The sequence below is a fragment of the Lactuca serriola genome, chromosome 8 (assembly GCF_051521515.1).
Source record: "Lactuca serriola cultivar US96UC23 chromosome 8, Lser_US96UC23_V15, whole genome shotgun sequence".
NCBI classification, from domain to species: Eukaryota; Viridiplantae; Streptophyta; class Magnoliopsida; order Asterales; family Asteraceae; genus Lactuca; species Lactuca serriola.
Window position 1 is genome coordinate 288,497,558 of NC_136415.1, and position 72,089 is coordinate 288,569,646.

Sequence of the window (72,089 nt, forward strand, 5' to 3'; positions counted from 1 at the left end):
GACCCTACAAATTGAAGCCTTATTCCAAACTAGATCATCACAGGGTTAATGCCCTCAAAGATGAAGGAGAGGAAGGGGAACCCCCTAAGATCACTGACTATTATTTTTCAATGGATATTTCAGGTTTAATCAATGTTATGCTGGATCTCGGAGACAAAGCAAGGTGGTCAAAGAAGGATAAGAAATCTACCATTTGGAAAGACAAGTCCAAATGGTGTGCTTACGACGAAGATTTTAGTAATATGACGGAGGATTGCATAGCCCTGATAAAGGAGATCAACTACCACATTAGCAAAGGGCATCTTAAAATGATCCTAGGAAGAAAGAAAGAAAAGTCCAAGGAAAACAACCATGATGGTCACAAGATCCTGGAGAAACCAGGATATCCACCTCCAAACGCCAAGATAATTAATGTTATCTCAAACGAATCTAACATTTGTGGTACTTGTTATTCTCAGGATAAAAGACATTCCAAGGTCTGTAAAACAGAAAAAGAGGATAGACCACAAAAGAATACCTTGGTTCGCAATGAAAAGGAAATCACGTTTGACGAGACAGACAGGGAAGGGATCCAGGATCCTCACCATGACGGACTCATGATAACAACGTAAATTACCAACCAATTCTTTAGAAGGATCCTTGTTGACCGAGGATCCTCGGTCAACATCGTACTCTTGGACACACTGAAAAGGATGAACATCCCAAAATCGGAGATAATCAAAAGATCCTCGGTCCTCATAGGATTTAGCAGAGAAACGAAACACACCATTGGGGAGATAAAGCTATATACATAGAGGGAGTAAACTCTATACAAATTTTCTATGTTATTGACACTTTATCTTCTTATAATGTGATATTAGATAGACCGTTGATCCATGAGACGAAAGCGGTTCCATCAACATATTATCAATGTGTAAAGATGCCTACTCCGTGGGGAACAGTGAAGATTATGGGAGATCAACAAGAGTCAAAGGAATGTTATAAAACCTCTATGAAGCCTATGACGAAACCCCAACAAGCATAGCAATTAAGGCATGGGGCACAACATGTTCTAGAAACGAAGGAGCAAGACGTGAAGGAAGTGCCCCTGAGCAACGAGGATCCTGAAGCCAAAGTCCTCATAGGATCCTCAATACTTGGGCAAATTGAGCAAGACCTTTTGAAATTCCTTCGAACCAGAAGCAAGACGTTTGCATTGAAACACAAAGATATGATAGATATAGACAAGAGTATTATCACTCACAAACTTAATATTGATCCTTCTTTCAGATCAATACACCAAAAGAGAAGGAAGTTTGCACCCGAAAGGAATTAGATCATCCAAGAAGAAGCAGAAAATCTCCTTAAGACAGGGATGATTAAGGAAGTGAAGTTCCTGAGATGGATAGCTAATGTAGTTGTCGTACAGAAGAAGAACAATAAGTTGCAAGTATGTGTAGACTACACGGATCTTAACAAGGCTTGTCCTAATGATCCTTTCCCTCTACCACACATTGACTCCATGATAGATGCAATGGATGGCCACAGACTCTTAACCTTCATGGATGCTTTAACAGGATTCCAACAAATCCAGATGGAACCATCCGATCAAGAAGATACAACATTTATAACACCAACAAGTATATATTGTTACACTGTAATGCCTTTTGGTCATAAAATTGCAGGTGCAACATATCAAAGACTGGTGAACCGGATGTTTAAAGACAAGCCGAGGACACAATAGAGGTCCACATTGACGACATGGTGGTGAAGTCCATGAAAGCTGAAGATCATCTCAGGGATCTTAAAGAAGCATTCAACATTCTAGAAAAATACAACATGAAGTTGAATCTGTTTATATGCCACTTTGGGATGAAGTCGGGCAAGTTCCTTGGGTATATGGTAACCAAAAGAGGAATAGAAGCAAGACTGGAGAAGATCAAAGCAATCATCAAGCTGAAATCTCCATCCTCAACAAAAGACATCCAAAGGCTAACCAGAAGAGTAGCAAGACTCAACAGGTTCATTTCAAGATCCTTAGAAAGGTGTAATTCCTTCTATGATATCTTAAAGAAGAGCAATAAGTTTGAATGGAACAAAGAACACGAAGAAGCTTTTCAGGAACTCAAAAGATACTTAAGTTCTGCGCCACTGCTGGTGAAGCCTATAGATGGAGAACCATTTCTCCTCTACCTCTCAGTATACTGAAGTGCAGTAAGTGCTGTCCTAGCCAAGGATCTTAACGGAGACCAATATCCCATCTACTATGTAAGTAAAATTCTTCTGGATTCTGAAACCAGGTATTCTGATCTCAAAAATTAACTCTTGCATTAGTAACTGCTTCTACTAAATTAAAACATTATTTCGAGACACATATTATACATGTGAAAAATAACTATCCTATTAAGAATGTGATGAGAAAACCAGAGATGTCAGGAAGGATGGAAAAATGGTTAGTGAAGTTAAGCACGTTTGAAATCAAATATGAGCCAAGATCCGCCATAAAGTCACAAACATTAGTAGACTTTCTGGCCGAATTTAGTGATGATCTACAAAACAAAGTAGGCATTGAAGCTAAACAACTCCCAGAAGATGAACACTTGGGAAAATGGACACTATTCACGGATGGAGCTTCAAACCAAAAGGAACTGGGCTAGAGATCTTACTAAAATTGCCATGGAGGGACATCCTACCCTAGGCAGTTAGTTATGAATTCAACGCAACCAACAACGTAGTGGAATATGAAGCACTCATCATGGGACTATAATTGTCAAAAGATCTTCAAATAAAGGATCTTCAGGTATTTTTTTGATTCTTTATTATTAACCAATCACTTCAATGGATCTTATGCAGTGAAAGGTGAAAGATTAACATTATACCTCGAGATCCTCAAAAAATTAGCCTCTGATTTTGAAAACCTTAGCCTAACCTACATACCCAGAGAAGAAAACACAGAAGCAGACACATTAGCCAACTTAGGATCCTCCCTAAGGATCCCACCAATAATGAAGATCCCTATAACCCACATAATAACTCCAGCTATAGAAGCCTTTTCTGACAAACCCAATGACCCTGAACAACCAAAAAGTGTAGCAGCCATCGGAGATCCTGACCCTTAGATCCTTCCTCAAAGGGATCCCGACAAACAAGATCCTCGAAGAAGTCCAAGATCATGGATCCAACCCATTATGGAGTACCTCCAAAATGGAACGATCCCAATATAAGAAAAAGCGAAAGAGCATTCAGAACAAGAGTCTCAAGATTCAGAATAATCCAAGGTAAGCTCTATAAAAAGTCTATGGTAGGTCCACATCATAGATGATTGGAAGATCCTGAAGCTTCGGAAGTCTTGAAGGACATACATGAACGAGACTGCAACAATCACATTAGGGGCAGATCCTTATGCTCCAAGGTATTGAGAATAGGACACTACTGGCCAACCATGAAGAAAGATTCTTTTCTACATGCTCAAAAGTGTGATGCTTGCCAAAGACATAACAACATCCTACATCAACCGGCGGAACCTCTACATCCTATTATCTCTCCATGGCCATTCATGAAATGGGGAATGGATATAGTAGGATAATTACCAATAGCTCCAGGTGTAACGAACCAAATTTCAAATAACATTTTCATTTTTATGTACGAAATCATTTCCATAAAATATAAAAATCCAGTCACATTTGTTTTCAACATCAAACAATTTATTCATAATATCAGAGTGTCCATAGTAAAACGCAAGAGAGTGCATGCCCCGCCATCATGCTGGGCTCTTGCCCTTAGATTCCGAAGTACTTGAAACAACCAACAAACTATAAGCTAACGCTTAGTGAGTTCTCCATAACATACCCCACACAGTCCGTATAATCATATAACCATATCAACCATACAAGCTATGCATATAAACAAATACGAATGTCTTGGGCTCCCCCAGGGTCTTACACCTATGCAACATGGGCACCCCCATGGTTTTACTTGGAATGCCATGGGCACCCCACATGGTCTTATAACCAAGTGCTATGGGCACCCCCATAGTCATTACCTGGAATGCCATCAGCACTCCCACATGGTCTGACAACCAAGTGTCATGGGCACCCCTAATGGTCTTTACCTGCAATGCCATGGCAACCCCCACATGGTCTAACATCCAAGTACCATGGGCTCCCCCGGGGTCTTCCATGTAAGTATCACAAGATAACTAGCATATCACGTACCACATAATCAACCAGCATACCACATAACACGTAATGGGATGAACTTGGTGCTTTCGACCCATTTGTATGGTGAGGAGACTCACCTCAAATGCGAACTGTAGCTGAGTAGGTCTAAACTCCGAGTATCAGCTCTACCACCTCCCTAATCATAAAAACCTCCTTCGATATAACTAAACCCTTAAAAGTCAATCCTGGTCAAGGTCAAAGTCAAAGTCAAAGTCAACGCACTGAGTTGACCTAACTTGTCGAGTCACCCTTTAACTTGTCGAGTCCACCCCAAAGTCAGAATCGTGATGTCGCGACCCAACTCGTCGAGTTTCCTATAACTTGTCGAGTATCTCCGTTTTCTAATAGAATCGGGGTAACCCCAACCCAAATCGTTGAGTTCCCCTGTGAACTCATCGATTTCTTCTGTTTGTCAACCCAATTAATGCATTAAGCCCTTTTTCTTGAATCCAAAGGTTCCAAACCTCAGATCCCCATCCATAGAGATGTCTAGAAGGGTAAAGTTTCCAACTTTACCCCCAAGGATCATCCAATAACCTCTAAACTCAAACCCTAGTTCCTTTAAGGAAGGTATTGACTCATTAAGCCCTTAAACTCTCATCCCATCATCCAAAACATAGATCTGATGTCCAAAGGTGGACAAATCACGTAAAGTTTCTAACTTTACGTCCATGCATGCTTGAAACAATCTTCAAGGTCTATTTTAGGCTTTATAGTGGACATATTACATGAATGGGACATGGAGGTTATTAAAGTTTTCAACATTAATCCTCTAGAGGTCTTATAGAGGCCAGATCTACACCCTCAGCCTCTGGAAACCTCTTTTCTTTGGAAATTTAAGCCAAAGTCCGAAAACCATGCCCTAAACTACAAAATTTGAGATCTAATAAGTTACACGTCAATGTTATGAATTTATTCCTCCAAGATGTAGCCCTTTATGTAGGGTTTCTGGATCCAAGTTCACTCCTCCAAGCTTGATACTTCTCTATTCAAAACCTCCTTCAAAGATCTCAAACAATCACTCAACACTCACAAAACTCAATGAACAATAGGGGGAGGTGATTCTAGGGTTTTCTCTAGGCAAGGAGGCTGGTAAGGAGGCCAAACCTAGAGGTTAAGTCCTCTAAATAGGGCACAATGCCCGAAAAATTAGGGTTTTCATCCCCAACATCAACTCGTCAAGTTGAGGCTCCCAACTCGTTGAGTTGGTTGCTTAATCTGCACGTCCAAATCGATCCCTACACGATGAGTTGGAGCTCAGCAATTCATCAAGTTCCAGCCCAGAACCCCAAAATGCTGAGAAATAAATAATACCTAGACCAAGCATTACAAATATCCCCCACTTGAACTAGACTTCTTCCTCGAAGTCTTTTGATGCAAAAAGATCCGGGTAATGCTTCCTTATCTCATCCTCCGGCTCCCAGGTCCATTCGGTGCCCCTTCGGTGCTGCTATTGTACCTTAAATAGCCCCACTTCCGTATTCCATAGCACTTTTGTTTTCCGATCTAAAATCACTATTGGTCTCTCCACGTAATTCAGACTCTCATCGACCTTTATATCATCCAAGGAAATGAATGCGACCTCATGGGTGACACACTTCCAAAGCTGAGACTCGTGGAAGGTGTTGTGATCTGACTAAACTTGACTGATAGATCCAATCGATGGGCTACCTTGCCCACCGGCACAAAAATCCTAAATGGGCCAATAAACCGGGGCCCTACCTTGCCCTTCTTCCAAAATCTAATGACACCCTTCCAAAGCGACACTTTCAGCAAAACAAAAGCTCCCACTTGAAACTCGAGATCCGAGCGATGCCGGTCAGCATTACATTTCTGACGGATCTGCGTGTCTCGTAACCAATCGCGAACCTGCTGGATCAACTCGGTAGCCTTGAGAACCACCTCGGTGCTGCCCATGACTCGATGCCCTACCTTGCCCCAACATACATGAGTCTTACACCTTCGTCCATACTGTTGGATATAGTGTCTAAGTCCATAACTATATTTGGTATGTACTTGACCCGACCCAACATGGTCCATTTGGGTTGCACTTCACCCGAACAATTTATGGATAATATTTGAGAATAGTACAAGTTATGATTTATTAATATATTATAAGTTCTAATATATTAATATAAGATCATATTATTTAATTAGTAGTGATCTATAATTAATCTAGGATTAATTTAGAGATCAAAGATATTACTAATTAAATATGGGCTTCTATATTTATATAGTGTGGGCTAGTGCTTATTTGGAATGGGCTAGACTTGCATGGGAAAAGTCCATGGATACTCCATGGAGCTTTAACCCATGGATCTCATGGAAATGAAGAGACATGGGTATTAGGGTTTACATGGAAGTAACCCTAATCCATCACACTATATAAAGGAGGCTTTGGTTCTTGAAATCACACTAGTTGACACTTGTTGAGGTGAGGGCCGATTTCAAGATAGTAGTGACTATTCTCTCAAACTTCCAAGTTTGTGGTGATTTGTGATTTCCACTTGAGGCATCCACACTATTGGTGCTAGGCTCTAAAACTCCAAGCAATCAACTACAACTTCAAGGTAAGTATTTCTACTAGCTTTATTTGATTCATGTTCCCCATGCCATGCTAGTTAGGATATGAACCCTTGGAAAAATTTGCATGTATCTTAGACAAACATAGATCCAAGGTTTATTAGGGTTGCATGTACACTTAGGAAGTGTTAGAATGCTCAAAACCCATCAGTGGTATTAGAGCCTAGGCTTGTTTGTTTGATACTTGATGCAAAATAGTTGAAAAAGTCGAAAAACTTGATGTCTGCTTGATGAACTTGCCGAGTCCATGGGGGGACTCGCCGAGTTTATGTGTATCTTCAACCTACTCGCCGAGTAGGTTCATGCACTCGACAAGTAGGAGCCACAGAGTGCAAATTTTTGACTTTAGTTGCTGGAAATGGACTAGAAACATTACCCTAAACTGTTTTGGTACTTGAAAACTTGTTTTAGATGGTGTAATGTCTTGCTAATTCATTTACAACAACTAGTTATCAAAATTACTAAGTTTTAAATGTGATTTTGATTCATGAAAGTGTTCATATTCATGTTCTTGTTCTTATGATGTTTAGATGATCATAGGCATTATTTGTAACCTATGTGGTAGTTTAATTCTTGATCATAATGTGTTTTAATGGTATCCATAACTTGTCCTCAAGTTATGGAAAACCAAAAGTCACTTGAGTTAAAAACCATTAAAAGAACACAAGAGTTAGAAAAATGAAGAGTCTTCATTTTATTACTCTAATAAACTCATAAGTTACAAGAAATGAAAAGTTTTGAAAGTTTACAAAACTTGCCCTCAAGTTTTGGAACAAGTAAAGTCAAGTTAAACTTTAGTTCCAACCCTTAGAATTTTAAAAAGTTAAAATTCAACCCTTATACTTATATTATTATGATTTAATTATATATATATATATATATATATATATATATATATATATATGTATAAGAACAAAGTCGTTTTACCGCTAGTACGCCTCATTCACGAAGCCGGTCTATAAGGTGGGTATAAGGTTGTTGCCTATAAAATGGCAAATTAATGGGTGTCCACTCTCACCCACCGCTTGCTTGACCGGTGGAGGGTCGTTAGCCGAACGGGTAAGACAAGGACTTACAAATTCTCATTAAAAGTATGATGAATATTATAAAGTAACTAAATGTTTTATTAAACTCCCAATCTTAGTTACTTTAGGAAAAATGTGAATAATGTGCTAATCCATGAAATTACACTTTACACTTTGTTTAAGTCGTTGGTGGAGTGTGTGTGGTTAACCGGCACACTAACTTGGACTTAACAAGGTAGATAAAGGGTGACTTAAGGTTTATTATAGTATCGATGGAGCGTGTGTGGTTTACCGGCACATCGATTGAGTGATAAACTTTAAGGGTACCAAGTGATTTGCATGGTTACTTCACACCTCGTTTTGTGATCCTCGGCATCCCAGTCACAAAACTTGGAGGGCACACTCAAGATTGAAACATGCCTTTGAAAAGTTCATTGAATCTCAAAGAATCTAGGAATTTCTAAGAACCAATCAAAAAAACCTAATATCTAATATTTCGGTTTTCGTGGTGGAAATTGGTGAATCGTCATTCACCTACCTTTCAAATATGTTATAGCTTGGATTACAGCATACCTCTTCCAAGTTATAATATATTGTGATTGGATCCTAGCCTTAATATTACATTTGGGTGTTTTATTAAGGACTCTCCTAATATCTAAACTAATCTTGTCCATTTCTTTCAGATGTCTTCAAACAATGTTGCTTCTGGCTCTAACCCTAATAGCTCCTTTACCCTTATGAACTTGTGTGGGAAAGTCACCTTTGATGGATCCAACTTCAATGAGTGGATCAGAAACATCAGGATGATTACCCGCTACGAGGACAAAGAATATGTCCTTGACAAGGAGCTTAAGGAGATTGATGAGACCACTGCAACTCCTCAGGAGATCGCTGACTTTCGGGCACATGAAAGGGATGCTACGAAAGTGGCTTGCATCATGATGGCCACGATGACAGCGGAACTCCAAAAGTCTTATGAGGATTTCTACCCTTATGAAATGCACCAAGATTTGATGGAAAGATACCATCAAAGTGCATGACAGGAGAGGTATGAAATCATCTGCTCCATGATAACAGCCATGATGAAGGACGGGGAATCCGTCACGATCCACATGCAGAAAATGCAAAGGTATGTGGATCGTTTGCTGAAGCTTAATGTGAACTTCCCTGAGGATCTTGCAATAGATATCATTTTGCACTCCTTACCATCGTGATATGATCAATTCCGCATGACATATCACATGAATAATCATTTTGCACTCCTTACCATCGTGATATGATCAATTCCGCATGACATATCACATGAATAAGGAAGAGGTCACACTTAGCAAACTTCAGGGACTTCTCAAGACCGCAGAAACAGGTCTTAAAGGGAAGTCGGTTGTTAACACTCCTACTCCAAACTGTACTCCGGTTTTGGCAATCGGGAAAAGTCAAGGGAAGAAAAGAAAGAGATATTCGAAGGGTACCAAGGGTCGGACCCTTGATGGCTCTTCTTCAAGTGGAACCAAGAAAGGTTTCATCACTCCTTCTTCTGACCCAAAAGAGGCTGAATGCTTCTATTGCCATGAAAAAGCTCATTGGAAGCGGAACTGCCCAAAGTACCAGCAAGATGTAAAGGATGGGAAAGTTAAACCCAACCATGCAGGTATTTACACTATCTTATCTAATAACTCACCCCATTCTAAATCTTGGGTCCTTGATACCGGTTGTGGTATTCATATTTGTTGTGACTTGCAGGGACTAACAAGAAGTGAGAATGTGGAGCAAGGAAGAATAAACTTGATCATGGGGAATAGGAAAGCTTCACCTGTCACCAAGATTGGAGTTTATACTTTATCGCTTTAATTTAGATTTGAATAAATGTTGTTATTCACCAGGAATGGCAAGAAATATTATTTCCTTTCATGCTTTGTACAAACAAGGGTTTACCTTTTCTTTTAATAATGAAGTTGGTTCTATTGATGCTTTCTTTAATAATGTTCTTTATTTCAAAGCATTACCTTGTGATGGTGTGTATGAAGCTGTATCTGTTGTAGATAAATTAGGAAATAATGTTTTGTGTATTGATTCTATTAATAATAATAACTTGGATAAAGCATCATTATGGCATTGTCGCCTTGGACATATAAGCAAGAAACGCATAGGCCAACTCCAAAAGGATGGAGTCTTGGAGTCATTTGGCCTAAAGTCAGATGATAGTTGCGAATCATGCTTACTTGGAAAAATGACAAAGTCACCCTTCACAGGCTCGTGTGAGAGGGGTGAAGGTTTGTTGGATCTTGTACACACGGATGTGTGTGGACCATTCAAACATGCCACAAGGGATGCTAATCGTTATTATTTGACTTTTACTGATGATTACAGTAGATATGGATATGTCTACCTAATCAAGCATAAGTAAGACACTTTCGAGAAGTTTAAGGAATTTAAACAGGAAGTTGAGAATCAATTGGGCAGGAACATTAAGATGCTTCGATCCGATCGTGGTGGTGAGTATCTTAGTTCAGAGTTCCTTGACTATCTTAGGGAATGTGGGATTGTCTCACAATTGACACCTCCCAGGACACCACAGTTGAATGGTGTGGCTGAGAGGAGTAATCGAACCTTGTTAGATATGGTTCGTTCCATGATGAGTCGATCTTCGCTACCAATCTCATTCTGGGGGTATGCCTTAGAGACTGCCGCCCATATCCTTAATCTAGTCCCTACAAAGAAAGTTGCCAAAACTCCTCACGAGATGTGGACAGGTAAAGTACCTAAACTAGACCACATCAAGATTTGGGGTTGCGAGGCTTTCGTGAGATGCGAGACTCATGATAAGCTCGAACCCCGAAGCGAGAGGTGTATTTTCATCGGCTACCCACAACAATCCTTTGGTTACCTCTTCTACAGACCTAGTGATAATGTGGTCTTTGTAGCAAGAAGAGGAGTTTTTCGAGAAAGAGAGTTTATAAGCCAAGGAAACAGTGGGAGGCAAATTGATCTTGAAGAAATTCAAGAGTCAAGTGGTGAAGGAACTTCAAACCCTAGCCCTCAACTTGAGGAGGAAACTCCTGTTGAGCCAGTTGATGTGCCTGTACCTCTGAGGCGTTCCACGAGAGTTAGGAATGCACCTGAGCATTATTATGGTTTCCATATTACTGCGGAAGGTGAGACACTTATTAGTGATGAGACACTAGTAGGTCTGGATGAACCTAACAACAACACGGAAGCCATGGCAGGCCCTGAGGCTGCTAAATGGAAAGAGGCTATGGATAGCGAGATACAATCCATGTATGACAATCAAGTTTGGAACTTGGTTGAGAATGTACCTGGTCGTAAGACTGTAGGGTGCAAATGGATCTTCAAGAAGAAGACCGACATGGATGGTAACGTACACACTTATAAGGCACGACTGGTTGCAAAAGGTTATTCTCAAACTCCGTGAGTTGATTATGATGAAACCTTTTCACCAGTGGCCAAGATAAAGTCTATTAGGGTTCTGTTAGCCATTGCTGCATTTCATGACTATGAAATATGGCAAATGGATGTCAAAACTGCTTTCCTTAATGGAAAGTTGGCTGAGGATGTTTACATGGTTCAGCAAGAGGGTTTTGTCAGTACTGAGTACCCCAATAGAGTGTGTAAACTCGAGAAATCCATTTATGGATTGAAACAGGCACCTCGCAGGTGGAATCTTTGCTTTGATGAGAAAGTCAAGGAATTTGGCTTTTCAAGGAGTGAAGATGAATCTTGCGTCTATATCAAGGCTAGTGGGAGCATAGTCAGTTTTTTGGTACTGTATGTGGATGACATACTACTCATAGGAAATGACATCCCAACCCTTCAGGAAGTAAAGTCCTGGCTTGGGAAGTGTTTCGCTATGAAGGACCTTGGTGAAGCTGCCTATATCCTAGGGATAAAGATTTTGAGAAACAGGAGTAAAAGGCTAATTGGACTTAGTCAAAGTACCTACTTGGACAAAGTGTTGAAAAGATACAACATGCATAACTCCAAGAAAGGTGAGTTACCCATTCAGAGTAACGCCAGATTCAGTAAGACACAAAGCCGTAGTATTGAGGCTGAGATAGCAGAAATGAGTCGACTTCCTTATGCTTCAGTTGTAGGATCGATCATGTATGCTATGAGGTGTACTCGACCTGATGTAGCCTTTTCTTTGAGCATGGTTAGCAGGTATCAGGGGAACCCTGGCAAGGAACACTGGACTGCGGTAAATAATATCCTCAAGTACCTGCGAAGGACTAAGGACTAGGTCCTTACCTTCGGTGGGAGTGATGACTTGAGAGCTGTAGGGTATAGTGATGCTAGCTTCCAGACTGATAGGGATAATTTCCGCTCACAGTCGGGCTGGGTCTTTACCTTAAACGGAGGAGCAATCACTTGGAGGAGTTCCAAGCAGGAGACAGTGGCTGATTCTACTTGTGAATCAGAGTATATAGCGGCAAGCGAGGCAGAAAAGGAGGCTATATGGCTAAAGAACTTCATCGGAGACCTTGGAGTTGTACCAGCTATAAAAGAGCCAATGGAGATTTTCTGTGACAGCAATAGTGCGGTTGCCTTAGCCAAGGAACCAAGAGATCATGGGAGATCCAGACACATTGACAGAAAATATCACTTCATCAGACATCGAATAGAAGAAGGGATCCTCGTGGCGAAGAGGGTATCATCAGATGAGAACCCAACAGATCCCCTCACGAAGGGACTGGGTAGGGTTAAGCATCTCCAGCATGCTCGGAGCATAGGGCTGAAGGATGATATAAGTTTTAGTAGTTAGATAAATTATGAAATTTGTAAAGTGTAATTGACATTTGATGATGAATAAAAAGTGTTTTATTTATGAGTAAAGTGTTGCTATCTCTTGTCAATCGTTTACTATATTTCTTTTGCATGTTTTGACTTCCAGAATAATTATGTTTGGTATATCATATTATTCAAACCTCCACAGTCGGTCATATGTCGGAAGTAGGTATGAATCAAGACCGTCATGATTGGTTGCAGAGGTCTAAGGTGTTGGACATGGCTACAACAATCATGAGTGCTCATAAGTTCTGAGCATTGGACTCAACCCACGCTCACTAGAATCACTTCATGGAATTTTATCTCGAGTGATCGTGAGATGGTAATATCATATAAGTCTTCAAACCTAGAGATATGATTTGTTACTTACGAGTTGGTTATGCATTGATTGTACGAAAACTCATTGGTAACTCGATGTTATAAAACGTGCTTTTGTGTGTAATTCAATGAGTGGTAGAACAAACATATGAGTCGAAGTTTATCTGTTCCTTCTTGGATTAGAAGCTGATATCTGGTCCCCTCGATGATTTTGTTTTGACCTAAGTACCGGGCCCGGTCAGAACTAAATTGATGTGTTCAGTTGAGTTCTATGTCAAACAAATCGGAAATCAGGAAACAAATGTTGGACAATAAGCAAGACAATGTTCCATGTATTTGTCCGGCTGATATCTAGAACAGAGGATTATATGATCACTTATCTAAATGGCGCGTTCTAGTTCAACAGAGTTTGAAGAGCTACGATTGCTGATCGGTTCCTGAAGTTATACTTGCAAATATAGTTACTAGACTTATCCAAGTGGGAGACTGTTGGATATAGTGTCTAAGTCCATAACTATATTTGGTATGTACTTGACCCGACCCGGCATGGTCCATTTGGGTTGCACTTCACCCGAACAATTTATGGATAATATTTGAGAATAGTACAAGTTATGATTTATTAATATATTATAAGTTCTAATATATTAATATAAGATCATATTATTTAATTAGTAGTGATCTATAATTAATCTAGGATTAATTTAGAGATCAAAGATATTACTAATTAAATATGGGCTTCTATATTTATATAGTGTGGGCTAGTGCTTATTTGGAATGGGCTAGGCTTGCATGGGAAAAGTCCATGGATACTCCATGGAGCTTTAACCCATGGATCTCATGGAAATGAAGAGACATGGGTATTAGGGTTTACATGGAAGTAACCCTAATCCATCACACTATATAAAGGAGGCTTTGGTTCTTGAAATCACACTAGTTGACACTTGTTGAGGTGAGGGCCGATTTCAAGATAGTAGTGACTATTCTCTCAAAGTTCCAAGTTTGTGGTGATTTGTGATTTCCACTTGAGGCATCCACACTATTGGTGCTAGGCTCTAAAACTCCAAGCAATCAACTACAACTTCAAGGTAAGTGTTTCTACTAGCTTTATTTGATTCATGTTCCCCATGCCATGCTAGTTAGGATATGAACCTTGGAAAAATAATTATTTGCATGTATCTTAGATAAACATAGATCCAAGGTTTATTAGGGTTGCATGTACACTTAGGAAGTGTTAGAATGCTCAAAAGCCATCACATACAACATCTCAAACGTGGGTCGGTCAATACTAGTATGATAACTATTGTTATATGATAACTATTGTGTATCCCAAATCCCTCCAAAATCCAATACGCATGCTCGTAGCATATCCTCGAGTGTCTGGATCGTCCGCTCGCTCTGGCCGTCTATCTGGGGGTGGTACACAGTGCTGAAGTGTAACTGTGTGCCCAGTTCCTCGTGGAACTTCCTCCAGAATCTGGAGGTGAATCGAACATCGCGGTCCGAGACCACCAATACTGGCACTCTGTTCCTGACCACCACCTCTCGTACATAGATATCTGCTAATTTCCCAGTAGAAATACTATTGGGGATCGGTATAAAATGGGCAATTTTCGTCAATCTATCCACAATGACCCAAATGGAGTCAACGCCCCTTGCTGTCTTCGGTAACTTCGTGATGAATGCCATGGTGATCTCTTCCCATTTCCACATGGGAATGGGTAGCGTTTGAACTTTTCCGTTGGGCCTTGACCTTCCTACATGTCAAGCACCGCTCAACTAACCATGCGATCTCCTATTTCATGAAGGGTCACCAGTAACTCAGCCACAAATCTTTCTACATCATCGTGGCCCCCAGATGAATTGAGAACTTGGACTTGTGCGCCTCCTCCAAGATCTTTTGCCTGACTCCCCTAGATACTGGTACCCACACCCGACCACACTGTGTCAAAAGGCCCCGACCATCCCGAACAAACAAGGGAATCTAACCCCAGAACCACTCTATCTTCCAGTTTCATTTTAAACCCTCCACCTGAGCTTCCTTGATCATATCCAACAATGGAGAAATCACTGTCATCCTCAAACAAACGTTACCAATTGGAGGACTTGCCGCCTTGCGGCTCAAAGCATCAGCAACTACGTCGGCCTTCCCTGGATGGTACAAAATCTGACAATCGTAATCTTTCAGTACATCCAACCATCTCCTCTGCCGCATGTTAAGGTTTTGCTAAATCCATCAAATACTTCAAACTTTTGTGGCCAGTACAGACGGTGCACCGAACTCCATACAAGTATTGCCTCCAGATTTTAAGGGTAAACACCACCGCTCCCAATTCCAGGTCATGAGTGGGGAAGTTCGCCTCATGAGGCTTCATCTGCCTCGAGGCGTACACAATCACATGCCCCCTCTACATCAAAACAACACCTAACCATGTGATAGACACATCACAATACACCACCACATCATCCAACCCCTCAGGTAGTGCTAAAATCGGGGCCTCATATAGTCTCTGTCTCAAGGTATCGAAAGTCGACTGTTAATCTGGGCCCCACTGAAATGTCACATTCTTCTTTGTCAAGCGAGTCAAAGGTACCATAATCTTGGAGAAGTCCTGAATAAATCTCCGGTAATATCCCGATAGGCCCAAGAAGCTATAGATCTCAGATGCATCCTTCGGTATGTCCCATCGCATCACTGCCTCAATCTTGGCTGGATCAACCAGAATACCCTCTTGGTTGATGACGTGCCCCAAAAATTGCACCTCGCACCACCAAAAATCACACTTCGAGAACTTGGAATAAAGCATTTCCGTCCGTAGTGTTTCCAATACCTCCCTAAAATGCTGCTCGTGCTGCTCCTTGGTCTTAGAATAGACCAAGATATCGTCGATAAAAATGATCATGGACCGATCCATCATCGGCCTACACTTTTGGGTTTTGAGCATTCTAACACTCCTAAGTGTACATGCAACCCTAAATATCTTGGATCTATGTTTTCTCTATTATACATGCAAATATTAACTTTCCAAGGTATTCATCCTAACTAGTATAATAACATTGATTCATATGAATATATCAAGTTAGAATTACATACCTCTTTGATGTAGAATGTCTTCATGAAGCTTGAGTAGCTAGTGCCCCAAGTGTGACACCTCAAATGGTTCACACAACACCAAATACACTTGGAATAGATTAGAGAGAAATCCACACTTCATGAAAATCGGCTAGCCCTTTCTCATATATTCTAGGGTTTTCTCTGGGCAAGGAGGCTGGTAAGGAGGCCAACCCTAGAGGTTAAGTCCTTTAAATAGGGCACAATGCCCGAAAAATTTGGGTTTTCATTCCCAACATCAACTCGTCAAGTTGAGGCTCCCAACTCGTTGAGTTGGTTGCTTAATCTGCACATCCAAATCGATCCCTACACGATGAGTTGGAGCTCCCCAATTCATCAAGTTCCAGCCCAGAACCCCAAAATGTTGAGAAATAAATAATACCTGGACCAAGCATTACAAATATCCCCCACTTGAACTAGACTTCTTCCTCAAAGTCTTCTGATGCAAAAAGATCCGGGTAATGCTTCCTTATCTCATCCGCCGGCTCCCAGGTCCATTCGGTGCCCCTTCGGTGCTGCTATTGTACCTTAACTAGCCCCACTTCCGTATTCCATAGCACTTTCGTTTTCCAGTCTAAAATCACTATTGGTCTCTCCATGTAATTCAGGCTTTCATCAACCTTTATATCATCCAAGGAAATAATGCGACCTCATGGGTGACACACTTCCAAAGCTGAGACTCGTGGAAGGTGTTGTGATCTGACTAAACTTGACTGATAGATCCAATCGATAGGCTACCTTGCCCACCGGCACAAAAATCCTAAATGGGCCAATAAACCGGGGCCCTACCTTGCCCTTCTTCCAAAATCTAATGATACCCTTCCAAAGCGACACTTTCAGCAAAACAAAAGCTCCCACTTGAAACTCGAGATCCGAGCGATGCCGGTCAGCATTACATTTCTGACAGATCTGCGCGTCTCGTAGCCAATCGCGAACCTGCTGGATCAACTCGGTAGCCTTGAGAAACACCTCGGTGCCGCCCATGACTCGATGCCCTACCTTGCCCCAACATACATGAGTCTTACACCTTCGTCCATACAACATCTCAAACGTGGGTCGGTCAATACTAGTATGATAACTATTGTTATATGAAAACTCTGGTAGTAGGAGGTGTGTATCCTAAATCCCTCCAAAATCCAATACGCATGCTCATAGCATATCCTCGAATGTCTGGATCGTCCGCTCGCTCTGGCCGTCTATCTGGGGGTGGTACACAGTGCTGAAGTGTAACTATGTGCCCAGTTCCTCGTGGAACTTCCTCCAGAATCTCGAGGTGAATCGAACATCGCGGTCCGAGACCACCAATATTGGCACTCTGTTCCTGACCACCACCTCTCGTACATAGATATCTGCTAATTTCCCAGTAGAAATACTATTGGGGATCGGTATAAAATGGGCAATTTTCGTCAATCTATCCACAATGACCCAAATGGAGTCAACGCCCCTTGCGGTCCTCGGGTACTTCGTGATGAATGCCATGGTGATCTCTTCCCATTTCCACATGGGAATGGGTAGCGTTTGAACTTTTCCGTTGGGCCTTTGATGTTCGGCCTTGACCTTCCTACATGTCAAGCACCGCTCAACTAACCATGCGATCTCCTATTTCATGAAGGGCCACCAGTAACTCAGCCACAAATCTTTCTACATCATCGTGGCTCCCAGATGAATTGAGAACTTGGACTTGTGCGCCTCCTCCAAGATCTTTTGCCTCACTCCCCTAGATACTGGTACCCACACCCGACCACACTGTGTCAAAAGGCCCCGACCATCCCGAACAAACAAAGGAATCTAACCCCGGAACCACTCTATCTTCCAGTTTCATTTTAAACCCTCCACCTGAGCTTCCTTGATCATATCCAACAATGGAGAAATCACTGTCATCCTCAAACAAACGTTACCAATTGGAGGACTTGCCGCCTTGCGGCTCAAAGCATCAACAACTACGTCGGCCTTCCCTGGATGGTACAAAATCTGACAATCGTAATCTTTTAGTACATCCAACCATCTCCTTTGCCGCATGTTAAGGTTTTGCTAATCCATCAAATACTTCAAACTTTTGTGGCCAGTACAGACGGTGCACCGAACTCCATACAAGTATTGCCTCCAGATTTTAAGGGTAAACACCACCGCTCCCAATTCCAGGTTATGAGTGGGGAAGTTCGCCTCATGAGGCTTCATCTGCCTCGAGGCGTACGCGATCACATGCCCCCTCTGCATCAAAACAACACCTAACCATGTGATAGACACATCACAATACACCACCAAATCATCCAACCCCTCAGGTAGTGCTAAAATCGGGGCCTCATATAGTCTCTGTCTCAAGGTATCGAAAGTCGACTGTTAATCTGGGCCCCACTGAAATGTCACATTCTTCTTTGTCAAGCGAGTCAAAGGTACCACAATCTTGGAGAAGTCCTGAATAAATCTCCGGTAATATCCCGATAGGCCCAAGAAGCTATAGATCTCAGATGCATTCTTCGGTATGTCCCATCGCATCACTGCCTCAATCTTGGCTGGATCAACCATAATACCCTCTTGGTTGATGACGTGCCCTAAAAATTGCACCTCGCACCACCAAAAATCACACTTCGAGAACTTGGAATAAAGCATTTCCGTCCTTAGTGTCTCTAATACCTCCCTAAAATGCTGCGCGTGCTGCTCCTTGGTATTAGAATAGACCAAGATATCATCGATAAAAATGATCATGGACCGATCCAACATCGGCCTACACTTTTGGGTTTTGAGCATTCTAACACTCCTAAGTGTACATGCAACCCTAAATATCTTGGATCTATGTTTTCTCTATTATACATGCAAATATGAACTTTCCAAGGTATTCATCCTAACTAGTATAATAACATTGATTCATATGAATATATCAAGTTAGAATTACATACCTCTTTGATGTAGAATGTCTTCATGAAGCTTGAGTATCTAGTGCCCCAAGTGTGACACCTCAAATGGTTCACACAACACCAAATACACTTGGAATAGATTAGAGAGAAATCCACACTTCATGAAAATCGGCTAGCCCTTTCTCATATATTCTAGGGTTTTCTCTGGGCAAGGAGGCTGGTAAGGAGGCCAACCCTAGAGGTTAAGTCCTTTAAATAGGGAACAATGCCCGAAAAATTAGGGTTTTCATCCCCAACATCAACTCGTCAAGTTGAGGCTCCCAACTCGTTGAGTTGGTTGCTTAATCTGCACGTCCAAATCGATCCCTACACGATGAGTTGGAGCTCCCCAATTCATCAAGTTCCAGCCCAGAACCCCAAAATGTTGAGAAATAAATAATACCTGGACCAAGCATTACAAATATCCCCCACTTGAACTAGACTTCTTCCTCGAAGTCTTCTGATGCGAAAAGATCCGGGTAATGCTTCCTTATCTCATCCTCCGGCTCCCAGGTCCATTCGGTGCCCCTTCGGTGCTGCTATTGTACCTTAACTAGCCCCACTTCCGTATTCCATAGCACTTTCGTTTTCCAGTCTAAAATCACTATTGGTCTCTCCACGTAATTCAGGCTCTCATCAACCTTTATATCATCCAAAGAAATGAATGCGACCTCATGGGTTACACACTTCCAAAGCTGAGACTCGTGGAAGGTGTTGTGATCTGACTAAACTTGACTGATAGATCCAATCGATAGGCTACCTTGCCCACCGGCACAAAAATCCTAAATGGGCCAATAAACCGGGGCCCTACCTTGCCCTTCTTCCAAAATCTAATGACACCCTTCCAAAGCGACACTTTCAGCAAAACAAAAGCTCCCACTTGAAACTCGAGATCCGAGCGATGCCGGTCAGCATTACATTTCTGACGGATCTGCGCGTCTCGTAGCCAATCGCGAACCTGTTGGATCAACTCGGTAGCCTTGAGAAATACCTCGGTGCTGCCCATGACTCGATGCCCTACCTTGCCCCAACATACATGAGTCTTACACCTTCGTCAATACAACATCTCAAACGTGGGTCGGTCAATACTAGTATGATAACTATTGTTATATGAAAACTCTGCTAGTAGGAGGTGTGTATCCTAAATCCCTCCAAAATCCAATACGCATGCTCGTAGCATATCCTCGAGTGTCTGGATCGTCCGCTCGCTCTGGCCGTCTATCTGGGGGTGGTACACAGTGCTGAAGTGTAACTGTGTGCCCAGTTCCTCGTGGAACTTCCTCCAGAATCTGGAGGTGAATCGAACATCGCGGTCCGAGACCACCAATACTGGCACTCTGTTCCTGACCACCACCTCTCGTACATAGATATCTGCTAATTTCCCAGTAGAAATACTATTGGGGATCGGTATAAAATGGGCAATTTTCGTCAATCTATCCACAATGACCCAAATGGAGTCAACGCCCCTTGCCGTCCTCGGTAACTTCGTGATGAATGCCATGGTGATCTCTTCCCATTTCCACATGGGAATGGGTAGCGTTTGAACTTTTCCGTTGGGCCTTGACCTTCCTACATGTCAAGCACCGCTCAACTAACCATGCGATCTCCTATTTCATGAAGGGCCACCAGTAACTCAGCCACAAATCTTTCTACATCATCGTGGCCCCCAGATGAATTGAGAACTTGGACTTGTGCGCCTCCTCCAAGATCTTTTGCCTCACTCCCCTAGATACTGGTACCCACACCCGACCACACTGTGTCAAAAGGCCCCGACCATCCCGAACAAACATGGGAATCTAACCCCGGAACCACTCTATCTTCCAGTTTCATTTTAAACCCTCCACCTGAGCTTCCTTGATCATATCCATCAATGGAGAAATCACTGTCATCCTCAAACAAACGTTACCAATTGGAGGACTTGCCGCCTTGCGGCTCAAAGCATCAGCAACTACGTCGGCCTTCCCTGGATGGTACAAAATCTGACAATTTTTATCTTTCAGTACATCCAACCATCTCCTCTGCCGCATGTTAAGGTTTTGCTAATCCATCAAATACTTCAAAATTTTGTGTCCAGTACAGACGGTGCACCGAACTCCATACAAGTGTTGCCTCCAGATTTTAAGGGTAAACACCACCGCTCCCAATTCCAGGTCATGAGTGGGGAAGTTCGCCTCATGAGGCTTCATCTGCCTCGAGGCGTACGCGATGACATGCCCCTCTGCATCAAAACAACACCTAACCATGTGATAGACACATCACAATACACCACCAAATGATCCAACCCCTCAGGTAGTGCTAAAATCGGGGCCTCATATAGTCTCTGTCTCAAGGTATCGAAAGTCGACTGTTAATCAGGGCCCCACTGAAATGTCACATTCTTCTTTGTCAAGCGAGTCAAAGGTACCACAATCTTGGAGAAGTCCTGAATAAATCTCCGGTAATATCCCGATAGGCCCAAGAAGCTATAGATCTCAGATGCATTCTTCGGTATGTCCCATCGCATCACTGCCTCAATCTTGGCTGGATCAACCAGAATACCCTCTTGGTTGATGACGTGCCCCAAAAATTGCACCTCGCACCACCAAAAATCACACTTCGAGAACTTGGAATAAAGCATTTCCATCCTTAGTGTCTCCAATACCTCCCTAAAATGCTGCTCGTGCTGCTCCTTGGTCTTAGAATAGACCAAGATATCATCGATAAAAATGATCATGGACCGATCCAACATCGGCCTACACTTTTGGGTTTTGAGCATTCTAACACTCCTAAGTGTACATGCAACCCTAAATATCTTGGATCTATGTTTTCTCTATTATACATGCAAATATGGACTTTCCAAGGTATTCATCCTAACTAGTATAATAACATTGATTCATATGAATATATCAAGTTAGAATTACATACCTCTTTGATGTAGAATGTGTTCATGAAGCTTGAGTAGCTAGTGGCCCAAGTGTGACACCTCAAATGGTTCACACAACACCAAATACACTTGGAATAGATTAGAGAGAAATCCACACTTCATGAAAATCGGCTAGCCCTTTCTCATATATTCTAGTGCCGATTTTGTCAACAATAAGATCTTTATATAGTGTCACAATTAGGATAAACCCTAATTGTCATGGCTTTTCATTTCCTTGGATCCATGTGTTCAAATACACCATGGAGCATCCATGGAGCATCCTATGGGTTTTAGCCCAACTTGATAATCCATGGACTCTTAGCCCACTATACAAGTATGGATGATTTAAACAATCAACCCATATACTTAATTAGTATTCTTTTGATCATTTAATTAATCCTAGATTAATTCTTGATCAATAGTAATTAAATAATCTTATTAATATATTAGAACTTATAATATATTAACAAACCTTAGGTGTTATTTCTCTCATTATAGTCTATCCAAATGCATGATGCCATGCAACCCAAATGGACCATGCCAGGTCGGGTCAAGTTTTACCAATTATAGTTATGGACTTTGACATTAATCCAAAAGTCTCCCACTTGGATAAGTCTAAAACTATTATTGCAAGTTTGACTTCAAGAACGGACTGGCAATCGTAGCTCTCAAAAGCTTCTGTCGAACTCTGACCTTGCCGATGATCTCTGACCTTTGTCAATGACTTGTCCATTAGATAAGGGATCATATATTCCTCCATTATAGATGTCATATGGACTGAGACATGAATTATAATCATTCTCTCTGTCCATTTGTTGTTTCCCGATTTCCGATTTATGACGACTGACTAATTGAACAAATCAAATCAGTTTAGGCCCGGCTGAGCACTTACATTTGTCATCACCAAATCATCGTTGGGCCTACAGATATCGCTTTTATCCCGAAGGTAAAAGTAATGGATAAACTTCGACTCATATGGCTTGTTCTACTACTTGTTGAGTCATACACAAAGACACGTTTTATAACATCGAGTTACCAATGCGTTTTCGTGCAATCAATGTATAACCAACTCATAGTAACAGCTCATATCATATATTATCATCTCATGATCACTCGTGATAAAATCCATGAAGTGATTCTAATGAGCGCGGGTTGAATCCAATACTCAGAGCTTATGAGCATTCATGAGTGTTGTAGCACCACCTTGTCCAACATCTTAGACCTCTACAAGCCCAACCCGTGATAGTCTTGATTCATATTTACTTCCGACAAATGACTGACTGTGGATGGTTTGAATAAGTTAGTCAATCAGGAAGAACGACCTAGTTATTCTGGAAGTCAAAATTCACGAAATGAAACACAATAATAATCGAATCCAATATGGTCTAAGAACTTATGAATATAAATAAAGCACCTTTTATTTATCACCATATGATTACACATTATTCGTTGTAAACTGTTTCAGCTATCAACTTTATTCTTGAATTAAAACACTAGTTGTCCCATGCTCCAAGCATGTACACTATGTTTTCTAAACACTAGTCATGCCACACACCAAGTATGCATACTATGTTTGTCTATGATCTTTACTTTGCGAAATAGACCAATTGAACATAACTCCAATGATTCTCAATTTACAGTCCCAAATCCTTACTGCAAATGCAAGAATCCAAATTCACGCCATTTACTGAAATCTGTTAGATTCTAAACTTATATGCATTGATCCTCTTGTAATGATTATGCAAAAAGTCACAAAGACTTGACAACAAACATTACATAGCATTCCAAAGGAGATCAACTCCTTGGATACATCCTTCTTGCATTAAGTTTCCTAATCATACACAATTTTATTGAACAACTTCCACCTATGGGATCATTTCCATATTCCCCTTTTGACTATCACTTCTGAACAAGAGTTGCCTTTTTTCAGAATATGATAATATGGTCCTTCGAACAACTAACACTATACTTCCAACTGTCCTTGAGTAACCAATCTTTGGTAAACCTTAGATTGTCCTCAACAATTGTTTAATCCTTTTAGTCATATCCAATTCTATACTTTTTCCCTTCTTCATGCCCCAGGCATTTGGAAAATTTTAGAAAGGATGAATATAGCACATGTAATCGATCCTATATCCGAAGCATATGGGAGACGATTCATGATGTCTTACATAAAGACTAAACCAATCTTTTGCTATAACATTTCCATTTCTATTTGCCAACTTCTCATAATTCAGATTATGAAAAGGGATGTCGTAATCATAATCAAATTTTAGAACGCAAATAATAGACCCATATACAAAATTTCCTTGTGTTGAGCCATTGCAACATGAAATTCATATATATCCTTGACTAAATACGATTAAAACCTCAATCTAAGCTTTTTAGATTTGATATGAAGTATAATTTCCTCTCCCTTAATTATAGCAAAACAACTTTTTCCCAATTGAAACCTTTTGTTTTCTATAATTAACATTGCTAACTTGCAACCTTTTATCATTATCATGCTCCCACTGACATGATGATTATTAGCATAACACTTATGCTCCCACTACCTTGATATGTACTCAGAAATCAGCTGAACTTCGAGAAAAACAATACTTTATTGACTTTCTTACCAAAGTTCAGATTTCTGATACTAGATTGCTTTGATAAAACTTTATCAATATCATACACCTTATCTTAGATAGCTCACATGTATGTCTAAACAATTTTATAACTATGAAAAGGGATGTCGTAATAAGAGTCTCAATTGTTTAGGCCTTTTCCACTTCTCACAAGTCCATGTTAGTGTGTCGGTTAACCACACACACTCCACTAACGACTTTGAGAATGCAAATATCATAATTGCTATCTAGCTAAAATCTAATTAGTGAAAGTTTTTCCTCACCATCATTTTCATGAATCAGAGAAAAACCTTATGACACTTTGATTTAATGGTGTATGTGTTCTTATCCATGTGAATTGTCAAAACCATAGTCACAAGACAAGGAAAATGACAAATCCAAACTCATATGGACTAAACTCAATCTTAATTTCTTGCCATGTGGCAGCTCTAGGTCCTGCCATTGCTTCCGAATTGTTGTGCAACCAATTGAGAACTCTAAGAACTCATATGCAAAGCCAAATTTAATTGGAATGGGCACATAATATGTCAACATGATAGGTTATAAACCTCAAGTCGTGTGCTAGTGATGAACTTCAGGTTTTATTCTTGATTAGTTCTTGAGACTTTCAAGACCTTTAAGACTCCCACTGTCCTCTTGACATATAAGACTTTCTTGTCAGATATTCAAGAGATAGGATGGATTCTAATGAAGACAAACACTTCACACAATTGGCCTTAGTTGGTCTTTGTTTTTTCCAAAACATCACAACTTACAAATTTCAAATGTACAAGAGTAGAAAACTTTTACTCTTACATTTGACAAGTGTTTTAAACCTTCTTTAAGACATGTCACTCAATTTACAATCTTAGGGTATAACTCTAAGAATTGTTTTTGGAATGAAGTATGAATCATCTTCTTGATGTAACCACTTCAACAATTCATAACTCCTCTTCTTAACTATCAGAATGCACTTAGAGGATGAATTGTGATAAGGTCTCTTAATCATTAAGATGGTCATATATCATAAAGTACTCTCCCATCTTTTCAGATTTGAGAAAATGTTATCTTTCTGCCATAATTTGATTCTTCTTATTCGCTCTGTCATACATTGGAACCTTTTCCAATGTCTCAGAATTACACTTAAGCTTGTAAGTATAACCATATTTACTGAGCTATAGTAAATTATGACAAATAGTCTTATCGATCTTTTGTGGTGGACTTAACCAGTGCACAAGAATGTGTACTCGATCCCTTAGTCCTTTACTTGACTCAACCATCCACGTGAACAAGTATTTAGTCTTAATTTTTCCAATGCTTGAAAGTTCTCATCCATCATGCTGTACAACTTGCATGATTCCAAGTTTCTATCAAACTGAAACTTGGGTGATGAAAATCTTTCATTATTTGGTAAATTTAGACACTACCACAAATGTAAGAATCAAATTCATATTTCCACTCTTGCTCTTAGTGGAATCCTATAAGAAACATAAATTTCCACAAATGCCATTGCAAGGATATTTTAAAATAAATAAAATAAAAAATTTTCTTTTTATTTTAAAACTTTGCGGAAAAACTATCCTTACAATGCAAAAGCAAATAAAACTTTGTTGTTATCTATTCCTAAGCAATATATCAGAACTCCTAAGAAGTAGCTCAAGAATCCGATCTTCAAACTATGCAATAGAAATCCATCTACGCGATCAGATTCAACATATTCTTTCTTTAAGTTTCTTCACTTTTCTTTGATTCTTAAAACATCAACACGTGACCCTGTCACATCATGTAATAAGAATCTTAGAATAGAAACTTAGCAGAGTTAGATAATGGACTTAACCTGAAGTAGAGTCAAACTTATTGACTTTAACATCCTTAGGTAAATTTGGCAGCTTCGCAACCAATGCCTCTTTCTTTGGCAATGGACCCTTGATAATGGGACTATCTCAAACTTAGTCTCTCTCTCTTTACCATTTGGTCAATCGAGTTGACTATGGTCGATCCCTTTCCATTGGGAAGAGAGAGCTTTACTGGATATCCAATGTCATCATTGTCAATGTCCATAAAGTTTTAGGAAGTTGATCTTAGCAAATAGATAAGATCATTAAGGGTCTTGTCATAGTCTGTTTCATAGGAGTCCCAAAGGAACTCACTATGTGACTTAGAAAGTAGTTTAGCCACCAACTTTGTCGAGACTTTGACACCCAACTCTCCCGACTTGTCAATATGTGACTACATCTCCAAGATGTGATCACACGTAGACCTTTGCTTGCCAATAGGTCTTGAGTGACCTTAATCTTTTCAAGAACTTGTGGGTTAGGGAGAATAATTGGAGGAGGTGAAAGAAGTAATTTCCAAGGGACATCATCTTCATTTAGGAAAGCTTGTTTCAAGAGATTTAGGAAGATCATAAATGTCTAAACCAAACATCTTTTGGGAGATATTCAAGATAGTTGATTTAAAGTCCTTAATATAACACCCAATATGAAATATTAAGGCTAGGACCCAACACAATACTTTTATAATTTGGAAGAGGGATTCCGTAATCCAAGCTATAAAATATTTGAAGGTAGGCGAATGACGATTCTCTAATTTCCACCAAGATAAACGAAATGTATTATTAGGTTTTAATTGTTTTTCAAACTCCTAGATTCTTTTGAGATTCATTGAACTTTTCAATGGCATGTTTCCATCTTGAGTGTGCCCTTCAGGTTTTGTGACTGGGATGCCGAGGATCATAAAACAAGGTGTGAAGTAACCATGCAAATATACTTGGTACCCTTAATATTTACCCGTTAATCGATGGGCCGGTTAACCACACACGCTCCATCGATACTATGATAAATATTAAGTTACCCTTTGCCTACCTTGTTAAGTCCAGCTTAGTGTGCCGGTTAACCACACACGCTCCACTAACGGCTTAAACAAAGTGCAAAGTGTAATTTCATGGATTAGCACCTTATTCACATTTTCCTAAGTAACTAAGATTGGGTATTGATAAGAGTTTAGTTACTTAGTATTTATCATTAATACTTTTAATGAAGGGAGAATTATAGTCCTTTTCCTAACCGTTCGGCTAACGACCCTCCACCAGTCAAGGAAGTGGTATGTGAGAGTGGACACCCATTAAACGACCATTTTATAGGAAGTAACCTTATACCCCCCTTATAGACCGGCTTCGTGAATGAGGCCTACTAACGGTAAGACTAGCTTTACTCTTATACAAAACTTGAGGGCATGTTTTGAAACTATTCAAAACTAATTAATTCCATAACTTATGTGTTTAAAGTAGTTTTAATTAAAAGACTCTTCAAGTTCCATAACTTGAGGACATGTTATGGAAGACTTTAAACTAATAAAAGAATGTAACTTTTCTTTATTTTGTAACTTATGGAATTAGTTAAGGTTACACGTTTTATTACTTAATGACGTGACTCTTGAACCTCCATAACTTGAGGACAAAACTCTTCATTTTTGTAACCATTGCCAACTTTTATGAGTTTTATGAAACTTAAATGTGACTTTTCATATAACTTGAGGACAAGTTACAAAAACACATTTTAGAATCAACTCTTAGATTAAAATGGATTGAAAACACATAATCAATTAACTTATCTATTAATCTAAGCAACTCACATGAACAAAGATAATTCACATCAAACTTTTTCATGTAATTAGCATAACTTTTAAACTAATACAAAACATGAATCTATTGACAATTATCTTTGAAATTGGATTAACATGAACATTACCACATCAAAAACAAGTTTATAAGTCCAAAAACACCTTAGGGTAATGTTCCTAGCCGAATTCCAGCCAAAACAGTCGAATATATGATGTCTGGGGGTCCAACTCGTCGAGTGCACGAACCAACTCGGCGAGTTAGATGCCTTTTTCCTTGGATTTGGCGAGTCTGCTGTGCAGACATCACCAAAATTCGATTTTTTCAGCTAATTTTGCAAGTATAACAAGAAAACAAGCCTAAGCTCTGATACCCCTGTTGGGTTTTGAGCATTCTAACACTCCTAAGTGTACATGCAACCCTAAATACCTTGGATCTATGTTTTCTCTATTATACATGCAAATATAAACTTTCCAGGGTATTCATCCTAACTAGCGTAATAACATTGATTCATATGAATATATCAAGTTAGAATTACATACCTCTTTGATGTAGAATGTCTTCATGAAGCTTGAGTACCTAGTGCCCCAAGTGTGACACCTCAAATGGTTCACACAACACCAAATACAATTGGAATAGATTAGAGAGAAATCCACACTTCATGAAAATCTGACAATCGTAATCTTTCAGTACATCCAACCATCACCTCTGCCGCATGTAAAGGTTTTGCTGATCCATCAAATACTTCAAACTTTTGTGGCCAGTACAGATGGTGCACCAAACTCCATACAAGTATTGCCTCCAGATTTTAAGGGTAAACACCATCGCTCCCAATTCCAGGTCGTGAGTGGGGAAGTTCGCCTCATGAGGCTTCAGCTGCCTCGAGGCGTACGCGATCACATGCCCCTTCTGCATCAAAAAAACACCTAACCATGTGATAGACACATCACAATACACCACCAAATCATCCAACCCGTCGGGTAGTGCTAAAATCGGGGCTTCATATAGTCTCTGTCTCAAGGTCTCGAAAGCTGACTGTTAATCTGGGCCCCACTGAAATGTCACATTCTTCTTTGTCAAGCGAGTCAAAGGTACCACAATCTTGGAGAAGTCCTGAATAAATCTCCGGTAATATCCCGATAGGCTCAAGAAGCTATAGATCTCAGATGCATTCTTCGGTATGTCCTATCGCATCACTGCCTCAATCTTGAGTGGATGAACCAGAATACCCTCTTGGTGGATGATGTGCCCCAAAAAATTGCACCTCACACCACCAAAAATCACACTTCGAGAACTTGGCATAAAGCTTTTCCGTCCTTAATGTCTCCAATACCTCCCTAAAATGCTGCTCATGCTGCTCCTTGGTCTTAGAATAGACCAAGATATCATCGATAAAAATGATCACGGACCGATCCAACATCGGCCTACACTGTTGGGTTTTGAGCATTCTAACACTCCTAAGTGTACATGCAACCCTAAATACCTTGGATCTATGTTTTCTCTATTATACATACAAATATGAACTTTCCAAGGTATTCATCCTAACTAGTATAATAACATTGATTCATATGAATATATCAAGTTAGAATTACATACCTCTTTGATGTAGAATGTCTTCATCAAGCTTGAGTACCTAGTGCCCCAAGTGTGACACCTTAAATGGTTCACACAGCACCAAATACACTTGGAATAGATTACAGAGATGTTGGATTAGTGTCTAAGTCCATAACTATTTTGGTATGTACTTGACCCGATTATGAGCATGGTCCTTTTGGGTTGCCTTCACCATAGCAATATGTAGGATGAATTAAGAAGAGAGAGGTTTAAATATGATTTATTAAAATATTATGAGAATAATATATTAAAGGAGAAATCATATTGTTTAATTAATATTAGTCAATAATTAATTATAAATTAATTTTGTGGCTAAAAGAGATTAATTAAATTTAGGGGACTGGACTGCAATTATTGGATAATTGAGTTATTGGGCTAAGAAATGCTAAAGGAATAAGGGGTGAACGAAATTATGATGGAAGCCCATCATATTTTTGTCCATGGCCTTATCCAGAAAGTTCCATGGACTGCTTAGAGTTTAAGCTGTCCATTAGGGTTTTGACTGAAACCCTAGCAGCCCACACAAGTATATAAAGGACCCCTTAGGCTCCCAAAATGTGGACAACTGATTCTCTAGGGTTTCTAGTCGTTTTTGGCAGCCTCCTTTCTTCTCCTCTTCATCCAAGTTGCATAAGGTGTTTGTGATTCCATTAGAGGTGCAACACTTGAGGCACTAAGCTTTCTAAAGCCAATCCAAGAAAGGAATTGATTGTTATTGCTATATAACAATCAAAGGTAATTCTATATACCCTAATTCAGTTTATAATATGTTAGATCTAAGTTTATTAGTCTTGGATTCAAAGCATGTACAATAGAGAAACCTAGATCCAAGCATTAGGGTTTGTATGAACACATAGGATTGTTTCTTATGCATAAAACCCGTCAGTGGTATCAAAGCCTCGATTGGTTTCAGTTGTATGTGATGCCATGTTGAATTATTTACTGAAAAACGATTTTTTGGCCTCTGCCCGACCTGACTCGGCGAGTCAGTGGATGAAATCGGCGAGTTTGTATGACTCGGTGAGTCCAGTCCCTGACTCGGCGAGTCCAGGGGACAGACAGAGGGAATTTCGGGATTTGGCTGCTGTTTTGTCTTAGACTTGATGCTTAATTTGTTTTATGAAGTTAAAATCCGATTTTTATCTTTAATTAGTGATCATCCTTGCCAAAACAATAGATAATTTCAAATCTTTTAAATATTGGTTGTTTATGTGATAAATATGGATTATTTAAAGTTATTTGGTAATTATCTAATGACTAAAATAAGATTAGGTCAAATATAAATAATTATGAAATTAATTGTTTAATTTATGTTATTTGTTATTTGATCCCTTATGTTTTGAAATGTTTCAAAACTTGCCCTCAAGTTTTTGAATTTAAAAGTTGATTATAAGTTTTAATTTTGAAATGTTAAATTTTAAAACCCTAGTAATTTGAAAAAAGTTCGAATCACACCCTTATGGTTTTGTTAATTGATTAAAGTGTATAATTAAAAGTGATTTAATAAACCCATAAAGTTTTTGGTTTACATTTAATTAAATTAAAAGTATAATTTACTAAGTTAAACCACCTAGTATTTTAAAAGTGTAAAATACACCCTATACTATATATAACATTAAAAGTCTAGTATTATATATATGAGTAAACAGTCAGTCTTACCGTTAGTAGGCCTCATTCACGAAGCTGGTCTATAAGGGGTGTTTAAGGAAATTGCCTATAAAACGGCGATTGAATGGGTATCCACTCTTACCCACCGCACTCTTGACTAGTGGAGGGTCGTTAGCCGAACGGGTGGTATAGGACAGAAACCTTCCATTATAAGTATAATGAAGTACAAAGTAACTAAATGCCTTTTCAAATTCCCAAATCATAGTTACTTTAGAAAAAAATGTGAAATTATATGCTAATCCATAGAATTACACTTCGTACCCCTGTCAAACGTTAGTGGAGCGTGTGTGGTTAACCGGCACACTAATTTGGGGATGACATTGGTAGCGAAGGGTGACTCAATGTTTGTCATAGATCAATGGAGCGTGTGTGGCTCACCGGCACATTGATTAGGTGATTGTAGCATTGGGTGCACCACGTGATTCATATGGTTATTCACACCTTATTTGTGATCCTCGGCATCCAGTCACAAATAGTAGGGCATAATCGAGATTAAACATGCCATTGAAAAGTTCAATGAATCTCAAAAGATCTAGGAGTTTCAATTCATTTAAAACTTAATCTTCCTTTTCGTTTTTCATGGTGGAAATTGGTAAATCGTCATTTACCTACCTTCAAATATTTTACAACTAGATTACAGCATCCCTTTTCTAGGTTGTAGAATATTGTGTTGGATCCTAGCCTTAATAACTCATTTGGGTGTTTTATTAAGGACTCAAATCAACTTAACTTGAATTTTCTCCCGTTTTGTAGATGTCTGACTCTAACCGTGGTATTCCCGAATCCCAAGGAAAAAGTGTTCCTAATGAAAGTGAAAGCTTGATTCAAAGTGAAGGATCACTGTGGACTAGCTTGATTTCACTTCCTCCTCTTCCTCCCGTTGTTCTCCCTAACCCTAATGATCGAAGATTTGAAAGGTTCAAGATCACCGAGTCCCTATTGGAAATGGAACATCAAGATGGCAAACCCGTGTGTGCTCACATCCTAGGGATGAAATCACACATTGATAGGTTGATTATGTTGGGTGCGTCTATCTCAAATAAGTTGGCTGTGGACTGGGTTCTTCAGTCACTCCCTGAATCATATGATAAGTTCATAAGAGAGTATTATATGATGAAACTTGACGCAACCCTCATTGACTTGACTTACATGCTTATTGCTGCTGAATCAGAAATGATTTGGCGAAGTAATGGAGCATATTTGTCTGATAACTCAACCAACCATGCTTCCATGGACACCACCTGTTCCTGCTGCCAAGAGAAGGGGCAATGGATACGAAGCTGCCCGAAGGACCTGAAGAATCTAAGAGATGGGAGAGTCGATAAGTATGGCTCCACTTCAGGTATAAAATCCACTATCTAACTCCATTTAAATTCCTATTCTTTATTCATATTGTGATAAGATTACATTTGCATGTTTTGCAGGATTAGAGAAAAGAGAGGAAGTTTGATGGAAGAGCAAGATGAGTCTGATCACGAAGAAATGGATTTCGATCGCATGAATTCGAAGATCAGATTTTGAGCTTAGGAAGTTATGATAGATTTGTTAGGAGTATATGATTACATAGTTTTCATTTGAATTTTGCATTGTAAGGACAAGTTTTCCGCTGTTTTTTTATGAATAAAATAAATTTTGGTTTTTATCTTATTTGTTTATCCTTGCAATGAAATATATGAAAAATTGATGTTTGTGTACTTCTATTATTAGAAAAATGGATTTGATTCTTAATTATGTTATTTGTGGAAATGTCAAAAGTTTACCAAATAGGGAGAGTTTCTCATCGCCCAAGTTTCAATTGGACAGAAACTTGGAATCATGCAACGTGTATTGTATGATGAATGAACAACTTTCACATTTGGGAAATTTAGACTAATTCTTTGACAAAGTGTCAATTGAAGGACTAGGAGATCAAGTACACTTGGTTGTGCGTTGATCAAGTCCACCACAAGAGTGACAAAGATATTCGTCATGATTTACTAAAGGTTAGTAAATATGATTATGCTTATAAGATTAAGTGTAATTCTGAGTTGATTGAAAGGGTTTCAATGAATAGTAGAACGAATAAAGAAGAATCAAGAAGGCAGAAAGATAAAAGTTTCTCTTTTTTAAGAAGAAGGGAGAGTACCTTTTATTGTGTTTTATGATAAGTCTTACTGATTAAGAACCATGTCTCAATTGATCCTCTAAGTGAGTCTTAGTGCAATTGCATGTCTAAAAAGAGGAATCGAGAATTGTAGAAATGGTTAAATCAAAGAGTCAATCATACTTCGTTCCAATATCAAGTCTTAGAGTCATACTCCAAGATTGTGACATCGAGTGACAAGTCTTAAGTAGGTTTATAACACTCATCAAATGTGGAATTTGGAAAAGTTTTCTTATTCTTGCACATCAGAAATTGGTAAGTTGTGATGTCTTGGATAAGACAAAGACCAACTAGGACCAATTTGTGAAGTGTTTTGTCTTGATAAGAACTACACTAACTCTTGAATATTTTCTTTGTCAAGAAATGTTTCTTGACAAGAGAATCTTATATGTCAAGGAGTCAGTGGGGGTCTTAATGGTCTTGAAAGGTTTCAAGAACAAATCAAGAATATACCTTATCGATCATCACTAACACACGACTTGAGGTTTGCAACCTATCGTGCTGACATTATTTTGTTTTTGTGCCATTCCAATTGAGTTAATTGCTTATGAGAGTTCTATGAGTTCTCATTTGAATGCATACTAGAGCCTTAGTCGATGGAAAGTACATTGATATGTAAGGACAAGTTACTAAACTACTTGGAAGACATGGTGGGCACTCGTGTTACCATAAGGCAAGAAATCAAGATTAAGAAAGTTTAGTATATATAAGTTTGGATTTGTTGCAAACCTTGGTTTTGGCAAATTCACATGGATAGGAACTCATACACCATAAAATCTAAGTGTCATAAGATTCCCTCCTTCATGAAAATGACTGTGAGGAAATTCTTTCACTAAAAGAGATTTTAAGAAGATAGCGATTGTGAAAATTGTATTCTCAAAATTCGATTATGGTTACGGCATCCCTTTCCATAGTTCGAATTATGAGATTTCGCAATTAGTTTCAACATTTGGAACTTAGTAGCATAAGTTTTGAATTGTTTAAACACACATATGAGCTATCTAAGACAAATGTGTATAAGGTTAAGAAGCCTAGATAAAGGCTTATCGAAGCATCTGGTATTAGAAATATGAATTTCAGAAATTCAATAGGCATTGTTTTCTGAAAGTTGATTTGTTTTCTGAATACATGTCAAAGCTAGTGGGAGCATAAGTGTTATGCTTATATGATAATAATCATCATGATAGTGGGAGCATAAGTGTTATGCTTGTATGATTATTATGGCGAGTATTGCAAGTTAGCAATATTAATTATAGAAAAACAAAGATTCAATTTGCAAAGTTGCATAGGTTGAAAAGTTGTTTTAATATAATTAAGGGAGAGAATATTATACTTTGTTTCAAAATCTAAAGCTTAGATTGAGAAATTGTAATATTTTCAGTCAAAGGATACATTGTGTGTTCTTAAAATTCGATTATGATTACGGCATCCCTCTTCATAGTTCGAATTGTGAGAACATGACACATAAAATATTATGGCAAAAGATTGGTAAAGTATCATATCTTTATGTAAGACATTATGCATCGTGTCCCATACGCTTCGGGTATAGGATCGATTGCAAATGTTATAATATTTTACCATTCTAAAATTTTCCAAATGTCTAGCGCATTAAGAGGGAAAAGGACTAGAATTGGTTTTGACTAAAATAATTAAACAACTATCAAAGGATGATCCAAAGTTCGTTGAGGATTGGTCGCTTATGAGTAGTTGGAAGTATGGTATTGGATGGACCATATCGACATTATTATGAATAGATAAGATTCTATTAAGAATGAGTTGTCATATGGCAAATGTGGAAATGTTTCCATATTGGGAGTTGGATATTGAGATTCTATGCCTAGATTAGAAACTTTTATGCAGGAAGGATGTTCAAATGAATGTACTTTGAATGTGAGACTTCTCGTCTATGGAATTGTCTTGTAACAATGTCCGATAGAGTACTTCATAATTTCATTAGCCAAGTCTTGGTGACTTTTGTGCTATGACTTTACGAAAGGATCGTTGCATAAGATGTTAAAATCTAGCATATTCTAATAGTAGCAAAGAACCTTGTGTTCTTACACTAATGATAAGGATTGGGAATTGTGAAATGAGCATCACTGAAAAGGTTTTTCAATTAATATAAAAATAAGGACCATAGGAAACATAGTGTGCATGCTTTATGCATGGGATAGCAATTGTTGTAATTTGAGTAATAAGTTGATTTTCTGAAACAGTAAACGATAATAATGAGTAATCAATATGGTGGTTAAATAGAAGTGTTTTATTTACTCTCACAAGTTTGAGGCCATATAGGATTAAGTATTATTGTTATGTTTCCATTTGCATGTTTTAACTTCCAGAATAACTAGGTTATTCAAGCATCCACAGTCAGTCATACGTTGGGAGTAGGTATGAATAAAGACTGTCATGAATTTGTCTGTAGATTGTCTGAAGTGTTTAGACATAGCGCAAGTTTGCTGCAGAGTTCATGAGTGCTTTGATAAGATTAGAGAATTGGATTAAACCCACGCTCACTTGGATCACTTCATAGATTTATCACGAGTGATTAGTGAGACAATAATATTGTATATTCTTGAAACCGATACATGTGAGTTGTTATTTGTTGATCTGTTGCACATTGATAATAAGTAAACGCACCAGTAACTTGGTGTTATAAAACTTATTGTTGTGTATGATTCGATCAGTAAATGCAAGCAAGCATATGAGTCAAAGCGCTTGGCCAAGCCGGGACTAAGTTGATGTGTTCAATTGTAGTCTGTTATCAGTCGTCATAAATCGGAAGTCGGGAAACAGTATAGAGAGACTGATTGAGATTCATGTCTTTTGTCTATACGATATCTTGAGAATGGAGGAATATATAATCCCTTATCTAGAGGACACGCTATCTGATAAGATCAGAGTTGACAGCGGCTTTTGAAAGCTACAATTGCTGATTAGGTTCTGAAGTCATACAGAAAATAGTTATTAGACTTATCCAAGTGGGAGACTGTTGGATTAGTGTCTAAGTCCATAACTATTTTGGTATGTACTTGACCCGATTATGAGCATGGTCCTTTTGGGTTGCCTTCACCATAGCAATATGTAGGATGAATTAAGAAGAGAGAGGTTTAAATATGATTTATTAATATATTATGAGAATAATATACTAAAGGAGAAATCATATTGTTTAATTAATATTAGTCAATAATTAATTATGAATTAATTTTGTGGCTAAAAGAGATTAATTAAATTTAGGGGACTGGACTGCAATTATTGGATAATTGAGTTATTGGGCTAAGGAATGCTAAAGGAATAAGGGGTGAACGAAATTATGATGGAAGCCCATCATATTTTTGTCCATGGCCTTATCTAGTCGTTTTTGGCAGCCTCCTTTCTTCTCCTCTTCATCCAAGTTACGTAAGGTGTTTGTGATTCCATTAGAGGTGCAACACTTGATGCACTAAGCTTTCTAAAGCCAATCCAAGAAAGGAATTGATTATTATTGCTATATAACAATCAAAGGTAATTCTATATACCCTAATTCAGTTTATAATATGTTAGATCAAAGTTTATTAGTCTTGGATTCAAAGCATCTACAATAGAGAAACCTAGATTCAAGCATTAGGGTTTGTATGAACACATAGGATTGTTTCTTATGCATAAAACCCATCAATCCACACTTCATGAAAATCGGCTAGCCCTTTCTCATATATTCTAGTGCTGATTTTGTCAATAATAAGATCTTTATATAGTGTCATAATTAGGATAAACCCTAATTGTCATGGCTTTTCATTTCCTTGGATCCATGGGTTCAAATACACCATGGAGCATCCTATGGGTTTTAGCCCAGCTTGATAATCCATGGAGTCTTAGCCCACTATACAAGTATGGATGATTTAAACAATCAACCCATATATTTAATTAGTATTCTTTTGATCACTTAATTAATCGTAGATTAATTCTTGATCAATACTAATTAAATAATCTTATTAATATATTAGAACTTATAATATATTAACAAACCTTAAGTGTTATTTCTCTCATTATAGTCTATCCAAATGCATGATGCCAAACAACCCAAATGGACCATGCCAGGTCGGGTCAAGTTTTACCAATTATAGTTATGGACTTTGACATTAATCCAACAGTCTCCCACTTGGATAAGTCTAAAACTATTATTGCAAGTATGACTTCAAGAACGGACTGGCAATCGTAGCTCTCAAAAGCTTCTGTCGAACTCTGACCTTGCCGATGATCTCTGACCTTTGTCAATGACTTGTCCATTAGATAAGGGATCATATATTCCTCCATTATAGATGTCATATGGACTGAGACATGAATTATAATCATTCTCTCTGTCCATTTGTTGTTTCCCGATTTCCGATTTATGACGACTGGCTAATTGAACAAATCAAATCAGTCTAGGCCCGGCTGAGCACTTACATTTGTCCTCACCAAATCATCGTGGGGCCTACAGATATCGCTTTTATCCTGAAGTTAAAAGGAATGGATAAACTTCGACTCATATGGCTTGTTCTACTACTTGTTGAATCATACACAAAGACACGTTTTATAACATCGAGTTACCAATTCGTTTTCATGCAATCAATGTATAACCAACTCATAGTAACAGCTCATATCTCTAGGTTTGAAGAATATAAGATATTATCGTCTCATGATCACTCGTGATAAAATTCATGAAGTGATTCCAATGAGCGCGGGTTGAATCCAATACTCAGAACTTATGAGCATTCATGAGTGTTGTAGCACCACCTTGTCCAACATCTTAGACCTCTACAAGCCCAACCCGTGATAGTCTTGATTCATATTTACATCCAACATATGACTGACTGTGGATGGTTTGAATAACTTAGTCAATCAGGAAGAACGACCTAGCTATTCTGGAAGTCAAAATTTGCAAAATGAAACACAATAATAATCGAATCCAATATGGTCTAAGAACTTATGAATATAAATAAAACACCTTTTATTTATCACCATATGATTACACATTATTCATTGTATACTGTTTCAGCTATCAACTTTATTCTTGAATTAAAACACTAGTTGTCCCATGCTCCAAGCATGTACACTATGTTTTCTAAACACTAGTCATGCCACACACCAAGTATGCATACTATGTTTGTCTATGATCTTTACTTTGCGAAATAGACCAATTGAAAATAACTCCAATGATTCTCATTTCACAGTCCCAAATCCTTACTGCAAATGCAAGAATTCCAAATTCACGCCATTTACTTAAATATGTTAGATTATAAATTTATATGCATTGATCCTCTTGTAATCATTATGCACAAAGTCACAAAGACTTGACAACAAACATTACATAGCATTCCAAAGGAGATCAAATCCTTGGAAACATCCATCTTGCATTAAGTTTCCTAATCATACACATATTTATTAAACAACTTCCAACTATGGGATCATTCCCATATTCCCCTTTTGACTATCACTTCTGAACAAGAGTTGCCTTTTTTCAGAATATGTCAATATGGTCCTTCCAACAACTAACACTATACTTCTAACTGTCCTTGTGCAACCAATCTTTGGTAAACCTTAGATTGTCCTCAAAAATTGTTTAATCCTTTTAGTCATATCCAATTCTAGACCTTTTCCCTTCTTAATGCTCCAGGCATTTGGAAAATTTTAGAAAGGATGAATATATCACATGTAATTGATCCTATATCCGAAGCATATGGGACACGATTCATGATGTCTCACATAAAGACTAAACCAGTCTTTTGCTATAACATTTCGATTTCTATTTGCCAACTTCTCATACTTCAGATTATGAAAAGGGATGCCGTAATCATAATCAAATTTTAGAACGCAAATAATAGACCCATATAAAAAATTTCCTTATGCTGAGCCATTCCAACATGAAATTCATATATATCCTTGACTAAATACGATTAAAAGGTCAATCTAAGCTTTTTAGATTTGAGATGAAGTATAATTTCCTCTCCCTTAATTATAGCAAAACAACTTTTTCCCAATTGAAACCTTTTGTTTCCTATAATTAACATTGCTAACTTGCAACCTTTTATCATTATCATGCTCCCACTGACATGATGATTATTATCATAACACTTATGCTCCCACTAGCTTTGACATGTACTCAGAAATTAGTTGAACTTCTAGAAAAACAATACTTTATTGACTTTCTTACCAAAGTTCAGATTTCTGATACTAGATTGCTTTGATAAAACTTTATCAATATCATACACCTTATCTTAGATAGCTCACATGTGTGTCTAAACAATTTTAGAACTATGAAAAGGGATGTCGTAATCGTAGTCTCAATTGTTTAGGCCTTTTCCACTTCTCACAAGTCCATGTTAGTGTGCCAGTTAACCACACACGCTCCACTAACGACTTTGAGAATGCAAATATCACAATTTCTATCTAGTTAAAATCTAATTAGTGAAAGTGTTTCCTCACCGTCATTTTCATGAATCAGAGAAAAACCTTATGACACTTTGATTTAATGGTGTATGTGTTATTATCCATGTGAATTGTCAAAACCATAGTCACAAGACAAGGAAAATGACAAATCCAAACTCATATGGACTAAACTCAATCTTAATTTCTTGCCATATGGCAGCTCAAGGTCCTGCCATTGCTTCCGAATTGTTGTGCAACCAATTAAGAACTCTAAGAACTCATATGCAAAGCCAAATTTAATTGGAATGGGTACAAAATATGTCAACATGATAGGTTATAAACCTCAAGTCGTGTGCTAGTGATGAACTTCAGGTTTTATTCTTGATTAGTTCTTGAGACTTTCAAGACCTTTAAGACTCCCACTGTCCTCTTGACATATAAGACTTTCTTGTCAAATATTCAAGAGATAGGATGGATTCTAATGAAGACAAACACTTGACACAATTGGCCTTAGTTGGTCTTTGTTTTTTCCAAAACATCACAACTTACAAATTTCAAATGTACAAGAGTAGAAAACTTTTACTCTTACATTTGACAAGTGTTTTAAACCTTCTTTAAGACATGTCACTCAATTTACAATCTTAGAGTATAACTCTAAGAATTGTTTTTGGAATAAAGTATGAATCATCTTCTTGATGTAACCACTTCAACAATTCATAACTCCTCTTCTTAACTATCATAATGCACTTAGAGGATGAATTGTGATAAGGTCTCTTAATCATTAAGATGATCATATATCATAAAGTACTCTCCCATCTTTTCAGATTTGAGAAACTTTTATCTTTCTGCCATAATTTGATTCTTCTTATTCGCTCTGTCATACAATGGAACCTTTTCCAATGTCTCAGAATTACACTTAAGCTTGTAAGTATAACCATATTTACTTAGCTATAGTAAATTATGATGGATAGTCTTATCGATCTTTTGTGGTGGACTTAACCAGTGCACAAGAATGTGTACTCGATCCCTTAGTCCTTTACTTGACTCACACATCCATGTGAACAAGTATTTAGTCTTAATTTTTCCAATGCTTGAAAGTTCTCATCCATCATGCTGTACAACTTGCATGATTCCAAGTTTCTATCCAACTGAAACTTGGGTGATGAAAATCTTTCATTATTTGGTAAATTTAGACACTACAACAAATGTAAGAATCAAATTCATATTTCCACTCTTGCTCTTAATGGAATCCTATAAGAAACAAAAATTTCCACAAATGCCATTGCAAGGATATTTTAAAATAAATAAAATAAAAAAATTTCCTTTTATTTTAAAAGTTTGCGGAAAAACTATCCTTACAATGCAAAAGAAAATAAAACTTTGTTGTTATCTATTCCTAAGCATTATATCAGAACTCCTAAGAAGTAGCTCAAGAATCCGATCTTCAAACTATGCGATAGAAATCCATCTACACGATCAGATTCAGCATATTCTTTCTTTAAGTTTCTTCACTTTTCTTTGATTCTTAAAACATCAACATGTGACCCAGCCACATCATGTAATAAGAATCTTAGAATAAAAACTTAGCAGAGTTAGATAATGGACTTAACCTGAAGTAGAGTCAAACTTATTGACTTTAACATCCTTAGGTAAATTTGGCAGCTTCACAACTAATGCCCCTTTCTTTGGTAATGGACCCTTGATAATGGGACTATCTCAGACTTAGCCTCTCTCTTTACCATTTGGTCAATCGAGTTGACTATGGCCGATCCCTTTCCATTGGGAAGAGAGAGCTTTACTGGATATCCAATGTCATCATTGTCAATGTCCATAAAGTTATAGGAAGTTGATCTTAGGAAATACATAAGATCATTAAGGGTCTTTTCATAGTCTGTTTCATAGGAGTCGCAAAGGAACTCACTATGTGACTTAGAAAGTAGTTGAGCCACCAACTTTCTCGAGACTTTGACACCCAACTTTCCCGACTTGTCAATATTTGACTACATCTCCAAGATTTGATCACACATAGACCTTTGCTTGCCAATAGGGCTTGAGTGACCTTAATCTTTTCAAGAACTTGTGGGTTAGGGAGAATAATTGGAGGAGGTGAAAGAAGTATGATTTCCATGGGACATCATCTTCATTTAGGAAAGCTTGTTTCAAGAGATTTGGGAAGATCATAAATGTCTAAACCAAACATGTTTTGGGAGATATTCAATATAGTTGATTTAAAGTCCTTAATACAACACCCAATATGAAATATTAAGGCTAGGACCCAACACAATACTTTTATAATTTGGAAGAGGGATTCCGTAATCCAAGCTATAAAATATTTGAAGGTAGGCGAATGACGATTCTCTAATTTCCACCAAGATAAACGAAATGTATTATTAGGTTTTAATTGTTTTTTCAAACTCCTAGATTCTTTTGAGATTCATTGAACTTTTCAATGGCATGTTTCCATCTTGAGTGTTCCCTTCAGGTTTTGTGACTGGGATGCCGAGGATCATAAAACAAGGTGTAAAGTAACCATGCAAATATACTTGGTACCCTTAATATTTACCCCTTAATCGATGGGCCGGTTAACCACACACGCTCCATCGATACTATGATAAATATTAAGTTACCCTTTGCCTACCTTGTTAAGTCCAGCTTAGTGTGCCGGTTAACCACACACGCTCCACTAACGGCTTAAACAAAGTGTAAAGTGTAATTTCATGGATTAGCACCTTATTCACATTTTCCTAAGTAACTAAGACTGGGTATTCATAAGAGTTTAGTTACTTAGTATTTATCATTAATACTTTTAATGAAGGGAGAATTATAGTCCTTGTCCTACCCGTTCGGCTAACGACCCTCCACCAGTCAAGGAAGTGGTGTCTGAGAGTGGACACCCATTAAACTGCCATTTTATAGGAAGTAACCTTATACCCCCTTATACATATATATAAATATTATTAACTTATAATATTATAAAGTATAAGGGTTGAATTTTAACTTTTAAAATTCTAAGGGCTAACTTGGAATTAAAGTATTCATAAGTGAAAACTTTTCATATTCCAAAACTTGAGGGCAAGTTTTGAAACTATCCAAATCTAATTAATTCCATAACTTATGTGTTTAAAGTAGTTTTAATTAAAAGACTCTTCAAGTTCCATAACTTGAGGACATGTTATGGAAGACTTTAAACTAATCAAAGAATTTAACTTTTCTTTATTTTTTAACTTATGGAATTAATTAAGGTTACACGTTTTATTACTTAATGAAGTGACTCTTGAACCTCCATAACTTGAGGACAAGACTCCTCATTTTTGTAACCATTGCCAACTTTTATGAGTTTTATGAAACTTAAATGTGACTTTTCATATAACTTGAGGATAAGTTACAAAAACACATTTTAGAATCAACTCTTAGATTAAAATGGATTGAAAACACATAATCAATTAACTTATCTATTAATCTAAGCAACTCACATCAACAAAGATAATTCACATCAAACTTTTTCATGTAATTAGCATAACTTTTAAACTAATACAAAACGTGAATCTATTGACAATTATCTTTGAAAATGGATTAGCATGAGCATTACCACATCAAAAACAAGTTTATAAGTCCAAAAACACCTTAGGGTAATGTTCCTAGTCCAATTCCAGCCAAAACAGTCGAATATATGATGTCTGGGGGTCCAACTCGTCGAGTGCACGAACCAACTCGGTGAGTTAGATGCTTTTTTCCTTTGGACTCGGCGAGTCCGTCACTGGACTCGGCGAGTCTGCTATGCAGACATCACCAAAATTCGATTTTCAGCTAATTTTGCAAGTATAACAAGAAAACAAGCCTAGGCTCTGATACCCCTGTTGGGTTTTGATCATTCTAACACTCCTAAGTGTACATGCAACCCTAAATACATTGGATCTATGTTTTCTCTATTATACATGCAAATATAAACTTTCCAAGGTATTCATCCTAACTAGCGTAATAACATTGATTCATATGAATATATCAAGTTAGAATTACATACCTCTTTGATGTAGAATGTCTTCTTGAAGCTTGAGTACCTAGTGCCCCAAGTGTGACACCTCAAATGGTTCACACAGCACCAAATACACTTGGAATAGATTAGAGAGAAATCCACACTTCATGAAAATCTGAAAATCGTAATCTTTCAGTACATCCAACCATCTCCTCTGCCGCATGTTAAGGTTTTGCTGATCCATCAAATACTTCAAACTTTTGTGGACAGTACAGATGGTCCACCAAACTCCATACAAGTATTGCCTCCAGATTTTAAGGGTAAACACCACCGCCCCCAATTATAGGTCGTGAGTGGGGAAGTTTGCCTCACGAGGCTTCAGCTGCCTCAAGGCGTACGCGATCACATGCCCCCTATGCATCAAACAACCACTTAAGCATGTGATAGACACATCACAATACACCACCAAATCATCCAACCCCTCGGTTAGTGCTAAAAGCGGGGCCTCATATAATCTCTGTCTTAAGGTCTCGAAAGTCGACTGTTAATCTGGGCCCCACTGAAATGTCATATTCTTCTTGGTCAAGCGAGTCAAAGGTACCACAATCTTGGAGAAGTCCTGAATAAATCTCCGGTAATACCCCGCTAGGCCCAAGAAGCTACAGATCTCAGATGCATTCTTCGGTATTTCCCATCGCATCACTGCATCAATCTTGGATGGATCAACCAGAATACCCTCTTGGTTGATGATGTGCCCCAAAAATTGCACCTCACACCACCAAAAATCACACTTTGAGAACTTGGCATAAAGCTTTTCCGTCCTTAGTGTCTCCAATACCTCCCTAAAATGCTGCTCGTGCTGCTCCTTGGTCTTAGAATAGACCAAGATATCATCGATAAAAATGATCACGGACCGATCCAACATCGGCCTACACTGTTGGGTTTTGAGCATTCTAACACTCCTAAGTGTACATGCAACCCTAAATACCTTGGATCTATGTTTTCTCTATTATACATGCAAATATGAACTTTCCAAGGTATTCATCCTAACTAGTAACATTGATTCATATGAATATATCAAGTTAGAATTACATACCTCTTTGATGTAGAATGTCTTCATGAAGCTTGAATGCCTAGTGCTCCAAGTATGACACCTCAAATGGTTCACACAACACCAAATACACTTGGAATAGATTAGAGAGAAATCCACACTTCATGAAAATCGGCTAGCCCTTTCTCATATATTCTAGTGTCGATTTTGTCAACAATAAGATCTTTATATAGTGTCACAATTAGGATAAACCCTAATTGTCATGTCTTTTCATTTCCTTGGATCCATGGGTTCAAATACACCATGGAGCATCCTATGGGTTTTAGCCCAACTTGATAATCCATGGAGTCTTAGCCCCCTATACAAGTATGGATGATTTAAACAATCAACCCATATATTTAATTAGTCTTCTTTTGATCACTTAATTAATCCTATATTAATTCTTTAACAATACTAATTAAATAATCTTATTAATATATTAGAACTTATAATATATTAACAAACCTTAAGTGTTATTTCTCTCATTATAGTCTATCCAAACGCATGATGCCATGCAACCCAAATGGACCATGTCGGGTCGGTTCAAGTCTTACCAATTGTAGTTATGGACTTAGACATTAATCCAACATACACACCCTGTTCATGGGGTCCATGAATGCTACTGGGGCATTGGTGAGCCCGAATGGCGTCACCACAAAGTCATAGTGATTGTACCGAGTTCTGAAAGTTGTCTTCGTTATACCCTCATCCTGGTACCCTGACCTAAGATTAATCTTGGAAAACAAATATGAGCCCTGAAGCAAATCGAACAAATCATCGATCCTCGAAAGTGGATAATGGTTTTTCACCGTTAGCTTGTTCAGTTCCGGATAGTCGATACACATCCTGTTTGACCTATCCTTCTTCTATACAAACAGAATCGGTGCTCCCCACGGAGAGCTGCTCGAATAGATAAACCCTTGGTCTAGCAGCTCCTGAAGCTGCATAGACAGCTCCTGCATCTTAGGAGGAGGTACTCGGTACGGTGCCTTGGCTATCGAGGCAACACCTGACACCAAATAAAAGCGAAACTCTACCTGCCTCTCCGGAGGCACCCCAGGCAACTCCTTGGGAAAGACATCTAGAAAATCTCGTACAACAAATACACTGTCCAAATATGTTGTGGTCTCAACCCTCGTATCTGAGATTTATGCCAAAAATCCAGAACAACCCTGATGGAGAAATCACCTAGCCTTGACAGTCGAATAGAGAGTTGGCCCTTGCGAGGCCCTCTCTCTCTCTCTGAATAAACAGTTCTCCCCCACTTGGGGTTCGAACTCCCACTAACTGGCGCTCGCAGTCTATCATGGCCCCATTGGCCCCCAACCAGTCCATTCTAATGATCACCTTTAGCCCTTGCAACGGTATCGGTACCAGATCAACACGGAACCTCTCCCCAAACACATTCAGGACACAATCTCGATATACCCTCGCAACCCTCATGGTGCGGTCATCCGTAATCTCAACCTCAAGTGGGGAATACAAAGTCCAAGGAGCATCCCGAAACTTCTTGCTATACGCAAGAGATACGAATGATCGAGTAGCTCCCGAATTGAAAAGAACAAGATCCGACATACCATTGACCAAAAACGTCCCTATATAAGATCAAATACCTACATAAGCATAACAAATTAGTACCGAGCGGGAAATAAATTACGTACCAGCCACGACGTCTGGCGCTGCTCGAGCCTCCTCTGTGGTCAACTAAAATACGTGGCTCTTCACTGCAGGAGCATCCGCCATGGCAAGCCGGCCAACAATGATCCTCATTGTGGCGGGCGCAGGCGCTGCCACCACTCCTCCTCCTCCCTGCAACTTTGGACAATCGGCCTTTTTATGGCTAGTCTAGTTACAATGAAAACAAATCAAGCCCTTCTTTGGGCAATCCCTGATCATATGGCCCTGCTGTCCACACTTATAACATCCCGAGCCTGCTGTCCGACATCCCCCGCTGTGCGGCTTAACACACTTGGCACATTGGCCACGCCCCTGCTGACCCCTACTGGAAGAGTCAAAGGTCTTAGGCTTTTTAGCCTGACCAATAGCTATCTAAGCCTACTCTGGCTTCCGCTTGGTGCGGAACTCCAACTCCATCTCCCGCTCCCGGGCCTTCTCCACTATCTCTTTTAGGGTTTTGCACCCTAAAAAGCTCACGAACTCTCGGATATCAGCCTTCAGCGTAGAATAATACCTCATCCTCCTCATATCCTCATCTGTAGCATACTACAGAATCAATAATGCTCGTTCCCGAAACTTGGCGGTGATCTCCACCACAGTCTCAGTCGATTGATGTAGCTCCTGAAACTCCTCACTAACCGTTGCACCTCAATGGATGGTGCAAACTCCAATTCAAAATGTCTAACAAACTCCTCCCATGACATCTCAACCACTCCAGCTGATCCCACCTAGCGGGTAACCTCCTCCTACCAGTCCCTAGCTCGGTCTTTCAACATTCACGAAACAAACCCCACTTTTTCCACCTCGGGGCAAGAACTCGTGTGATGGGCGTTCTCCATGTCTGCCATCTAGCGTCGACTAACTATGGGGTCCTTGACCCCAAAGAACTCGGGCGCCGTACATGCCTTAAACTCTTGGAAGGAGGGTGTTAGGGGCCCAGCCTGGCCAACAACAATCTCGGCTCAGAAAGACCTGAGCCGCTCTTCCATAATCTCCATCATCCCCTCCTTGACGACCCCAAAAATCACTGAGGTAGCGTGAAGGATGCCCCTCGTAACCTCGGCTGCGATAAGCTCGCGCATCCTCTCGTCAATGGGCTCTATAGTGTAGCCCGAACTAGATCCGGATCCTGATCCTGATCCCCCTGCTCCATGACGCATCACGAACATTCTGATCTGAAATACCAGAAGACAGAATGATCAAGATATTCAAAAAGGGATTCCTTCCACATCGGTCTCCTTAGAGCTTCCAGATCTAACATTAGTTCGGGTACAGGTCCTGTGCTTTCAGTAGTACATGCCCAATACTACCTTCCACAACTACTTGTATCTTCCCTAAGGCACCTGATAAATCTAATTCGTCCCAAAACATATTTCACAAACCGCTGTATAACTCAAATCCTAGGCAATCCTAAGATTTGCTCCATTCCCATCAATCTAGAACTCAAATCAATCATAACAAGTTGCCTTATGCATGTAAATTATACATAAAACAGGATCAAATAGACGGTCGAATAACAGACTCTACCCTACGACCACAACTAAACAAGGAATAGGAAATTAGGCCAAACCAACTATTCTAAGGCTATAAGATCCTAACCGCATAAAATTTTGAAAGCACACACATAGCAAGATCCATCCGATTATCACATTCCAAATATCAATATAGCATGGCTAACATATTGGCGAAAACACTTACTTGAGCTCGGCCGATTACACGCATTACACTCTCCTTTTTTCTTACAAGAAATCGGTTTTAAGAAGTTTTTAACTTTAATTTTTTAAAAACAATTTTACCATTTGCTCAGTTTGAGTTCTGACACACCCAAAAGTATGTTCGAATCCCTCAAACCAAGGCTCTAATACCAACTTGTAACGACCCAAATTTCCAATAAAAAATTTCATTTTTATGTACGAAATCATTTCCATAAAATATAAAAATCAAATCACATTTATTTTCAAAATCCATAACATCAAAAAATTTATTCATAATATCAGAGTGTCCCCAGTAAAACGCCTGAGAGTGCATGTCGCGCTATCACGTCGGGCTCTATCCCTTAGATCCAGAAGTACCTAAAACAACCAACAAACTATAAGCTAACGCTTAGCGAGTTCGACATAACATACCCCACACAATCCGCATAATCATATAACCATATAAACCATACAAGACATGCATATAAACATATACGGATGTCGTGGGCTCCCCCAGGGTCTTATACCTATGTGTCATGGGCACCCCCATGGTCATACTTCGAATGCCATGGGCACCCCCACATGGTCTTATAACCAAGTGTCATCGGCACCCCTATCGTCTTTACCTGGAATGCCATGCGCACCCCGACATGGTCTGACAACCAAGTGCCATGGGCACCCCCATGGTCTTTACCTGGAATGCCATGGGCACCCCCACGTGGTCTGACATCTAAGGGCTACGGGCTCCCCCCGAGGTCATCCATGAAAGTACCATAAGAGAACTAGCATATAACGTGTGAAAACTGGAAAATTTTGGAACAAGCAAGGCCTAAATTGCAACCGTGTACAACTGAATTCACAACAGAATTTTGTTGCAACAAAACTTTGAAAGACAAGAGGCCATTAATTGTATAAGTAAATATGTATATATACTTTGAAAACTATGTTCGTAATGACCCTTTAAAAGTCAACAAGTTAAAGCAAGTCAAGAAAAGTCAAATAGTAAAACATAAATCATGAATTAAGACTTTGCTTTATAGTTTTAGGCCTAGGACCCAACCAACCTAGTGATTTCGGTTGGCCTACGAACAAAATCACCCCTTAGTGAGAAACACTAAAACCAAAATCTCATTTTAAAGATCCCTAGAACCGAAATCACCCTTTAATGAGTGATACCCAACCGAAAAAACCATGTGGGGATGGCTTAGAACCGAACATATACTAGAACCAAAACACCCCCTAGACCGAAATCACATGTGATTTCGGTCATACTAAGGAGTTTTCAAGGGGCTTTCGGCTAGAAAAGAAGATAAGGTGTTGAATTTGTGACTTGATGTTTTCCTCATTTCCAATACAAAACTATACCCAACATATATCAATGTTAATAACCAACAGTCAACCAAGAAAATATCCCATCTCTTTCTTTCTTTATCTAAGGCCGAAATCACCCCTTGAAACATCCACCGTTCACATACTACTTTCTGCTTACTCCAAATCCTCTCAAAGAGGCAAGTCCAAGCGTCCAAGGATTTAATTCTCCAAGCTTGTTCTTAGAATTTGGTAAGTATTTTTTCAAAATCTAGTGTATTTATACACTATCTTGTTAGTTTCACTTTTGTTTACACATATTATTATGTGTTAAGAATCTTAGGATAATATCACCTTCAAAGAGTTCATCAACCATATTTAAGAGTTTTACACTTGGAAATCTTCACACCATCTCCTCAAACAACCCACAAATCCACTCAAGGTGAGTTCATACCCCAACATTTTCGAGTATTTCATGTTTTAAGGGGGGGGGGGATACATGTAAAACTTGGTTTACCAAACAAATACTTGCAATGTTTCATCTTTAAATAAGATATTATTTGCATGAGTTATGGTTGTTACTAGCTTTTATACAAATATTTGTGATATATTAATTTCCAAATGCAAAACCAACAAAAACCAAATATAATCCAAGTCATAAAATCATAAGGGAAATTATGATTTGTAAACCTACAAGGTTTTTGGAAGCTTTTTACCAAAAATATAACTTTTCTAACAAAAAGGAGTACGTTCTAGTTATTTCACTATTTTGTGGGTTACAAACCAAAAATATAATATTTTGACAATACATTTTGACATTAGACAAGATAAAATTTTTATATTTATATTAAAGATTATATAAATAGTCTCAACAAACAAACAAGATAAACTATAATTGGTATAGTTTGGGAGTCATAAAACTCCACTATCATTTTAAAAGAAACATATAATTATTTAAAGGTACAGTTATTTCATTTACAAGAAAAAGGAGTTTTCAGTTCACGTAAATCGGTTGATACTGGTTGTGAGACATTTAGCGTCACCGTACCTATTAGAGTACACATTAAGTCCTGAATTATAACCAAAGTTTCTTATAGAGGAGCATGATACTTATACAAAACACTTATGAACTTATACAAAACACTTATGAACTCATCAAATTAATTGTTGAACTTTTCAAAATCACTTGTATTCTCTGGAAATCAGTAGACAGGTAACCACAAGAGTTTTTGGAGGATGAGACGTCATCATATAAGGCTAGTTATTTTTATCATATGCATTTGATATCATGTAAACAATGTTTTGAGCACAATCTAAACTTATTAAATATTCTATACGATGGTTGCAATGCTTTGATCTCTATTATTTAATTGTTATGATACTATACATTAAGTCATCCGCCCGCAGACGTTTATGTCGTTCTGGTTTGGGGGTGTGACAGATTAGTATCAGAGCATTGTTTATAGTGAACTAAGTATATCAAACCATTTAAGATATACAACTATAAATACAATGGCTAAAACACTCTGACTAAGAAGTATAATTTTAAAATACAATAGTATTTATCTAAAAAGATACGTACCATGCATTCTAGAAACGGTGTCATAATAAGAAAAATATAAAAGTATTTAGATTAGTTAAACACTACGATTAAGCCTTGGTAGTGATGTAATCATATCTGGGATAAATATAGCCTGATCAACTATATTTATATAAGATATGACCAACATGTGTTTTAGAATGGTCGCAGAGGGCAACAAATCTAAAACTTACCAACCTTATATACCAAGAAACTCTAGAATCAAACATAAGGATTTAAAATACTATAGCAGTATTTTAGAATACTATAGGATCATACACTTAAACCCTTCACATATTTCTCCTATCTCTATTCTCGCACAGACATCATGGAAGGATTTCACATGCCCGGAGACCCCTATTCCTTAACTAGGGAAATAGTCGGTGGATCGAAGAGGATCCTGAGGAACTAGTAGTGGAGGAACCCTAAGAGGATCCAGAGGAATAGGAAGAAGAAGACGTGGAAGAGGAAGAGGAGGAATCGGATGTAGAGTTTGAAGTCATTAATCCACCCTACGTTGCCTGGGTTCCCGCAAATCGGATGGGCTACCAGGGACCCATGCCCCGTTGGGCAGATGACCTGGAGAGGTGGAGCAGGAAGCAACACCACCACTCACCATATGACATGCAGCGAGAGTTCTATAAACTCAGCCACGGAGGAACGGTAGACAGGGCCCTCCCTGTCATAGTTCAACAAATCACACCCCTCGGAGATCAAACTAGGGCGTCGGCAAATCGGATCATGGAGTTAGGAGACGCTGCTGAGGCCACTGACATACAGACGTGATTTATGGAGAGGGACTACCCCCGAGTATATCACCTTACTAACGGTCTTCATGAGGAACTTACCAACGCTTGAGCGAAAGTGAGAGAGTACCAGGAGAGGTACTCAGCTCCCGAGGAGAGGGTGATTGCAGTTGAGTAGGGCTTATCCTACTCACGTCTTGATTTTATTTACGAGTAAGCGTTGGTGCTACTCTTTCATGTAGACCTTTTAAAAGGTCAAATTTTCAAAAACTATGTACCAGTACCATATTATCAATGAAATGGTTATGCATTTTATTTCATTGGATGTTGTTATTTGTTTGGTATTGTTTACTTGTTATAGTAAATTTCATTATGAAATTGCTTGCAAATTTCAATAACAATGAGACTTGATACATATATAAAAAAGGCATTCCATTACGGTAATGTCCGATTCATAAACTCTTATCATAGACTTATCGTCATTCCACCTTTAAACTTTATGGCATAAGTATGCCACCAAGGAAGTCAAACAGGCACAAGAACAACACACCAACAACCCCACCGCCACCATCACCTCCATAAATGGATTCTGTTGTATTCCAGGCTACCGTAACAGCCACTATGGTCCAAATCAACAGTAACAGCAACGGAGGTAGAAACGGGTCTGATAGTTCCAATCAGGGAGAAAACCAAGGGCACCAACGGATGTGCTCATACAAATAATTCATGAATTTCTAGCCCTGGACGTATGATGGCGACCGAGGGGGTCGTTACTTTGGGAAGATGGGTCGAGAAAACCAAGTCCATCTTCGAAATCTGAGCCGGCCCATACGAGTTCAAGGTCAAATATTTTGCAAGTACATTTTCGGACTCAGCCTTGTCGTGGTGGAACATCCACATTAAAACTTTGACTCTAGATGTTGCAAACTCCATGAGTTGGGAGGACTTGAAAGCAATGATGCCCAAGGAATACTGTCCAATGAGCGAGATGTAGAAACTAGAACAAGGGTTGTGGGAACACTCCGTGAAGGGCTCTGACATTGCCACCTACACTGCTCGATTTAATGAGCTGGCAACTCTATGCCCGAGAATTGTCACTCTGGAGGGAAAGAAAGTGGAATGTTACTTTTGGGGGCTATCCCCTCAGATCCAGGGGCTGGTCATATCCGCCAACCCAAGCACCCTCGACAGTGCCAAGCATCTGGCACAAACTCTTTTTGACTAGGGAGTTCGTTAAGGCATCATAACCCCCATGCTCGAACATCAAAAAGGAGGTGACAACAAGAGGATGTTTTGGAACAAAAAGAAAGGCCAACACGCTCAAGACCCAGCCAAGAAGCAACAAACGGTGGTTGTCCATGCCATCACCGCCCCTACGCCGGCCAAGTAATATGCTTGAACTCTTTCGAAGTGTGACAAGTGCAACTACCACCACCATGGACCTTGCTGAGAAATGCAATGTAGCAAGTGCAACAAGAAGGGGCACACAACTCATTTCTGCAAGGCACCGGCACAATAAACCACCCAAGCCGCTAATGATGGGGTGATTCGCGCATGCTACAGATGCGGTGAGATGGGGCATTTTAAGAAAGATTTCCAGAAGACACAAAACATAATGGCGGGAACATGGGATGGGTTCTAATAATGGGACATGAGGAGGCCATGTGGGATCCCACCATGGTTATTGGTATGTTTCTCCTAAACAAATCATACGCATGCATACTTTTTGATAGTGGTGCGGAGAAAAGTTTCGTGAACCACCAGTTTAAACATTTACTCAAACAGAAACCCCAACAGCTAAATGAAACATTCACTGTAGAAATGGCCAATGGAAAAACTGAAAGCACTAAAGATATATGCATAGGATGCACTCTAACTCTAAACAGCCATTCCTTCCAAATCGATCTAATGCTAGTTACAATAAGTAGCTTTGACGTTATCATTGGCATGAATTGGTTAAGTCCTCACCATGTCGATATCCTGTGTTACGAAAAGGATGTTCGCCTTAATCTGCCAAGCAGCGAAACCCTCGTTATTTATGGCGACAAACCCGACGTGAATCTACAAATCATCTCTTGCATCAAGGCTCATAAATATCTACGCAAGGAATACCATGCCTTCTTAGCGCACGTAATGGATGAGAAATAAAAGGTGAAAGACATCAAAAATATTCTTGAGGTCTGTAACTTTCCCGATGTAGTTCCAGAAGACCTTCCGGAATACCTCCCGTACGTCAAGTAGAGTTTAGAATCAACTTAATCACTAGAGCCACCTCCATAGCCAAATCCCCATACTGCTTAGCACCGGCTAAAATGCAAGAACTGTACAACCAACTGAATGAACTATTGGGCAAATGATTAATCCAACCGAGCTTCTCACCTTGGGGAGCACTGGTCTTTTTCATGAAAAAGGACGGATCATTCTGCATGTGCATAGACTATCGAGAACTGAACAAGCTCACTATCAAAAGTTGTTATCCCCTACCTTGAATCGACGAGTTATTTGATCAACTGCAAGGATCAAGCTACTTCTCAAAGATTAATCTATGGTCGGGGTACCATCAGCTGCAAATTCAGGAGGAAGATATTCCAAAGGCTGCATTTAGAACTCACTACGACCACTATGAGTTTGTGATGATGCCCTTTGGTTTGACTAATGCACATATAGTGTTCATGGACTTAATGAACCATGTGTGCCAACCTTACTTGGATAAATTCGTGATAATATTCATCGACGACATACTAATTTATTCATGAAGTAAAGAGGAACACAGTCAGCTTCTACGACAGGTCTTGGAGACGCTAACGGTAGAAAAGCTATATGCAAAGTTCTCAAAGTGCGAGTTTTGGATTTGAAAAATAGACTTCTTGGGGCACGTAGTCAGTGAGGAAGGGATACACGTGGACCCTTCCAATGTCAAGGCGATTGAAAACTGGGCAAAACCAAGAACACCGACATAGATCCGCCAGTTTTTGGGCCTTGCTGGCTACTACCGAAGATTCATACAAAACTTCTCTAAGATTGCAAATCCACTCACTGCTCTGACTTATAAGGGAGTGACAATTAGTTGGGGGAATAAACAAGAAGTCGCCTTCCAGATGCTTAAACAAGCCTTGTGCAGTGCTCAAATCTTGTCTCTCCCAGAAAGGACCGGAGACTTTGTTGTCTACTATGATACATCAAAGCAGGGCCTAGGATGTGTGCTTATGCAATGAGGAAGGGCCATCGCTTATGCCTCAAGGTAACTAAAGACTCATGAGGTCAACTACACCACCCATAAAATTGAACTAGGAGAAGTGGTATTTACCCTGAAGATCTGGAGGCACTACCTATACGACACCAAGTGTACCAAATTCACAGATCATAGGAGTCTACAACACATTCTCAATCAAAAGGAGCTCAACATGGGACAAAGACGATGAGTTGAATTGCTAAACGACTACAAATGCAAAATTTGTTATCATCCGGGCAAAGCCAACGTAGTAGCGGACGCCCTAAGTTAGAAAGAATACCCGGGCTGTCGAGTAAAATTGTTGACCATGACCATCCATTCACACCTGTCCACACGAATCAAGGAGGAACAGTTAGAATCCTTGAAACCTGAGAACGTCGCAGGAGAGGCCCTAAGGGGAATGGATAAAAAGCTGGAGACTAAGGATGACAGAGCTTATTATCTCATGAATCGAATCTTGACACCGAAATTCGGCAGGTACAGAGACGTTGTCATGAACGAGGCTCACAAGACAAAATACTCAGTTCATCCCAGTTCAGACAAGATGTATCTGGACCTCAAGAAACTTTATTGGTAGCCGAACATGAAAGCAGAGATCTCTACCTATGTGGGCAAGTGACTTACTTCTTCCAAGGTCAAGGTAGAATATCAAAAGCACTCGGGTTTGCTTCAGCAACCGGACATACCCGAGTGGAAGTGGAATGGATAACCATGGATTTCATAACCAAGTTATTCAAGACGACTGGTGGACTTGACACCATTTGGGTGATTGTTGACAAGTTAAACAAATCCACACACTTCCTACCAATAAAAAAGACCGACAAGATGGAGAAGCTAATCGGGACGTATATTGAAGAAATTGTGCAACTACATCAGGTGCCAATATCTATCATCTCCGACAGAGATAGTAGGTTCACCTCACGGTTTTGGCAGTCGCTATAAAAGTCTTTGGGAACCAAAATCGACATGAGTACAACCTATCACCCTCAGACTGACGGGAAAAGTGAAAGGACCATTCAGATGTTGGAAGACATGTTGAGAGGATGTGTGATAGACTTTGGTAAGGACCAGGATACCCATTTACCACTCGTCAAATTCTCCTACAATAACAACTATCACACTAGCATCAAACTCATGTCATTCAAATCCCTTTACGAACGCAAGTGCAGATCCCCTTTGTACTGGGTTGAGGTGGGTGACACACAACTGGCAAAAAGATGGGAGCCTGATAGCACGCTCACCAGCCCGAAGATCATACGAGAAACTATAGAAAAGACAGTTTAGATCTATGAATGATTAAAGGCATCCCGAGATCGGCAAAAGAGTTATGCTGGTTAGCGACGAAAACCCTTGGAGTTCCAGGTTGGTGACCGCGTTCTGTTGAAGGTCTCACCCTAGAAGGGAATGATACGTTTTGGAAAACGTGGAAAGCTAAATCCAAGGTATATCGGGCCATTTGAGATTCTTGCTAGAATCGACCCAGTGGCTTACAAACTTCGACTACAACAAGAACTCAGTAACATACACCCTACCTTCCACGAATCCAACCTAAAGAAGTGTTTGTCCGAAGAAACTCTTGTAGTCTCACTCGATGAAATCGAAGTAAACGAGAGTCTACACTTCATAGTAGAACCGGTGGAAATCATGGACAGAGAAATCAAGAAAATAAAACAAAACCGAATACCAATAATGAAGGTCCGCTGGAACGCCAAGTGAGGACCCGAATTCACCTGGGAACGAGAAGATCAAATGAAACAAAAATACCCACAAATTTTTCTCTAGTTGCAAGAACCCGTCCAAGATGCAAATTTCAAGACGAAATTCCATCTAACGGGGGGATGATGTGACAACTGGAAAATTTTGGAACAAGCAAGGCCTAAATTGCAACCGTGTACAAGCAAATTCACAACATAATTTTGTTGCAATAAAACATTTAAATCCTAGAGGGTATTAATTGTATAAGTAAATATGTATACATACTTTGAAAACTATGTTCGTAATGACCCTTTAAAAGTAAAAAAGTTATACCAAGTCAAGACAAGTCAAATAGTTGAAACATAAATCATGAATTAAGACTTTGCTTTATAGTTTTAGGCCTAGGACCCCACCAACCTAGTGATTTCGGTTGGCCTAGGACCGAAATCACCCGTTAGGGAGTAACACCAAAACCGAAATCCCATGTTAAAGACCCCTAGAACCGAAATCACCATTTAATGGGTGATACCCAACCAAGAAAACCATGTGGGGGAAGGATTGGAATCGAAAACATACTAGAACCAAAACACCCCCTAGACTGAAATCCTCCCTAGACTGAAATCACATGTGATTTCAGTCATAGTAAGGAGTTTTCGGTTGGAAAAGAAGATAAGGTGTTGACTTTGTTACTTGATGTTTTCCTCCTTTCCAATACAAAACTATACCCAACATATATCAACATAAATAACCAACAGTCAACCAAGCAAATATTCCATCACTTTCTTTCTTTATCTAAGGCCGAAATCACACAAATTTAATTCTCCAAGCTTTTTCTTAGAATTTGGTAAGTATTTCTTCAAAATCTAGTGTATTTATACACTATCATATTAGTTTCATTATGTTTACACATATTATTACGTGTCAAAACTCTTAGGATAATATCACCTTCAAAGAGTTCATCAGCCATATTCAAGTGTTTTGCGCTTTGAAATCTTCACACAATCTTCTTAAACAACCCACAAATCCACACAAGGTGAGTTCATACCCCAACATTTTCGAGTTTTTCTTGTTTTATGGGGAGGGCGAATACACGTAAAACTTCGTTTACCACACAAATACTTGCAATGTTTCATCTTTAAATAAGATATTATTTGCATGAGTTATGGTTGTTATTAGCTTTTATACAAATATTTTTGATATATTAGTTTCCAAATGCAAAAACAACAAAAACCAAATATAATCCAAGTCATAGAATCATAAGGAAAATTATGATTTGTAAACCTACAAGGTTTTTGGAAGCTTTTTACCAAAAATATAACTTTTCTAACAAAAAGGAGTACGTTCTAGTTATTTCACTATTTTGTGGGTTACAACCCAAAAATATAATATTTTGACAATACATTTTGACATTAGACACGATAAAAACTTTATATTTATATTAAAGATTATATAAATAGTCTCAACAAACAAACAAGATAAACTATAATTGGTATAGTTTGGGAGTCATAAAACTCCACTATCATTTTAGAAGAAAAATATAATTATTTAAAGGTATAATTATTTCATTTACAAGAAAAAGGAGTTTTCAGTTCACGTAAATCGGTTGATACTGGTTGTGAGACATTTAGCGTCACCGTACCTATTAGAGTACACATTAAGTCATGAATTATAACCAGAGTTTCTTATAAGGGGAGCATGATACTTATGTATAGATCTATACGAGATTGACATTCCCATACCTAAACTGTTAGCTACAGTTAGACTGACATGTCTGGGGTGACAAATATCATAACAGTTCCGACACCTGAGGAATGTCGTTCATGCCACTAGTCGTATTAGTATGGTTATAATAACTCACATAGTGTATCGACAACACATTTAATTTACGCGTTAACATACAATTCAAGTAGTTTTATTTAAAGATAAAACTTCATAACACCATTTTTGTACAATATTACTTACACTTTTAGTGTTGGGATTTAAGACTTATAGCTCATTTATAAAGAAAATATTGGATTTACTGGAAGTATACATTATCATTTTACTCGAAACAGTTACAAATCCTTCTCATACAAAACACTTATGAACTCATCAAATTAATTGTTGACACTTTTCAAAATCACTTGTATTCTCTGGAAATCAGTAGACAGGTAACCACAAGAGTTTTTCGAGGATGAGACGTCATAACATAAGGCTAGTTATTTTTGTCATATGCATTTGATATCATGTAAACATTGTTTTGAGCACAAAGTAAACTGATTAAATATTCTATACGATGGTTGTAATGCTTTGATCTCTATTATTTAATTGTTATGATATTGTACATGAAGTCATCCGCCCCAGACGTTTGTGGCGTTCTGGTTTGGGGGTGTGACATCACGTACCACATAATCAACTAGCATACCACATAACACGTAATGGTCCGGCCTTGGTGCCTTCGACCCATTGGTATGGTGAGGAGACTCACCACAAATGCGAACTGTATCTGAGTAGGTCCAAACTTCGAATATCAACTCTACCACCTCCCTAATCATAAACAACTCCTTAGATACAACTCAACCCTTCAAACCCTTAAAAGTCAATGCTGGTTAAGGTCAAAGTCAAAGTCAAAGTCAAAGCTCCAAGTTGACCTAACTCGTTGAGTCATCCTTTAACTCGTCGAGTCCACTCCAAAGTCAAAATCATAATTCCGCGACCCAACTCGTCAAGTTTTCCTGTAACCCGTCGAGTTTCTCCGTTTTCCAACAGAATCGGGGTAACCCAACCTAACTCGTTGAGTTCCCCTGTGAACTCATCGAGTTCATTAGTGTATCAACCCACTTAATGCATTAAGCCCTTTTTCTTGAATCTAACGGTTCCAAACTTCAGATCTCCATCCCTAGAGATTCTAGAAGGGTAAAGTTTCCTACTTTACCCCCAAGGATCATCCAATAAGCTCTAAACCCAAACCATAGTTCCTTTAAGGAAGGTATTGACTCGTTAAGCCCTTCAACTCTCATCCCATCGTCCCAAAACACACATTTGATGTCCAAACATGGACAAATCACCTAAAGTTTCTAACTTTACGTCCATACATGCTTGAAACACTCTCCAATGTCCATTTTAGGCTTCATAGTGGACATGTTACATGCATGGGACATGGAGGCTATTAAAGTTTGCAACTTTAATCCTCTAGAGGTCTTATAGAGGCCAAATCTACACCCTCATCCTCTGGAAACCTCTTTTCTTTAGACATCCAAGCCAAAGTCCCAAAACCAAGCCTTAAACTACAAAAGATGAGATCTGATAAGCTACATATTACGGTTATGACTTTATACCTCCAAGATGTAGCCCTTGATGTAGGGTTTTTGGATCCAAGTTCACTCCTCCAAGCTTGATACTTCTGTCTTCAAAACCTCCTTCAAAATCTCAAACAATCTTCAACACTCACAAAACTCAATGAACAAGATAAGGAGGCGATTCTACGGGTTTCTCTAGGTAAGGAGGTTGGTAAGGAGGCCAACCCTAGAGGTTAAGTCCTTTAAATAGGGCATAATGCCCGAAAAATTAGGGTTTTCATCCCCAACGTCAACTCTTTGAGTTGGGTGCTTAATCTGCGCGTCCAAATAGATCCCTACACGACAAGCTGGAGCTCCTGAACTCATCGAGTTCCACCCCAGAAACCCAAAATGTTGAGAAATAAATAATACCTGGACCAAGCGTTACACCAGGAGGAAAAGTCTTCATGTTGGTGATAACTGATTATTTCTTGAAGTGGATCAAAGTGGAAGCCTTCGTTCGGGTTAGAGAAAAAGAGGTAGTCTCATTTATTAAACGTAATAGCTTGACCAGGTTTGGGATCCTTACTCAAATCATATGTGACAATGGATCCCAATTCAAAAGCAATAGGACAAGAGATTTTTGCATAAGTTGGGGGATTAAAATTTTATAATGTTCACTCCTATTCATCCACATGCTAATGCTTAAGCATAATCTAGAAACAAGATCATAGTAAACAACTTGAAGAAAAGGCTAGATAAAAAGAAAGGAAGATGGGCAGAAGAGCTTCCTTTCATCCTATGGGTAGATATGACTACTTCCAAATTAGCCACAGGTCAGACCCCCTATTTCTTGGTGCTTGGGATAGAAGATATGATCCCTACCAAACTAGTGATCCCAAGAGCAAGATACTTTCTCCAAAAATCAAGAAAGCAATGACATGATACTAGCCCAGGATCTTGACGCTATAGATGAAATCAGAGATCTTGCCAAGATACGCATTAGTGCTCATCAACAAAGGACCACCAAGGCTTACAAAAAGAACGTAAAAGCCAGAATATTCCAAATAGCAGACTTGGTATTAAGGAAAACATTCCAAAACACCAAGGATCCTAGTGCAGGTAAATTAGCTCCTAAGTGGGAAGGACCGTATCTCATAGATGTTGAAGCAGGCAAAGGAGCATATTGGCTAGCAACACTCGAAGGAGACATTTTACCAAGATCCTGGAATGCTATACATCTCAAATCATACTACATGTAAACAAAATATAGGCGCACATATTCTTTACCTTAAACTTTTCGTCATTACTTATTTTATCCTCGAATACATTACTAACTTAAGCATCGGAGGGGTGTTAGCTAGACTAATGCCCACCCCTAGCTAACGTTTGCTATGTAGAATGACGTACATCTAAGGATCTCCATAAGAAATGATCCTAAAACATAAGGATCTTCAAGGTTGAAGATCCTGAATCATAAGGATCTTGACACACAAAGATCTTAGTATCTTAACACTTAAACAATTCCATTATATGAACGGTATGATATTTGAACTATCATATATAAGCTTGAGACTAATCATCTCTTATACGCTTAAGGGTATTTAATACCGTATAAGGTTTAAAGAGCTAATGACCTCTTTCACACGAACTAAGGTTTATACACCTCGCTTGAACACATGATATCTAAGTATAGGATACGAATAAGGGGATCATTTCACGATGCAGTGGCTTGGCAACCCTCTTATCTTTAAACATAAGTTAAGATCCTTAAGGTTTATAAATTTTCATGTTATCTGAATTGGGATCTTACCCCAGAAATTACATAAGGATTATAACATCTTCATGTTATCACACGTTGGGATTTTTCCCCAAAAAATAAACACGAATCATAACATTTTCATGTTATCATAAGTTGGTATCTTTCCCATGAAATATGTCACAAGTTGGGATCCTCCCTAGTATATAACAATAAAATGTTATCAATTGAACTTACGATGTTACCCAAGAATTTTGTCAAGGTTTATAACTTAAACATGTTATCCTAAGAAGGGAATTCCCCCATATGATCTAATTATTAAGGATCCTCATCATTAAGGATCCTCATCATTGGGGATCATCATCGGTATGGATCCTCATTAGTAAGAACCTTATCATCAGTGGTCAACAACGATCCTAAGTTCTTTCCTAACTTGAGATTTATCCTCAGTAAATTCTATGAATGAAAAGCTTATGAAGCTTAAGAAAAAACTTGAAGACAATCATTTTCCATGTTTCTTGTTCCTAACTTTGAAATTTTTAAGTAAATTAAGGCTCTTAAACTTTTCAGGATCCTAACTACTTAAAAATCCAAGTACAATATTTACAACGCAGATTAAACAGGACAAGGAAATAAAGACAGATAAAAGAGAAATGCTACCATGTCATTCAAAAATTTGCACACCAACCTACTAAGGAAAAAGCTAAAATGTCGTACATAAAGTAAAAAATACTTAATTTATCTTCTTGCAGGCCTAGACCTTAGTCTTATCATCATTGGCCCCATCTTTCTCTCCTCCCTCCAACGGCTGCGCTACATGATCCTTAGTGACAAGAGCAGGCATGCTAGTCAGATGGGCTAATGCCTCACGCCAACCAACCATATTCTAGGATCCCAAATTTTTAAGATCTTCATCAAGGTTGATCTTAGCTTCCTAAATAGCTATCACAGCATTACTCTTCACCTTAGCAATCATCTCCTAAATCTCCACATCATGCTCACCCTCTTTCTCAGCCTTCTCCTTACTCAAAAGTTCCACTCGGTTCAGAAGATCCTCATTGATCGCCTTCCACATCTTTTCCTGTTCTTGAAGAGTCTACTCAGCTCTCTCAGCCTGGAGCCTCAAATCAACAGAGATATGGTCGGAAACCTGAAAAGATCAAATGACAATAAGAAATAGAAAAATAACAAAAAATGAAAGAAAAACTTACGACTTGAGTAAAAGTAGTCAACTTCCTGACAGCATCCTAATTGCCGAGATTCTCTAAACTAAAATCTACGACTTCAGAAGGCTTCTGCTTCTGGGATCCTGAAGCCTTAACTGTAGGGTCTACGAGAGATCTCTTGGGAGGAAGAAGAGTGACAACTTTTTCTTGCGTAACCTTGATCAAACTGCTGGTCATTACGTCTTCAAGATCTGCTAAACCAAAATGAGCCTTGGAACGAGTATTCATGGAACCTACTAAAGATCCCTATCAACTCAGGATCCTTATCAATCTAAAAGAAGTATCCAAGCTAAATAATGTTACCAGTAGCTATAGAAGCAGTAGTACAAGAACCCTTTTGGAGACTGGAATGTTCAATCATGAACGACCTTTCAAGTGCAGGAAGTGCAAGAAATTTGCAAACCTTGTCCTCATAATCACCAACAGCAGGAACAAGCTCCTCAAATCTGAATGTTGCATCAAAACAAACAATATAAGGGAAGTAAATTTCAAGATCCTTAAAATCTAAATTCACATACTACCCTTTTTAATCCATGTTTTTGGCATGGAATTCCCATCAGGAATCGAATCACGTCTCATGAAGAAGTATTTTTCCTTCAAGCATCATCATTTGGTTTAGATTTCAGAATGAGGTGGGGTTTGTTTGTCTTAACGCTTAACAAGAAATGGGAAGAACCAAAAGTAGAAAGATCATAAACAAGAGCTAGCTCAGGTAACCCAACGTCCATATTCTTGGACTGATTCAAACGATCAATCCAAAACAGAATCCTCCAAACCACAGACATAGCTTGGATATAAGAAATTTGGGTAGTCAAAAATAAATCACGAACGATACCTGCAAAAGGATAAGTTAAACCTAGTGTAAATGAATATTCGGGAAAGCAAACCCACGTCATACAAACAAAATCTGGTTGAATAGTGGCCTCTAAATGTCGAAAAACTACATCGAAAGGAAAATCACCAATGGCTTTCAACGATTCCATATCCTCATCATTGAAGGAGTAAACCTCAACAATAGATAAGATTTCTTGATCACTGAAGTCATTCTCAGGAGAAGTAACAACACTAGCTTGAGAACGACTAGTTTTCTAAACCATGACGAACAAAATCGGAGGAACAAAAGAAAAAGAGTAAGAGGAAAATTTATCTTTGCAATAAGACGATGACAACTGAAGAGAGTAATGAAGAAATTACCAAAAACCCATATTTATAGCAAAAAAAGAGATAAGAAAGATGATTTGACTACTTCTCGGTTACCTAGAGATGGATACAATTTATCCATTGGGGGTAACTTTTAGGGCCAGGATCCTCACAACTTTTAGGATCCTCAAACCTCATCAGATATTCATGATCCTCAAATATCTCAGAATCCCGAATATTACCATTATTATTATTTACTAATATTTATAACGGTTATATTTCATTCTTAATTAATACATATGCAGAACTAGTCAAGAGAAGACTTATTCTCAATAGAGAGTCGTCTCAACTATGCTAAAGACCTAGAATACCAAGTCCAACAATGTTCACAAAGCCGGTCATAGAGGATCCCAAGAGTATCAGACAACTTGTTACCTAGTTTAGATTATAAATTGACACATGTATCTGGTACACGACACACTCTACTGACTCACTTATCTTACTCTACAAACTATTTCACTTGTTCTTACTCAAATACTCTTTGTAATCATCATTTTATATTAATAAAATCATAAAGGCAGATGATCATTATCACCTCTCAAGGTTTTGTGTCGGAGATCCTAACAAGGATCAAGGGCTTTCCTTGTAAAAAATAGTGTTGTTCTCTTTACCTATTTCTATTGCATAATTCGAACATCACAACCTCTCATTCAATTTGGTTGATTTCTACTTGTGTAATTTTTGACCAAAACAATTATAGTCACTTAGTGTGTGCATCATAGATGTACATAAAAAAGATTCTATAGCTTGAGAATGTTTGATTTAGCTTTATTTCTTGTTACTGTCTGATTAAGGGAGTAGGGTAGAGTCACGTATTCGACTGTCTGTGGGACCCAACAATATGTATAATTAGCAGGCACGAGTGGCTACAAGGTTGATGGAAGTTTCATGAGTGGGTTCGGTTCATTGCGGGTTAGTGTGAGGAATGATTAGCCACTCTTGATAGAGTGAGGACAGCATGAGGGCGTATCCTAGATGCTTGGGCCTAATGGTCGGGAATTTCGTATTAGGATTCATCTTATTTTTATTATGTCTTAGTGCCAGTCGACTCCATTGCTCGAATGTTGTTGGCTTTGTGCTTTGTAGTACTCAAATCAATGTGAGTTAACTATTAAATGAATACGTTAAATTGCATGATACGAAGGTTAAATAATATTAGAGTGAAGGATTTGGTCCTATTGCACAGCTCTTGTCTGAGTCAACCGTTGTAGGGTTGATTCATTTAGTCGGAAGATTATTAATGCTTTGTTGCATGTAATTGTATTCATGAAGTGGTTAGCTGGCATTAGTAGGGGTTCTCTAACAACTGATGGAAGGGGAGTTTAGGAATCCTAGGAGAGCCTAGGAAGTATTTTAGTGTGGGTGATCAGTTGTTGAGCGGGTATTGTGATTATTATTATGAGTAGGTGACTTAGAGGACCCGAGATAATTCTTTGAAAAAGCATGGATAGGTGTGTAAGATAGTATTAGGCCCGTACTATTGGAAGCACGAGATCCATACTCAAATCGAGAAAATTTCGGGGATTCTAATGATCTAGTCGCGGAGGATAGCATGGTTTGATACCATGTTTTGTGGCAATGGTTCCACATTTATCAATCTTTTTGGTTATGGTTGTTTAGGAATGAGGTTGGATCGGGTAACTATTTTGGGCCTCAGGGGCAATGTTAGTTGGGTTTGATTGGTGTAGACCTAGGTGAGTTTGTTGGTTTTAAGGTCTCTAGGGCCTTGCTCGAGGTCGTGTATTTGAGTCGTGGGACACAAGAAGAAATGATTGTTATGATTGGCTTGAGGATTGTAGTTGGAAGCTGAGTGGATGACATATAGATTGGAATGTAACTATCTATGATGAGGATTATGTCCTGATACCTTTTTCGAGAAGGAGTGAGCATGATTGTGACTTTCGGAGTTAGTATTGTAAAACCAATGCGGGGGCTAGTTGACGTCGATGTTTTGCGGCAGTATGACACCGTGGGAAGGAGCATGAGGATTGATGTGGTATGGATACTTAGTGATGCGAACACGGGTATGTTTTTCCTTGGATATAGGAAGGTTAAGTATCAGATTGACGGTTGGGATTGCAGGAAAGGAGTGTATGTTTTGGATAGTGAGTCGATGTTTTGCTTATGCATTTGCATGAAATCTTTAATGTTAAGGGTGGTTATGATTGGAAATTTTCTGAGGTCCTCATCTAAAATTCAGAATCTCTTAGGGTTTGTTTGTTCCTTATCAGGAATATCATTTGTGTGTGTTATACCTTCCAAGAGTCAAGGATGGTTTGTACTTGGTTGAGTCGGTTCGAGGTATGGTCGGGTTGCAGCGCCGGTGGGTGGTAGTTCAAACCCTAAGTGGCGGAGAACTACACAGTCTTCTTGGGGGATCATCAATTTGTTTGAGTTTATGGTGTTGGAAGAATGGTTCATGGGGATGTGCAGTGCGGGTATGTGGTATCTTGGTTCAAGATTTCGGTCAAGTTAGGGGTGTAGAGCAAGTGACTATCAGATGTATGTGTTCAGGTAATACATGAGTTTTCTCATGGCAGGAAGTAGTTGGTCAAGGAGCTCGTTGTAGCCATAAGTTCCTTTTTTTGGGATGCCAATGAATAGATTAGGAGGAACCAATATCGCTAAGATTGAGTATCAGTTGTTGAGGGAATTTTCAGCTCATGGTCTGGGTTGTTATTTTTTTTAGTCTAGATGGGCAGGTTCAAGTCTGCGAGGGGTTTTGGCTCAGTATTCTATTGGTTCGTTGGATTAGGTGTTAATGCATTCTCGAGAATTGGCCATTTCGTTCATCATCAAAGCGGATATCCTTTGATAGTTTTGAGTTGTATCATTTGGAGCTAAATGGATTCGTCGGTCTATCGTCAAGTTTGTACATGGTGTATTCGAGTCCATAGGAATGTTTATCCTCAATCGTTGATTGTGGATTTGTTCATAGCAGGCTCGAGCTGGAGAATGTCTTTGGTTATCGGAAGCTTGGATGTTGGGCAACATTGTGTAGTCTTATTTATTTTGGGCTTGGATGTGGATCTGCGCAAAATCAGGTTTTGGCATGTCACATCGGCAAGTTCAAAATCTGGATTGAACAGTATATTGTGTTCGGTTAGCATCTAGAGGTATTTTAATTGGGTTCATGCAAGCCATTGGATTAGTGGCTGGATACTTTTAGGCCCCTGTGGTGCTGTGAGTGAATCTTCAGGCCAGTGATGGGGTGACGACAAGAATGGCTTAGTTTGAACTGTTGGTTGTATGATTCGTATGGATAGGACCCGATAGCAAATTTGAGGCTTTAGGTCTCGGATCACTAGTCTTCTTGTCATGTTTGGGGCGTTGGTGCATGGTGGGAGTCGGGAGACTCAGTGACCAGCTAGTTTGGAATATATGGGCAGTCCCTTGAGAAGTGTTTGCATTATAAATCTTGTTTGTTAGCAAGCAATTTTTTTAATTGATCAAAAATTATGGGTATTGGTTATGGAACCACAAGTCATGAATTTCATTATGAGTGTATCGAGTGATTTTCCACGTGAGGGTACACCTATACCGATAAGGGTTTGGATACAACATGAAAATTCTTGGATTGATCATCTTTGCTCGTAGGAGTAGTGGAATGGTAATGACATGTCAGGGAATAAAGGGTGTATTTAAGATAAAGGTGCAACTTCTGGTTTTAGGATCGTTTGAAATTCACGATCAGTGTGTTTTGGGTACTTCACTTCATGTGTTGGTGGTGTTCATAATCGAAATGTAACGTCCTAAAAAATATCAAGGTAAAATTTTCATTTTTAGTTCGATCAAAACACTAATTATATTTTAGCCAAACATTCATTATCCTTTTACTAATTATTCAAAGGTATTTCATAAGAAAACAGTTATCAGAGTCCAATCCCAAAATCATCATATTGCAGAAACATTGGTGGATGCGTTGTGATCAAGACAGGCCCTTCCCTTTCAAACCGGAATTACCTAAATACATTACCATAAAAAACGTAATCACAAAGCTCAGTGATTTCCCCAAAATACCACATACCATACATATCTAGCATATAGTGGGCCTTTCCCGTCATCGGGCCCCGCTCAGTATACAGATCTGTCAGTCATCAGGCCCTGCCGGAGATCGGGCCTTACCTGGTAAGCATAAAATCACATAACACATGAAAGATTCACACAGACATCAAGCATCCTAGCATAATAAACCATAGGCTGACATTGGTTCCTTCGACCTGCTAAACATAGTGGTGGAAACTCACTTCACACTACTGAATATCGTTGAGAACAACTCGGACTGCTTGTCCGAAAAATCCCCGTTCTAACCTTATCAAAATAAATCCAAATAAATAATTGGTCCTCAACCTATAGCTGGAAACATAGTTTGATTGCCCAATACTTTGGAAAAAGTCCATTTTACCCTTTCCTCATTTGGCCCAAAAATCTGAAGTCCAAACCAATAGCAATAAAAGCCCAATATGGCCCAGTCTTCTAAATTGGGCCCCTAACCCATCATGTGACTAAGTCCAAAGGAGCCCAATATACTAGCAAAATCCCAAAATCAGAAGTCTAATGGCCCAACAAGTCCCAACCTTCAAAATTTTAAGCATGGAACAATAATGAGAATCGCCAAACCTAAAAACCTATTTGTTGAGTACACAGGGCATACCAGCTGGGTATGCCCATCATACTCCGCAGATCACCAGACCACTCCATTAAGCCAAACTCTCCATTCTTATTCTAAAGGGTAAATTATCATGTAAAGTTGGCAACTTTAAACTCACACATGGTTTAATGGGACTCAAAAGCTCACAAAAGATCTTAATACTTGCATGGACCAAAAACATCCATAAAGTTTACATTTTTATGAACTTAGGGCATAAATGGAGCTAAGATCTAGCATCCATTACTTCTGGAGTAGATCAAAAGCTCATAGTTACTTCAAAAGACTCAAAATACCTAAGAAACACCGCAAAAGTAGATCTAACATAAATAATCAATAAGGTGTGAGCTTTTTACCTCAAAAAGCTTGCAAATGAGATGGCAATCCAGGATCTACAAGCTCAAGCCACTCCTTCAAGTGTTCATCATCTTCTTCTTCACCAAAGAGCACCAAAAATTAACTCTCAAGCTTAAAACCTCACCAAATACTCTAGGGTTTCGATATTAGGGTAAAGGGAAATGAAGGTTGGCTAATAAATGTCCAAGAGGTGCTATAAGTTGATTAAATAGTGTGTAAACCCTAGAAATCAGGGTTTTCCTCTGAGCCACCTACACCAAGCGTACTCCACATTTCTCCCATGTACGTGGAAGAAACCCACGATCAACATCAGTTGGATTAGTGTCTAAGGTTGTAACTATATTTGGTAAGTACTTGACCCGATTGTGCATGGTCCTTTTGGGTTGCCTTCACCATAGCAACTTGACAGGGTGATTTACATAAAGAGAAGATATATTATTATTGATGTATAATAAGAATAATATATTAAAAGAATAATAATATAATTTGATTTATATATGTCATAAATTAATTAAGAATTAATTTGGTGACTTAAAGAGGTTAATTGAATAAAGGGGCATAAACTGTCAAATGTATGATAGTTGTGTTTTGGGCTATGAATCCTTATGGATATTGAGGGGGACGAATTTTAGGGTTAGGATATCTTAAATTCTTCCAACCTATTATCTAGAAAGATCTTTGGATTGCTTAGGGCCTAAGTTATTCAATTAGGGTTAAGGGTGTAACCCTAGTAGCTCATAGTATAAATAGATTCCTTAGGTGAGGGAAATCGGCCACTCTTTGATAGAAGAAACCCTAGGGCCGATTTTCTCACCTCTTCTCTCTCTCTCTCTCTCTCTCAAATCATCCTCTTGCTAGTTGGTGTTTGTAAGCCATTAGAGGAGTGACAATTGTTACTCTAAGCTCCAAGAACAAGAAGTTTCAAGCAAGCAACTTAAGGTATTCTTCTAGATCTGATTTCATATGTTATGAATCAATTGTTTTCAGTAGATCTATGATTGAAAGCCTTTGATACATTGCATGTTCAATTAGAGAAACCTATATCCAAGCATTAGGGTTTGCATGTGCACATAGGAAAGTTCTTATGGCTCAAACCCATCAGTGGTATCAGAGATTTGATTGATTTCTATTGAATTGATGCTTTGGTTGATTGCTTTGTGCTTGAAAATTTTGATTTTTTGGATTTGACTGGTGAACTCGGCGAGTTCCATGGTGGACTCCGCGAGTAGCTCCAACTCGGCGATTTTATAGTGGAACTCGGCGAGTCCAAGAGTCAGTTAGAGCTGATTTCGGGATTTCTTGTTGTTTTGCTTGAGGATACTTGCCTTAACTGTTTTGGGTCATCAATATCCGAATTTTATGATATATATGAGTATATTCTTGACAAAACAAAAGATAACTACCATTTGAATGAATGATAATTTCCTTATATCATAATGATTGATTATTTGAATTAAATTGGATAATTATCTTGCAAGTAATATTAAATAAGTCAAATATAGATAATTATGAAATTGATTATTTAACTTAAATTATTTGTTATTTGATCCCTATAGTTTTGAAAAGTTCAAAATTTGTCCTCAAGTTTTGAAATTTGAAATTTGTGATTAAAAGTTTAATTTTGAAGAATTTAAATTTCAAACCCGAGAATTTTACAAGTTTAAAATTCAACCCTATACTATTATATTATTACAAGCTTAATGAATATATATGTATAATTAAAATGCTAGTCTTACCGTTAGTAGGCCTCATTCACGAAGCCGGTCTATAAGGTGGGTATAAGGTTGCTGCCTATAAAATGCCGCTTAATGGGTATACACTCACACCCACCGCTCGCTTGACTGGTGGAGGGTTGTTAGCCGAATGGGTAGGATAGGGTAACTCTCTCTCCCCATTAAAAGTATAATGCAAAATATAAAGTAACTACATGTTTTTCAAATTCCCAATCCTAGTTACTTTAGGCTAAAGTGAAGTGATGCAATCCCATGAAATTACACTTTGCACCCTTGCTAAGAAGTTATTGGAGCGTGTGTGGTTTACCGGCACACTAATTGGTTCTAAGCAAAGGTGGAAAAGGGTGATTCATTGTTTGTCATAGTTCGATGGAGCGTGTGTGGTTTACCAGCACATCGAATAGGTGACTATAAAAATGAAGGCACCATGTAGATTTGCATGGTTATTCACACCCACTTTGTGATCCTCGGCATCCCAGTCTCAAACGAGAGGGGCATATCAAGATTTAAACATTTCATTGAAAAGTTCAATGAATCTCTAAGAAAATCTAGGAATTCTCAATACATTTAAAACATAAGCTTATGTTTTTCATGGTGAAGAATTAGTGAATCATCATTCACTTACCTCCAAATTATTTACGTGTTGGATTACGGCATCCCTTTTCTAATTTGTGAATAATGTTGTTGGGTCCTAGCCCTAATTTTTCATTTTGGGTGTTTTTTTTAGGGATTTAATTCTAATCGAACTTTGTTCCTTTCTATTTGTAGATGTCTAACGCGAACAACGCTGCTGCTAACTCATTCACGCTAATGAGCCTTTGTCAAAAAGTAACTCTTGATGGATCGAACTTTAGCGAATGGATAAGATACATCCGCACGATTGCATGCTACGAGGACAAAGAGTATGTCCTCGACAAAAAGCTTGAAAAGGTCAATCCATAAACCGCTACTCCCGAAGAAATGGCTGTCTTTGAGAGCCATGAACATGATGCAACGAAAGTCCATTGCATCATGATCGCCACAATGAACCCCGAATTCCAAAAGTCCT